The sequence below is a fragment of a genome, unplaced genomic scaffold (genome assembly GCF_019419815.1).
Source record: "Pyrus x bretschneideri cultivar Hongxiangsu unplaced genomic scaffold, Pyrus_bretschneideri_v1 Contig18, whole genome shotgun sequence".
NCBI lineage: Eukaryota > Viridiplantae > Streptophyta > Magnoliopsida > Rosales > Rosaceae > Pyrus > Pyrus x bretschneideri.
In genome coordinates, this window is record NW_025999479.1 from 1,307,875 (window position 1) to 1,379,963 (window position 72,089).

The 72,089-nt window shown below is 37.9% G+C and overlaps 4 protein-coding genes across 6 annotated transcripts in view; 2 read left to right on the forward strand and 2 right to left on the reverse strand.

Moving 5' to 3' along the window:
* Positions 1–23,496: 23,496 nt before the first annotated feature.
* Positions 23,497–24,955, forward strand: LOC103934791. Of its 2 annotated transcripts, none has more exons than XM_009344544.2 (5): positions 23,497–23,814; positions 23,990–24,040; positions 24,160–24,293; positions 24,399–24,490; positions 24,591–24,955. In XM_009344544.2, exons 1-5 carry the CDS (start codon positions 23,512–23,514, stop codon positions 24,764–24,766), a joined length of 756 nt encoding a protein of 251 aa, XP_009342819.1. In that variant the 5' UTR covers positions 23,497–23,511; the 3' UTR covers positions 24,767–24,955. The 2 variants fall into 2 exon arrangements, with proteins under 2 accessions (XP_009342819.1, XP_048437858.1); XM_048581901.1 differs by having other exon boundaries at positions 24,602–24,768.
* An 11,934-nt stretch (positions 24,956–36,889) lies between these two features.
* Positions 36,890–37,737, reverse strand: LOC125476249 (elicitor peptide 6-like). 2 transcript variants are annotated; one of them, XM_048582116.1, is made up of 2 exons: positions 37,293–37,737; positions 36,890–37,213 (listed from the first exon to the last, which is right to left on the reverse strand). In XM_048582116.1, exons 1-2 carry the CDS (start codon positions 37,563–37,565, stop codon positions 37,085–37,087), a joined length of 402 nt encoding a protein of 133 aa, XP_048438073.1. In that variant the 5' UTR covers positions 37,566–37,737; the 3' UTR covers positions 36,890–37,084. The 2 variants fall into 2 exon arrangements, with proteins under 2 accessions (XP_048438073.1, XP_048438074.1); XM_048582117.1 differs by having other exon boundaries at positions 37,302–37,735.
* Positions 37,738–51,498: 13,761 nt separating this feature from the next.
* Positions 51,499–52,936, forward strand: LOC125476201. Its single transcript, XM_048582036.1, has 2 exons — positions 51,499–52,044; positions 52,086–52,936. Exons 1-2 carry the CDS (start codon positions 51,499–51,501, stop codon positions 52,821–52,823), a joined length of 1,284 nt encoding a protein of 427 aa, XP_048437993.1. The 3' UTR covers positions 52,824–52,936.
* Positions 52,937–68,188: 15,252 nt separating this feature from the next.
* Positions 68,189–72,089, reverse strand: part of LOC125476215 — a 12,212-nt gene continuing 8,311 nt past the window's right edge. The window contains exon 2 of the mRNA XM_048582059.1: positions 68,189–68,753. Coding sequence (XP_048438016.1) covers positions 68,526–68,753 — 228 coding nt within the window. The 3' untranslated portion in view covers positions 68,189–68,525. The remainder of the gene's footprint in view (positions 68,754–72,089) is intronic.

Consider the following 72,089-nt stretch of genomic DNA (forward strand, 5'->3'; position numbering starts at 1 on the left):
TAAAAGAAATATCATATGATTACATGCTAATAATTTTAGCTAGCCCACCCAAGAAAAATTTTCTGGCTCTTCTATTGTGCGGCCAGCAAAACAGCGAGTATATTCTTTTCCTACTTATGTCTAACTTAATTGTAAATGTGTTAAATATCCATTGCGTTGTAACCTAGACTTGTTCTTTGTGGTGGGGTGGACTGCAGAGCTTTCTTACTAAAATTTGCCGACTACTTATCCATCGGCTTGGACATTGACGGCATCCATCCTCGGAACATAGGTTTTTTCATACTCAAGCTTGCCATCAAGTTCATTAGAGGTTGTGTGAAGGATTATGTGGACACCATTTATTTAAGTAATAACCAAACAATTGGGTTACCATTGAAATCGTAATTTTAGTACTTAGTATGTAATTGTAATTTTAGTACACTTTGCCATTGCATGGTTTCAGCATTCAGTAGGTAATCTTTATTTTATTACTTAGCTATTAAGGGCCTTGTGTTTGCATTGGTAGTACTTATTATGTTATTGTAATTTTAGTACACTTTGCCATTGCATGGTTTCAGTATTCAGTATGTAATCTTTATTTTATTACTTAGCAATTAAGGGCCTTGTGTTGGCATTAGTAGTTCTCAAGATTCATGATGCAGCAAGCTGTGTGCATGTCTTGGCCATGAAATGTCCACTAACAATTATTGTATTTTATGAAACAAAGCAACATTGGAAATGATATCGGAATTCCATTAAAGTATGTACATAACATTGAACTAATTAAACATTAATGTCCTTCTTATGACAAACCACATGCGGAATGTCAAAATATAACAAAATTTGAAGGGCCCACAAAAGAGTTCAAATTATCCCTAGCTAATGGCCCCAATGACAAGAGCCTTATAGTCAACGGTCACCCACTTCCCGTTGACATCCACTTTCATTGCATAGCGGTGAAATATCTCAAACCCTTTACTGAGTCCCAATCGAAAGCCTGTTTATATTGCTCTCCCAATGCGTCATTGTACACTTCGGATAACATGAACTTTTCAATCTATTTTGCCGATAAAATCTCCACAGGTTGACGAGCCCTTTTCATTTTCCGCTTCAAGGATGTGATGTTCTTCGCATGGTTTTCCTCATGCTTAGTAATCCTCCCTACAATTGTTTCAAGCTCATACGGCTCGAATGAACCTATGTCTTTGGTCCGGGGGAGGTGAGCAAGAGTGGGAATGAGAACAAGAAGATTTTCGAAGGAAGGTGGGAGGGGAGCAAGGGTAGGAACAGGAAAATGAAGGTTTCATTGCTTGACTGTGGTATGGATTTTTTTTGTTTGAGGGATTAGAAAATTGGGTGTATTGTGTTTTCTTTAATAGACACAAAATCAAAGGACAACAAAATTAAAAAATGGGGTATGTTTTGTAAGGTTCCCGAAATTCAAAATTGGCCCCTAAATTGTGGTGGTGGTTTGAATTTTCCACTAGTGAATAATTTGAAGATTTACTATTTGTAATTTTCATATGCACATGCCATGTACATGTTATGCACATCATGCACATGCTATGAACGTCATATGCACACTACATGCAAGTTTGGTAATGGACATATCATGCACGTTGTATGCACACATAGTGTTCACGTCGTATGCACATAGCATTCACATCACATGTTTTGCACATCATGCACATATTATGCATGTAGTATGTACATGGTATGCACACTGTATGCACATGATATTTACAAATTGTCCAGATATTCCTGAGTCTAATGGATTTTAAATTCGAGTAACTAAACTTTCATAATTTCTTATGTCCCTTTAAGGATAACTGAAAGCATGGTACACTAAATGGTGAAAATGAAAATTGGAAGTAATTAATCCCATGTCATTACAACGAGCTGGCAATTGATATTACACCAAAGTGAACAAAAGTATTATCTTGATGCAGTAATGTCCCAATTTACCAAGAAGGACAGTGGTGCAACAAGTTGAGAAGGTCGATTTAAGTTTCAACTTTGGAAGACTACACAAAAAGGGACCTATACAGTCTACAAAAAAAGATAGTGGAACCGTGCATTGTTAAAGCACAAAAATGTCCAACTTTTTCAGCTACAAAAATGGGTGGCGAATGCCACGCCGCCTACGAAAGAGGCTGCATTGTCAGCCACGTGGATATCAAGCCAATCCGTGTTGGCCTTAGTGCCATTGTGAAGATTGGAGAACACCCGGAACAACTCAATGCCTTCTTCATATGCCTTCTTCTTCTTCATATCCAACTCATCGGAGACCTTGAACCGCTTAATAATGTCCTTAAACAAATAGTGTTTCAATTTATGTTTCAGGAGTTTCATCTTGATGCAGTTCCTCCTAGCTTAGAGTTTATGGCTGTCCTCGATAGACTTTAACAGCTCAATTCTTGCCCGACTACCTTTTTTTCCTTTTCAATGTCTACAATCCTACTCTTGAAAAATGCGGCCTGTTCCCTAGCCATGCGGTTTCCCACATTGAAATTGAAGTTGCTAGTGACTTCGTTCTCGTGGTTGGATTCCTCGGTTGTGTCATATAATCAAACATTATTGCACTATTGCAGACGTGGAGGTTGGTCATGTGATGAAGTTTGCAATGTGTGTTAGTGTGTGTGCTTGTGTGGAGTGAGTAAAGTGAAATGTGGTGCTTTAATAAGTGAAGTAAGACATGATTGCCTATCAAAAAGGCAAAAAATTGTTATGGTTCCCTAGACAAAAGATGGATTCATGGTGCCAAAAAACAAACAAGTGGGATATTTTTCCCATTTTTTTTAAGGAAAAATGTGTGATAAAGAAATATGCCATGTTGGCTTTGGGATTCTCTTCAAGAATTTGCACCAAAAGGATGAGACTTAACCCATTATTTTAAGGTTTCTTTTATTGGAAAAGGCACCATCCTTATATTAGTGTAAATCCCAAGCTAAAAAATGGAAATTGGTTAGCAAATTTTGCCTTCCATTGTTTGTTTGTAAATGGATTGGTTGCCTTCATAACCTTATTGGTAAAACAAGGTAGATGAGTTGTAGATGTGTTGTACATGACCTTACGTTTATGTCTTGTCCTAACCAACTTGAGGTGTGTATTGCATGTAAATGTGTAAGATGTTATTTCTTCTCATGTCAACTCATAAATGTTTAATAATAATATATTACAAAAGTAAAGGGTTTTAATTAAGGTTTTATTTGGCCACTTAATTTGACCCAATGGGGTTTCACCCAGATCATGCTAGACTTGTATGAATATCCTTTTTTCACATAGACCTCATCATTAGGTGTGAGTTATAAACATGAAGACAATATCCTTCTTATAAGCACAACAAAATGCACGACTAAATACATGCACAATATATGCATACACAATGTACATGGAGCCGCTTCTACCATTTAAAAATAAATCACTTTAATCCAAAAATACCATGACATGCAGACTATATGCACATTATAGGCACACCCCATGCAAGGGGAGCTGTTTCTACCATTTCTAAAACAATAACTTTCATCCAACAATACCATGACATGAGAACAATCATGTGGTTTTGGGGGATATCAACAAGTTCCTAGCAAGTCTGCTCGTTATCACCAAGCTTCTGGCAACACTTGCATTTGCAATGGACTATATCTTATCCTTATGTGTTGGGCTGCACGTTTTGCATTCCATTGGAAAACGGGGAATACCAGGTATATGGAATTAGAATAGGCTGCCTCCCAAGCTCTACGAGTGTAGTGGGTTGATGCCAAGTCATAGAAGTTGGTGTTTGCAAATAAGCAAGGTGTAGTGGTGTATTTGTTAAGCAATTGTTCAAGATCAAATTTTCATAGTAAACATGAAACTCGGTGTCGGTTATTTTATGGACACGCATGGGCCTTGCATCCTTTACCCTTTTTCTTAATTTTTTTCTCAACAAGACAGGGGCACAACGTGGTAGTGGTCATACTCGCTATATCCTGTCTTTCACAAAACCATTTTTGCAACACTGCCTAATGAAACGATCAAGTATGGGTAGCCCTCTCACAAATTGGAACATTGCATTAATGCTCTCCGCAATGTTAGTGGTCATTATGTTGTACCTTTTCCCATTCATTCGAGCTAGGGAACAATTCTCCACACCTACATCATTTAGGTACTTTGTAGCCAAGTCTCTCACCTTGACAAAGTGTATGTTGAACTCAGCATGTGAATAAGATTTCGCCACCTTGTGGTAATGGAAGATAAAGTTGTCGTTCTTTCTTAGGCAAAACTTGGCCTTGATATTCCCTTTCAAGTGATACATGCATAAACCATGTTCAGCTTTTTTGAAAACCTTATTGACCACGTTTGCAATGCTTATGTTGCGGTATGAAATTATAACCAAATTCGGTACATCCCCAATGACTCCATGGAGTTTCTTGAAAAACCACTCCCAGCAATCACTATTCTTGGTGTCACCTATGCCGAAAGCCAAAAGTTATATGTTACGGTTGCAATCGAACACTATCGTGACTAAAAGGACACTTTTGTACTTTGATTTTAAGTAAGATGTATCAACGACAATAACTAGATGCATCCATGATAGGAAACCCCTGATTGACGCACCAATTATGAAGAAGAAGTATTGAAATCAGTTGTCTTTGTCTTTTAGAATGGCTGTCTTGCTGCTTGGATTTAGCCTCTCAAATTCAGTACAATATGTGAGAAGATTGGTATATGAGTCTGCGGGTGAACCGCATTCAGTGATGCCATCGATCTAGCCCGAGATGCTGTCCGATAGCTAATTGTGAACCTGATAGTGGTTTTAACATCTCGCATAACATCTTTGGAGTTGTATACAGTACTGGGATCATTGAATTTTCCCTCATCTTGTGACCAATAAGCTATTTGTTCACTTGTGGATGAGGTCCTTTAACAAAGCCAAATCACATCGATGGGAGACTTCTTTGACAATCCTAAACTCCCAACTACCTTTTCGGTATGCACAAATCTTCCTAGGACACCGAGCATCCTTACACTTGACAATGAGACGCCCCTTCGAAGATGCATCAACCATGTACTAAAAATTTTCTTGAATCACTTTCAATTGAAGCTTTTTGAGAGATCTTGCTTGTCGACAAAATGGTCACCTCTTTTAAAATACGGTTGCCAACTCGTGTTTCCCTCGACACCACAACTTTGCCTTTTTACCTAACCATGACAATTGTCGACAGATTCATTGGCGACTTCCGGAAACTGTACTTCTCTTGCGCTTCTGGTTTTCGACATGTACACCTCCATTTGGCTGTACTTCATTATTGTCAGCCATCGACATGACATGTTCAGTTATAACTTGATCACGACAGTTGAATCAAATCTGTTCGCCATCTTCAAAAGGCACCTCCATAGTACCCAAAACCTTTTCTTTGGCAGCTAAAGTACTTGTTACTTCAAACGCTGCATCAATGCATAGTGGGACCTTAATGGGAAGTGGGTTCATATTGTCCAGCTTCTCGAGCATCGATACATATATAGGTCTCGTAGCAATTACTACCAAACTATACTCCAAAAAATACCACATGTCATTATCATCCCCAATCAACATATGTTTGTTTGCATGCGACCCTATTAGAAGTGAGTAGACAAAAGTAACCATGTTAATACTACAACAAGCGAGTTCGAAACAATCTCCAAAAACTGCACGAATTTTATGGATTTAGACACAACAACTCCTTTTTCTTCACTGCCTACATACTCATTTTCCTTATCAAATGAACCCACCTCCCACTATGACAAATCATTACAGATACTTCCCCCATGCTTTGTTGCACAAACCTAAAATTACACATAACATAGGTGCATCAGAACTAGTAAGCATTCCCACTTGTCATATTAAGGTACAACCATTCACATCATGCACCCTATATGCATGTCATGCACATTGTATGCACATCATATCTCTGCAATTGAACACTTGAAATAGAAATTGGAACATGCCCAACATTCTAGCATGTAAAAAATAAAGTTTTTGCCACAACCATAAGCCTCAACATGAAATACAAACTCTTAATCTAACTTGTAAGTATTAATTCATCTTATAAACAACCCATACATTCCATAAATCATTGATATAGAAACTAGGAATTAAACACCCTATCTTACTACCTTCCAAAACCGAGCAGGTGACTAGGGTGCCAAAATGTGCCTACTAAACCTGAAGTCGTCGGAAAAGATGGAACTTTACTAGAAAAACGGACCATATGGTACAAAAGTCGTATCTTTGGAAGAATTTCTTGCGTTTGGCTGTGGAAGAATTGTGTCAACACACATAGAGGAGAGGGAAATATGGTGGGCAAAATGCAAACCTTGGAGCTATGTGTTATGGCCCTTGTCTTAAGCACCTTGCATTTATGTCTTATCATAATCTATTTAATGTGTGTATTGTATGTGGATTGTGTAAGATGTGATTTGTCTCGTCACCTTTATTGTCACATTAGGTTCCCTCCAAAGCCGAAAAACCATATACAAAGGGAGGGAAACCTGCAAAAGTCTCTCAATAATAATAATATATTACAAAGGTAATGGGTTTTAATTGAGGTTTTGTTTGGGTACTTAGTGATATGTAACCTTGTATATAAGCTAAAGGAGCTGAAGACTTTTTCTTCACACAATTTCGAAGCAACGTTCAAGTTGGGACAAAAAAGGAATGGTGGGGATTCGTACAACTTTTGTAGGTCACATACATCACATCCTCACCACATAAACACGCCAAGTCATACATGTCCAAGTTGAGACATGGAATTGAGGGTTTTAACACTGACTTGCATGAGTGGTACAACATGGATTTGCTAAATATTATATGATAACAATAGTATTGTGCAATGTATTTGCTAACTATTGTAAGATAATAAACATGAGGACTACGTATCCTTGTTATCTTCAACAATTACCATGTCCTAAACTACCTTAATGTGAAAAGTATCAAATATGTAAATACGCACTATATACATTGTATGTTCGATATGTAGATGACATAAACACTATATGCACACAATGCACATGACATGCACACGAGATGCACACAACATGCACACAACATGCACATAATATGCCTGAAACTGGAGATTGGCGAGGGAACTGCTTCTAGCATTTATAAGACACCATTTATGACATGCTATTAGTATAGTGGATACAATTATAACATAATCTACAACATTCACATATATCCAAAACATTGCAATTTGGACATACACAACTCACAATGTCAAATTCGTTAACCAAAATAATCATATCATATGTAACGATAGTAGTATGTACATTACCATTTACATAGTCAAATTCTATACATATAAACCAAAACATTGACATAAGGGTGTTGCAATGACCTTAATGTATCTGCCTCAAGCACATAATAGAAGAAGATGATGGATGGTTACATATCGACAAAACTGAACAAACAACAAAATCCACTTCCAAAACGAATTTCAAGCAATGATTGTATCAATGTTTCTAGAGTTCTTGCAAGATTTCATGAAGCAACAAACTTCCCTATCAATGATGCATGTGAGATCCCTGGATAGCAAAATACATGATTCATATATAAAAGTAAAACGATTCATATGTAAAATTAACACAATTCATATGTAACAATAAGACATTCATATGTAAAAATAACACCAATATCAATCTGTTCAAAGTAAACCACCACATATGGCCAACCGTATTCCTTACAAAGTATGAAAGGTTCACTTACATTTCTTATGACAAATCCTCTTCAGACAGAGCTTACTTTTTGTCAATCTCGTTACCTAGTACTAGCAGCGGAATACCATTTACCAAAGCCTTACTTAAGAAGTCATGAACTTCTCTTCTTGAGACTGGCAAGTTATCATAATCACCAGCATCCACAACATAACTGCAACATGAAAAAAGGGACAAATTTAACATAAGACAAAATTGCTTTCGAAAGATAAAACATCTTATGGAAGACTAACAATCATATCTCTGCATATGTAAACAAAAGACTAACAATTCTAGTGTCTCACCAGCAATAACTACATGTTTACTATGATATTTGGGAAACAAAAAATAAACATCCAAGTGATATGCCTACAAAATGTACAAGTAAAAGGAGACATACACAATAGAGAAAATTGCACGGCAATATCTTTCCCACATGATTCCAAACCTTGGTTCACCACCAAGATCCCACAACTTTATTGTGACATTCTCTTTTCTTACTTTCTTCATCCAACCCATAGACCAAAGAGATTGCCTTAAGCGAGATAATTGTGGCAGCTCAAATGATGAGTGTTGAAGATAAAAGATGACTATTTTAGATAAAAGATGGCATACCGTTGGGATCATGTCTTCATTATATCCACCAGTCTTAGAATAAGATTAAATAGTCAAACCGTTCCACCACTTTCATTTTATCCTATAAACCAATTTGTACTAAAACATGAAAACTGCAATCAAATATTCAAGAATACACAACAAGAATATAAATATTGTCAAATTTATCCAGAGAAATAAGACAAACAATAAGCATGTGTAAGAACCATTCCATCACAAACTAAAATTGTCATATATTCTCAAATAAAAATCAGTATACACACAAATTAATTGTAGTTGCAATTTATGTACGAAAAGTGAGAACCGTCAGCTCTATGGCAGTAGCATACAACTCAAGAGACAATCAATAAACATATGATGTGTCCAAACACATTAATATAATGAATGCTATGAAAAATTAGAGATGCAAAGTTTCATATATACAAGTAATCTTAGCAAATATGATGTTTATGTTTATACTAATCATAATCAACAGGGGCTCTAGTCATACACTAGAGATGCAAAGTTTCATATAAACAAGTAGTTTGAGCAAACATGATCTTTATGTTTACACTAATCAAGTTTCATTTATGCAAGTAATTTCAAAAGTTGTTCAATTTTGCTAACATCAAATAGAATTCAACTTTCGTTTTATATGCAAGGTTTCATATATGCAAGTAATATGAGCAAACATGATGTTTTTGTTTATACCAATCAAGTTTCATATATGCAATTAATTTAATGATTGCTATGAAACACTAGAGATGCAAAGTTTCATATATGCAAGTAATTTCGAAAGTTGTTCAATTTTTGCTAATGTAAAATAGAATTCAACTTTCAGTTTATATGCAAAGTTTCATATATGCAAGTAATCTGTGCAAACAAGGTGTTTAAATTTATACTAATCATAATCATCAGGCTCCAGTTAAATTTCCAACATTTTCTGTTTATTCCAAAAACCAATTTGTACTAAAACATGTTTAACATGAAAACTGCAATCAATTTGTGAAGATTACACAACGAGAATGTAAACATTACCAAATTTATCTAGAGAAATAAGACAAACAATAAGCATCTGTAAGAACTATTCCATCACAAATTGAAATTGTCACATGATATATTTTCTAATAGATTCTCAAATAAAAAATCAGTATGCACATAAATTAATCGTAGTTACAATTCATGTATGAAAAGTAAGGACTGTCAGTTCTTTGGCAGTAGCATACAATTCAAGAGACAATCAATTAACATATGCCTTATGCAAACACATTAATTTAATGAATGCTATAAAATACAAGAGATGCAAAGATTCATATATGCAAGTAATCTGAGTAAACGTAGTGTTTATGTTTATACCAAGCATAATCATTAGGGTCTTCAGTTGTACAGTAGAGATGCAAAGTTTTATATATGCCAGTACTCTAAGAAAATATGATGTTTATGTTTATACTAATCAAGTTTAATATATGAAAGTAACTTGGAAAGTTGTTCAATTTTGCTAATGTAAAATAGAATTCAACTTTCGTTTTATATGCCAAGTTTTATATATGCAAGTAATCTGAGCAAACATGATGTTTATGTTTATACTAATCAAAGTTTCATATATGCAATTAATTTAATGATTGCTATGAAACACTAGAGATGCAAAGTTCCATATATGCAACTAATTTGAAATATTGTTCAATTTTGCTAAAGTAAAATAGAATTCAACTTTCGTTTTATATGCAAAGTTTCATATATGCAAGTAATCTGAGCAAACATGATGTTTATGTTTATACTTGATGAGTCCAAATTATACTATATATTTTACCCTATTCTTAGTTATAGTTTGTTGGTTATTTTGGTAGAATTTTGATACTTTGTTATATATTTTCAATGTAAGACATTCGACTCCCTCTGGAGCAAAAAGTGATCAAACGGATGAATTTTAGAGTGATTCCAATTGGAAGATATTTGTAAGTCTTTCAAGATGATTGTATCAAATTTTTATATTTTCTACCAAGTCGTTTAACCATGGTGATGAAATAAAGGCCTAGAAGGCGCAGCTTTCCCGAATTGATGTTTATGGACATTTTGAGTATTTTAGAGGTCAATATGGCATATTTTGCGGAAGATTCCTACTGAAAATTTGTTAGGGATGTCTCAAGCTTTTAAAAGAGACCTAATTGAGACCAAATCGAAGTTGATGTGGTCAGTCAAATGTCTGATTTTCTAAGAAGTCCGAATTTCAGTTCAATACTAATCATAATCATTAGGCTCATATAGAGAATGTAAACATTGTCAAATTTATCTAGAGAAATAAGAAAAATAATAAGCATGCGTAATAAACCATTCCATCACAAACTAAAATTGCCACATGATATATTTTCTAACAGTTTCTCAAATAAAAATTAGTATACACTTAAATTAATCGTAGTTATGATTCATGTATAAAAAGTAAGAACAGTCAATTCCATGGCAGTAACATATAATTAAAGAGACAATCAATAAACATATTCCTTGTCCAAACACATTAATTTAATGAATGCTATGAAACACTAGAGATGCAAAGTTTCATATATGAATGTAATTTCAATTTTGTTAATGAAAAATAGAATTCAACTTTTGTTTTATATGCAAAGTTTCATATATGCAAGTAATCTGAGCAAACATGATGTTTATATTTATACTAATGAAGTTTCATATATGCAATTAATTTAATGATTGCTATGAAACACAAGAGATGCAAAGTTCGATATATGCAACTAATTTGGAACATTGTTTAATTTTGCTAATGTAAAATAGAATTCTACTTTCGTTTTTTTATATTCAAAGTTGCACATATGCAAGTAATTTGCGCAAACATGATGTTTATATTTATACTAATCATAATCATCAGGCTCCAGTCAAAAAGTTTGAATAGTCAAACCGTTCCACCACTTTTGTTTTATTTCATAAACCAATTTGTACTAAAACCATTGTTCTAAAAGTCCCCGCCTAGGTGATAGGCGGCTGGTCACCACCCCGATTAATGCCTAGGCGTTTGAAAATTAAGAAATGACACCTAGACCTGCTAAGATGCCCGCCTAGACCGCCTAGACCCGCCTAGGCACCTGCCTAGGTTGCAACTCACTTAGATAGAAAATAGATAACTTTCATTTGTATGTATTTTTTTCAATAAATTGTGAGTGACTTGTTGAATACTTAAATGAACACACATTATATGCTTGTTCTCCATATTTTCATTATGTTCCAATACTTTATAATATATATGTCATTCTATTATGTTCCACCTAGCCGCCTAGGCGCTAGGCCCCAGCCCACTGCTTGACTAGTGCATAGCTTCTTTTAGAACCTTGACTAAATCATTTTTAACATGAAAATTGCAATCAACTATTCAAGAATGCTATGAAACACTCAAGATGCAAAGTTTCATATATGCAAGTAATCTGAGGAAACATGATGTTAATGTTTGTACTATTCAAGTTTCATAGATGCAAGTAATTTGGAAAGTTGTTCAATTTTGCTAATGTAAAATAGAATCAACTTTCGTTTTATATGCAAAGTTTTATATATGCAGGTAATATGAGCAAACATGATGCTTATGTTTATACTAATCAAGTTTTATATATGCAATTAATTAAATGATTGCTATGAAACACTAGAGATGCAAAGTTTCATATATGCAACTAATTTGGAAAGTTGTTTAATTTTGCTAAAGTAAAATAAAATTCAACTTTCGTTTTATATGCAAAGTTTCGTGTATGCAAGTAATATGAGCAAACATGAGGCTCCAGTCATATGGTTTAAATAATCAAACCGTTCCACCACTTTTGGTTTATCCCATAAACCAATTTGTACCAAAAACATATTTAACATGAAAATTGCAATCAACTATTCAAGAATACACAATGAGAATGTAAACATTGTCAAATTTATCCATAGAAATAAGACAAACAATAAGCATGCGTAAGAAACCCATTCCGTCACAAACTAAAATTGCCACATAATATATTTTCTAACAGTTTCTCAAATAAAAAGCAATATACACATAAATTAATCATAGTTACAATTCATGTATAAAAAGTAAGGACCGTCAATACTATGGCAGTAGCATACGATTCAAGAGACAATCAATAAATATATTCCCTGTCCAAACACATTAATTTAATAAATGATATGAAACACTAGAGATGCAAAGTTTCATATATCCATGTAATTTGGAAAGTTGTTCAATTTTGTTAATGTAAAATAGAATTCAACTGCAACAATAATTATATCAAACCATTAAACTTGTCTTAAGATTGTTAGAAAATTAGGGTCTAATTTCTATATTAATCACATATAAAATTCATAAATTAACATGCAAGTAATATGCAATTTAAAGTATGCACATATCAACCAAATGTTAAATAAACAATGACATAATGGATTAGCGAAGCCTAAAAATCGGTCGAGGCAAATGTTAGAAATTATGTCCTTAAGATTAGTTTACACCCCACTATGGTGCTCATGGTTAATTAGAGTTTGTCTCCCAAGATACAGCGACCACGTCCTTGTAATAGTAGCACTCCAAATCACAAGGCTCCATTGAACTACGATTGTTTTGAAAACTCTCTCAAATGGATTCAACGAGACTCTAATGTTTGGTACACTATGTATGATTATGTAAACAATGAAAAGTTATTTAGTGGCTGTAAGGGGCTTCCCTATTTATAGAAGTTGAGATGCCTCTTTGGAAAGCATGTGACTATCTCAAGAAGAGTCAAAAGTTGCAACTCTTTATTTGCATTAGGATAGACACATCTTTCCACCAAAATACACCACTTCGAATTTCCATTCGCAAAATCATATTGATTTGGAGGCAGGAGGTGTGGGATTCATTGCATTGGCGAGTAACATTATTATACTGTTTTCCAATTGAAGTTGAAAGGTACAAGTCATGGAGAATGCTTGAAACTTTGAGTGCAAATTCGGCATTACCCTTTTTTATTGGAGATTTTAATGAAATCTTAAAAGCAGATGAGCACGAGGATGGTGACTTACAAAGTGAAAGGCAAATGGTAGGATGTCATAATGCAGTGTTATCATGCCAATTCCTCGATTTAGGTTACATTGGTAATAAATTTACATGAATTGGGTAGTGGCAATTCCTTGATCGGGATTTACCTACATAGGATTGGATTGATCTTTTTCCTACGTCCAAAGTTACACACTTAAAGCCTACATCCTTAGATCATTCTCCTTTACTCTTGGAATGGGTAGTGGCAAAAAAGATAGCCAGGAAGAAATTGTTTCACTATAAGGAAGGTTGACCAACAGTGGACAAATGCTCTGATGCCGTGTAGGGGCTTGGAATATGGAAATCAGTGGGCCGCCAAAGTGTCAAGTCATGAAAAAAAATCAAAGCGAAGATGATTCATGGCAGATCCAAAAAAATCAAATCAGGAGAGGCCTTTAAGCCATAGAAAGATTAGCCTTTTAAATATAATTAATGGAAGAAAATTAAAGGTTTTGTTTTTTGTATTGGTATGGAAAATTTTAATCAAACAAGAATGGTGGACCTTTAAATTTTGTATGAAAAACCTAGTATTGAAATGAATATATCATAAAAACAAAACTTGTTTACAAGGTTTGATAAAAAAAAAATTAACACATTAGAGTCATACAAAAATTTAAAATCATGACTTAAAATTAGATTTTACCCTTGACTGTATAGGCCTTTTTTTATTATTTTATTTTTTTATATCTGACTAGCCAGAAAAGAGGGTATGGTTTTTATATGTTAAAAAAAAAGGGTTTAGTTTAATATATATGGTAAAAAAAATAAGGCAAATTATAAGAACTTTTTTTTCCTTTCAGTTTAAAAAAATCTAAAAAAATGCTAGAATGCTAGGAAGTTCGAACGCAGGCCATTTGGAGTTGCAAAATCCTAGTAGCCAATGAGCCACATGCTCATTTTTGTAAAATCTTGCAGAGAGTACGTACATAAGCTGAATTTTCAGGGTAGAGCGGGGCTATCACTGGCCTCTATGTGGCTTCGCCACCAGATTCAATTATTACAATGGGTGAAGCAATCAACTAGAACTTTGCCAAAGGAAAATTAAGGCCAGGGAGGACAAATTAAATACTTTGTTCGGACAACCATTGCTTAGAGACAAGAACTTTCTTTGCAGCTACATTCTACGCTTGCCCAGGAGGAGGCATTCTGGAGACAAAGGTCAAGAGAAAATTGGTTACGCTTGGAGGACCAAAACACAAAATACTTCCATCAAAAGGCGAATAAATGGCAAAGGAAAAATTGTTTGTATGGTTTGTTTGATGAGAATGGGGATTGGTATGACAATAAATCAGGTATGGAAAATGTTATTGTTGATTATTTTACAAAGCTTTTTTATTTGGTAGATGTGATTGAAATGACGGAAATATTGGAGACTATTTACCTTGGAGTCACGACTACCATGAATGAAGAGCTTCTTGCTCTGTTTACTAACGAAGAAGTTAAGCGAGTGTTGTTCTAAATGCATTTAACTAAGGACTCAGCCCTGATGGGATGTCACTAGGTTTTTATCAAAAGTAGTGGGAGATTGTGGATCTTGATGTGTGTAATGGTGTGAGGTTAGTTTTATCATGGGGACTTTGCTTTGGAAAATTAATTTTACTCATGTAACTGATCCCGAAGACAAAAGAGCCAACTTAAATGACCCAACTCAGGCTAATCAGTTTGTGCAATGTAATTTATAAAATTTACTCCAAGGTTCTTACAAATACGCTTAAGGTGGTGTTACCGAAGATAATTTCACAAAACCAAAGTGCCTTTGTTTCTGGAAGATTGATTTTAGATAATTGTATGGTTGCTTCAGAAATCGTACATTATATGCATAAGAAGAATAGTGGCTGGGACAAGGTTATGGCCCTGAAGCTTGATATTAGTAAAGCTTACGATCACATTAAATGAGGATTTTTGGAGCAAATCATGAGGAAAATGAGCTTGACGGAGGCGTGGATTCGATTAATAATGGAATGTGTATTGACGGTTACTTATTCCTTTAAGCTTAACGGCGAGCTGGTGGAGTATGTTCAACCTAAAAGAGGTATACAACCATTGGGATCCTCTTTCCCATTTCTTATTTGTTCTTTGTGTATAAGGGCTCTCATCTTTGTTTAACGCTTTGGAATGCAAAGGAAAGATAAAAGGGGTATTGGTTTGCAAGGAAGCTCTGAGCGTTTATCTTATTTTGTTTGCTGATGATAGTTTTATTTTTGCTACAAGTTCATTAAACGAATGTATGCAGATTAAATTATTGCTTAAAAAGTATAAGGAGGCTTCACGGAAAGCGATGAATTTCGCAGAGAGTTGTGTGGCGTTTAGTGAGAATCTAAACGTGCATGACAAACAGCTTCTGGCCGGTTGTCTTAGGATGGCAAGGGTGGACTATCATGATCGGTACTTGGGGGCTTCCAGTGTATGTAGGGAAAGCTAAGAAGGAAACCTTCTCGTATTTAAAGGATTGGCTTTGGAAAAAGTTTAATGGATGGAAAGGTTATCTTCTTAGTAGTGCAGGAAAAGAAATTTTGATTAAAATCGTGGCTCAAGCCATTCCTATATACACTATGCAAACTTTTTTGTTACCTAAGACTCTTTGTGATGAGTTAAATCAGTTGGTAGCGCAATATTAGTGTGGAAGGAATAATGGGAAGTGAAAGATCATTGGGTGAATTGGCGTCAGTTATGTAAACCAGAGGGTGTATGGGGCTTAGGTTTTAAAGACTTGTATACATTTAATTTGTCATTGGGGGCCAAGTAAGGGTGGAGGTTGCTGCAATCATTAGACTTTATGTTGGCTCCTATTAAGCCGAATGCATCATATTATTGGAGGAGTGTTGCCGAATCACCTCAGATTATTACGAAGGGTGGTCGGTTGTAAGTGGGTGATGGGTCCACGATCAAATTTGGGGAGATAGTTGAAGAACACATAATGGAATACTGGTGATTAATTGAACTTCCTATTCATTAAAAATTTCCCGAATAATCTTCACGTTCCACTGCCCTCCTCATTGTCGGATCAAATTATTCATTGTGTCATAAACATGGAGCATGCCTTGCATGATTGCCCAAAGGCTACTTCAATTTGGTTCGCAAGTCTGCTCGGTTTAAGGGTGTTTGGAGATTGTAGTAAAGGATGGTGGGGTTGGTCATTTAGTTTAGCAAAACTTCTTTCTAGAGATAGTGTCGACCTAACACTTGGGTTGGTGTGGAGCATATGGAAGGAGAGAAATGAATTCTTTTGGAATGGTATCTCTAAAGCTCCAATGGATATTCAATGCAGTTTGGTTGCTTGGTTGAAGGAATACAAGAAGTGGCATGAGCGTAGCTTATCACCACGAGCTGTGGTGCAACCATAGTCGAAGCCGAAGTGAGGATGCCTTAAATGCAATTTTGATGGGACTTAGGAGGAGCGTGGAAGTGTAAGGGGTTTGGGTGTTATTGTAAGGGATAACTAGGTGTGGGAAGACTATAAATAAATTTGAAAGGACATGTGTACCTTTTATGCTGAAGCTTGAATCTCAACACATTCCTACAAACACGGACAACTGCTTTGACCGTCCGTGCACGTCTAAAACCTCGTAGGTCATCGAGTTGCCCCTTGATTTTTTCCTCCCAAGACCTAGAGTCGAAAGTGATAGCTTTAAAGACCTAACTAGAGTATTTGAACTGTGGAAAAGCTTGTGTTTCTTATTCTTTCTCTCTTCCCTAAAGCCTCCTTATATAGTGGTTGGGAAGAGTGTACAAAGACTGAAAAACCCATGAAAATCCCAATATTCTAATATGAATATCTCTTGATCCTATAAGATAAATCCTACATCTCCCACTCACCCACATAGGGTATGGCATAGTCTCAATCAACACACTTAGTTCACATCCATTCTAATCTATCTCTTCATATAGGAAATGGGACTCGCAACCTCGCGAGAAAGAACGTACATAACTAGGAGCACTGCCATTAAGCTATCACTAAACTAACAATAGTGCATCACTTGGAAGTTTATCGCTTTATGCCCTAGACTGTTCGTCACACACCAGACTTGACATTCTTTATCCCTTGTTAAAAACAATGTCATGTCTCACAAGTATCATGTATCCATGTCTTATTTTTGATAACAAATATCAAAAGACGTTGCGCATTTAATGAATCACATGGCATGGTGTTTTCTTCGAACTGTCTTCTTTATGCTCTCATGTTAGTCTAATTTGATTTAATTGCTTGCCTAGTCGCCTCTTGGGACAGTAGCTAACTTGACCATCTTAGATAAATGCGCTAAAGTATCGATCATTAAACCTCATCTTTCTAACATAGACTTTAGTTCAAAGGGCATAAGGGTGGAATCATATAGATTCCTTGTGGTTCACACAGTGATTAAAACAGGGATCAATTCATCATTCCCACTATTAGTCGGTTATAGCACATACAATATGATTTGTATGCTATGGTGTATCCTTATTTCAATGAGTGTGTCACATGTCCATTGGACATACACCATACAAATCTTAGTTTAGTCACTACACAAGCACCTAACATGAGTCTTCTAGCCTCGTTACCTTCTCAGCGCCCACCTACATACTTATATCTGACTTTACAAGCTTCAACATGAAACAAATCTCATGTTCGACTTCTGTTAAGTCTTATCTTGGACATTTCTAAGGCGACATTGACCTTGTGCATATTGGTACGTTCATCATACACGTGTCTGGTCCTGCAGCCCAACGTGTTGAGGACACAAATGTCTCACCCTACTCGCTATCTCAACACCAGTGCGAATCATTCGTGTGAAAAATGGATTCTAGCTTGGCAACACTCGTAAAGATGTGTAAACAATCATTTCAAAAATAAATAAATATGAAATGAAAAACTTCAATGCCTTTTTATTCAATAACAATGTCAAATACAAAGAAAAACACATCAAACCCTACATAAACCTATATTCTTTACATGAGTCAGAAACGAGTTTCCAATTATGAGTTTAGTCATGGGATTAGTGAGCATATTGCTGGTCGAGATATGTTTCAACACTACTTCACCCTTGGTAACCTTGTTCCTAAAGAAATAATATCGTGTATCTATGTGCTTAGATTTGCCATAATACTTGGGATCTTTAGTCTATGCTAAGGCCAAAGTATTATCACAGTAGACAAGTACAACTTCTTGAGCGTAAGCCGTAACTCCCATTTGTCATAAAAACCTCCTAAGCCAAACATCTTCTTGAACAGCTGATCCAAGGGCAACATATTCTGACTCCATTGTAGATAGAGCAATACAAGTTTGCTTCTTGCTACACCAAGAAACAATTCCACCTTTAAGGACAAAAGCATAACCTAAGGTGGACTTACGTTCATCTCTATCGCTTGCCAGTCTGCATCACTATATCCTCTCAACTTTAGATCCCTCCTTGGTAACATAGAGCTAAATCTTTTGTTCCTTGCAGGTATCTCATAATCCTTTTGACAGCTTGCCAATGAGCTTGTCCAGGATTACTTTGATTGGGGCTTACCAAGTCCACGACCTAGCAAATGTCCGGATGCGTACAAAGCATCGCGTACATCAGACTTCCTACTACAGAGGCATATGGGTCGTTTTCCATTTGTTCTTTCTTTTTCTTAGTCTTTGGACATTGTTCTAAGGACAATATCGCGTTTCTTTCCATATGAGTGTCTATAGGTTTGGAATTCTCCATCTTAAATCGTTGAAGAACCTTTTTAATGTAAGTTTCTTGAGACAAACTTAGAAGTTTCCTTGAGTGTTCTCTTGTGATCATAACTCCAAGCACATAATGTGCTTGACCTATATCTGTCATCTCAAAATGGGATGACAACCACGCTTTCGTGGTTTCTATGGAGGTTTTGTCATTTCCCTCTATTAGGATGTCGTCAACATACAGAGAAAGTATGAGAATACTTTTCCTATATTTCTTAAGATACACACAGTGGTCTTCCTCAATCATCTCAAAACCAAATGAAGTGATTGAATTATGGAATCTAATGTTCAACTGTCTAAACGCTTGCTTGAGGCCATATATGGAACGTTTTAGGCAACAAACTTTGCGCTCTTGTCCCTTGGCCTCGAAGCCTAAAGGTTGATCCATGTATATCTCATCGTCTAGTTCTTTATTGAGAAATGCTGTCTTAACATCCATTTGGTAAAGTTCCAAATCTAGTTGAGCAACAATAGCTAAAATGAGGCGAATAGAGGCAAACCTCAACACACAGGAGAACGTCTCTTCACACCTAATTGCTGAGTGTATCCTTTCGCCATAAGGTGTACCTTATATTTGTCAATTGAACCATCCGCCTTACGTTTGATTTTTAAAACCCACTTGTTTCCAATGGTTTTACGCCCAAGCAGAAGGTCAACTAACTCCCAAACAGTATTTTTGTCCATGGAGCTCATCTCTTCCTCCATTGCAGTTATCCACTTTTCTTTGGCCGTTGAAGACAACACTTCTTTGTAAGAAGAAGGTTCGTCATCCTTTAAAGGTATGCAAATGTAGGCCTCCTCATCAACCTCAAAATGACGTTTGAGAATGTGGCCTCTCTTGCTTCTTCGAACTGTGTGACCTTGAATTTCAAAAGGTACACTTCCATCATTGGGCGTATTCTCTTAAGTGTTTATGGATACATTACTTCTACTGGGTTGTGTACTCCCACTCAGATTAAGTCATTTTACATCATATTCAGCAACCATCAGATTGGAAATTAATTCCCCTCATTCGCTTGAAGATGTTACGAGTTCTTCATCTTTCTCCAACTCATGGAGATCAAGGTTTTTGACAGTATCGTCAAGTTTTGGGAAGTCATTCTCTATAAATTCCACATCATGTGAATCAATCTCGGTTCTCTCTTCATCTGGATGTTCACCATACATCACATAACCTTTCGAGTTTTCACAATATCTTATAAAGATATGTTTATTTACTCTAGGACCCAACTTTCCAAACTTATGTGATTGATTATGAACAAATCAAGCACAACCCCAAGGATGCAAATTACCCAGATTGGGTTTTACATCATTCAAAAGTTCGTATGGGGTTAAGGGAACCGTCTTTGAAGACAGATGATGAAGTATATAATGCATCACCCCAAAAAGATATGAGGAGATTTACCTGCACCATCATAGATTTGACCATGGCTAATAAAGTTCTGTTTCTCCTTCAGCAACACCATTTTGTTGTGGCGTGTAAGGAACAAAAAGTTGTTCGTGTATCCCCTTACTTTCACAAAAAACCTTGAATTGGTCAGACAATTACTCGTGTCTACGATTAGTGCAAAGAGCTTTTACAGTCTTCCCTTTTTGATTCTCAACCTTAGCTACGAAGCATTTGAAACACTAAGGCTTCATAGCGATGATCGATCAAGTACACATAACCATATCGCATGCGAAGAGTTTTTCATGCTATTACGAAACTAGGGTTTCAATTATCTCTCTAACCACTCGATTTTTCTTTGCCAAATTTTAAACATGGTCTCATATGAATGTAAAGAACATAACCCAAGCATTCAAACCCAGAAAAAAAAAATAAGTATGGCAAAAACGAAAATTTTAAAGACAAGCATTCATGGCATATTCATATATATATATATATATATATATATATATATATATATATATATCTCATACTTTCAAGGTTTTCATACATGCCATACACACACACACACACACACACACACACATGGCATATATATCTCATGCTTTCATGCGAGAAGTGTGTGAGTGGCTCTGATACCACTGTTGGAAGACTATAAATAAATTCGAAAGGACATGTGTACCTTTTTATGCGGAAGCTTGAATCTCAACATGCTCTACAAACATGAACAATTACTTTGACCTTTCATGCACGTCTACAACCTTGCAGGTCATTGGGTTGGCTATGGTATATCGAGTTTCCCCTTGGTTTTCGCCTCCCAAGAACTAGAGCCGAAAGTGATAGCTTTGAAGACTAACTAGAATATTTGAACTGTGGAAAAGCTTGTGTTTCTTATTCTTTCTCTCTTCCCCAAAGCCTCCTTATATAGTGGTTGGGAAGAGTGTACAAAGACTGAAAAACCCATGAAAATCCCAGGTATACTCTAATATAAATATCTGTTGATTTTTATCTAATTATCACATAGATAATTAGGAGGTTAATATCCTTATTTGGGTGGAATATCCTTTGATATTTATTTATCCCATAAGATAAATCCTACACTAGGGAACCTTTATAGCAGCTATGGTAGCAAGGAATGAGGGGATTTCTTCTCCCCTGCACGTGGTGCTGCAGGTCAACAAAATGGTGTATAAAGGTGATGCATAGATGGTCACCACCAGTGGTGAAGCCACGTGAAGGCGAGGAGTGCAGTCTTCCTCCCCTTGTTGAAAAAATACTGAAGCGCTGGTGCAGCCCCTTCCTTCGCTTGAAAATTAGACTAGTTTTGCTGCTGCTACTCTCCGGTTCTGGTTCTGCTGCTGCACCTCTCGCCGAAAAAGAAGCCCATGAATGAGTAGTCGCCCTTTTGGTCGGTCGGAAAGCAAACGCCCCTGGTTGCTCTGCTGCTGTGCAGCCTCCGCTGCGTGCATTGCCTTCTGAAAACCCCAGGTATTATCAGCGAATATAAAAGATTCGATCGAAATATCGGCCTTTCCGATGCGAGCTAGAGCCGCAACTGTTGCAAAAGCGGCAGTTCAAATGAGTCGCGAGGAAGAAGAAGGTGGCTTCCTATTTAACTTGAACTCATAGTTTTGATTTGTTGTGGCTACCAATGGAACTATAGTTGGAAGCCACTTTTGATTTTTTTCTTCATTTTTAATTTTTGTCAATATTATCAAAAGATTTCAGAGTATTATTTTTTATTAAGTAATCTATGGTTCGAGTCTTATAAAAATTAGAAAGTATCACACATATGTTAGAAATGTATAATCTATTCTAGTAATACCTTTCATCTCATACTATCATATTCATTAAAATAGTAAAGCGAAATTTCTAATATTCTTGTATTTTATATGTTAAATAATAAACAGGAGAAAATAAATTTGAATCTCTAATACAAGTATAGTCCTTTCAAGGTGTAAGACACTTGCTTATATGGTATATAATGAATTTACTTAAATTCAATTAAACCTCCGTCTAGGCACTATGCTCCAATTCGCTTTCCGATTAGCGTTTAACGTTTGTTAGAACCTTGATTATTAACTACATTAATATTATCTACTATCTACAATGATTTGGTCGTCTACATTTTTCTATTTTAAATTCTGCCCCTCCCCTTGATTATTCCTAGCTTCGCCACCAGTCACTGCTGCCTTACATGTGGGGATTGGAAGTGATACATCGACTTTGGGGCATGTGGTGAATGACGCCCATTCTTTTCTTAGGTCTTTCCCACATGTTTTGATTAATTTCACATGACGTGAAGCTAATAGAGTAGAAGACAGGTTAGCACGAGTGGGCTTGTCTATCGAACAACAAATGGTGTGGTTTGAAGATCCCTCGAATGTAATTGTTGATCTTTTAATCAAGGATAGTATAGTTATGTAAACATAAGTGCGGAACTGCTCTTTTTTTCTTTGACTGGGTTGACATCTCTGACAAGGTTTTTATCGAGGCCCTGTTAGTTGCACTCTATCCTCTACGTTTATATGTATTCGAATTCCTTATCAATGAATATCGTACTTTTTCCTAAAAAAAAAAAAAAAGAGGATAGTGCTATTCACACATTATTTTTTACTTCTCACACACCTTTGTTATTTTTGCCTATTGATCTTCTTCAATTTATTTGAACAGACAACAGAAAATTGAGAAGAGTGTGTGAGAAGTAAAACTAGGTATGTGGATGGTAAGTCGCCCTTTAGCACATTGGTGGAAAAGAGTTGAGTCTTTACATGACGGCATGAGTTTGAACCCTGTCAGTGGATAATCTAACATTTAATCCAACATTTTACCTTTGACCGAAGTCGACGGTGACTGAGTTCGGCAAGAATGCCGATCTGGACCGAAGAATCGGTTCGTTAAGGCCCAAAGTCAATCCAAAAATTGCATACAAACAGACAGCCCAAGAGGAAACTCTCATTGACGAAATGACAAAAAGCCCCTTCTTCGTAACCAGAAATTACATACAAACAAGCTTTTGCGTTGCTGAGGGAAGCCTGTTGTGCCGGTGGAGATTTCGAGGGCCGAGTCACCGAGGGGAGAGCGAGAGAGCGAGAGGCAACAGCAATGTTGGTGGGTGTGAAATTACAGTTGGCGTGGAACCCTAGGATTAACCAGAACGCCAACCACAGCTTTGCGGTCAACATAAACCCTCGCCGCCTGCCCCACCATCTCAGGCTACCGCCTCGACGGCTCAGCTCAGTGTCCGTCCAGTCGCAGTATGTTAAAGAAGCATCTGGGCGGCCAGTTTCATCTCTTTACACTGAAACTGTCGGATCTCCATCACTTTCTCAGACTTCACTTCTTCAGCCCCCTCAGTGGAACCTCACCCACCGCCACCTCGTCGTCCTCAATGTCGTTGCTTGCGCGGTAACTCTCTCTCTAAGTTAATATATTTATGCTTTAGGAAGCGTAATTCCGCTTCGAATTCAGGTTAATCTGCATACGCCAAACCTAAATTTCTCTGTAATGATTTGTTCTTGAATTTGCAGTAATTGATGGGTTTTCTTATTGAATCACATTTGAATTTTTGGGTTTTTAATAGGTAGCAGTTTCGGCGACATGTCTCTTCTTCTCTGCAATCCCCACCCTCCTGGTTCGTAATCTTTGAATACTCGATGGTTTTAATTAGTACTAGCAAATTGGAAAATTGGGTATGTTTTGTTGTGCGATCGTTGTTAGTAAAGTGATTTTGCAATGTGGTTGTTTCTGAAGGCTTTCAAAAGGGCAGCTCAATCACTTGAAAAGCTGATGGATGTTATGAGGGAAGAGCTTCCCGACACGATGGCTGCTGTTCGCTTATCCGGGATGGAGATTAGTGACCTCACTATGGAGCTCAGTGATATTGGGTTGGCATTGCTATTCCAAAGCTCTTATGTCGTTGTCGTATGATGAAGTCTACTTGTGGATTATAACATTCTCTGCTGACTCATTCGGTTTTGTTTGTGGTGCAGCCATGAAATTACACAAGGCGTTAGAAGTTCCACTCGTGCTGTTCGTGTGGCGGAGGAGAGGTTGCGCGGCTTGACAAACATGGCTTCATCAGGTTTCCATGTTTTCTATAGTGTTATTTTGTTGTTGTTTAACCGTGAGTTTTCAATTGGGTGTTGGAGCAATGAATGTAAAATTCATCTTTACTTGCTTAGCACCGGTGCAGGTAGTAAGTCAGAAAACTGAGGTGCCAGGGCCCGTTTTAGCTAAAACTGCAAGAGGCATACGGGAGGGGATTGTGAAGGGTCGTGCACTATGGCAAATGTTTTTCACTCTCACCCGGTTTTCTAGGTTGGCACTTAACTTTTTTACAAATCGAACTAAGCAGTAGGGTAGAACACAACACATGAAACAGGTTCATGGTGAGCAGCAGCAAGAAACATCAAATTTTTTAGGATGTACATATCTTTTCATATTTTCAATTTTCAGTTTGATAATTTAAGTTATTTTTTAAGACTTGTGAGAATTTTGTGTGTCAGAGTGTTGCTTCAAGTGAAACGTCCTTTGACTTGCTTCTTCCTTTCTGCTGTTTCTTCTAGTATCTTGTAGATTCGTATGAGAACACCTTCGGAATGCTTTCTACTTGCTAAATAACATCTCCTCCTTGTTATAAATCCCCCCCCCCACCCCCCACAAAAAAAAAAAAAAAACTTTACATCTTTGATTAAAGTTGTTGAATTCAAATGTGCAATATTATAATCTGTTTTTATTTTGTTATTAAAGTTGTTGAATTCAAATGTGCAATGTTATAATCTGTTTTTATTTTGTGCTCTGATTGCTGATTAATTTTGGGCATTAGGCAGTTGTGGCTTGATGCAAAACCCTCTATCACAATATATGGCCTTAGTCTGAATATAGAATTGTGCCTGAATCAATTAGCTGTAAATTCTAAACTGTGCAATGTTATGATCTCATTTTTTAAGAATGCACTACAAAATTAGATAGGGGGACTTGAAAATAACTGGACGCAATACATTGGAGTGAACTTTAAAACGAAACCTAAAGGTGTGATTTTGGAAGGCCCGTTGTGCTTGAGTAGTTCATTTGTAATAATTGAGGTTAAAGGTCTTAGCACTTTGAAAGTCCGTGGGGTTAAGGGTCGGTACTGTAGGCATGCTCTTATGAAGTGTTTTGGATGTCCAGGGCTCGAACTAAAACTAGATTGAAAATATAGTTGAATAAATGTCTATAAACAAATTTAGTGAGGTTGCTAGATTTGACATATGAAATGGTACCAACTTACTAAAGAGAATGAATGATCTAGGAATCATAAGACCTGAACCAAAATGTATGATGCGGTTATGTGAATACTCTAGTGCCTGGCTTGGCATTTAACTTATAAGGGAGAGAGGGTTGATACTTGGTGGTGGGTTGCCATATGAGTGACATTTTATGTAGTGGCAGTGACAAAAAAATTATGGTGCTTTGGAGTGAAATTAAATCTTGATTTTTGTGTACCAAAGATCCGACAATTAAAAAACTGGAGTATTTAATATGGATAATGCTAAAGGATCAAATTTTTAAATTAAATTTGCAAATCAAATGATGCGTCACCAATAGGAAATAAGTACGTTAATCCACACTTAAGTAATATCCAATCATTAAGATCCACATCATTTGTTTTACAAAATTTTGTTTAAAATTTGGTCTTCCTAGCATTACCTATTGAATATTATAGAGAGCCATGGAAAATCTTGTATAAGGGATTAAATTTTGGGAAATTGACATAAATAGGCCAATTTTCTTAATCTTAAGACTAAATTAGGACAAATCGGCCATGCACACTCCATGCACACTATGCACATAACAAAATAACAAAAATACCTACATATAAATTGTAAAAACTCACAACTTATTGTGTCATTTTTTTGATTTGGGGGTTGGGGATGTTGAGAGAGAGAGCTGTGAGCTGTGGGCTTTTGGGTTGAGCTTAGATGTGTGAGCTTTGATTTTGAAGAGAGGGAAGTTGAGAGTGACGTGAGAAGAGTGAGCTGGATTTTGGGTTGAGCTCATAGCTCTAATTTCGAACATAGGGATGTCGAGAGAGAGGTGAGAAGAGTAAGGTCGGGGTTTTCGGTGTTTGGGTTTTAGCATAGATCTGTGAGCCATGTGTTCTATTCTTCCATCCTTAAAGATAAGACGTTTACCATATTTTCTCTATGGTTGGAAAGTTCCATTTTTCCGGCGACTGAAGCTTCGGCAGGTATAGTAAGGTACGATATTTAGTTCCAAGTTTCTATATCAATGATTTTGGAATAAATGGGTTATTTGTAAGATGAATTAATACTTAAAAGTTAAATTAGGGTTTGTGTTTCATGTTGGGCCTATGAGTTTTGGAAAAAACTTTACTTTTTGACGTGCTAGAATATTGGTATGTTTCAATTTCTGTTTCAAGCCTATATATCAATGTAACCTTATATATGTGACCGTTGTGGATTATGTTTTAATTGTATCTACTATACCAATGACTTGTCATATAGTGCTTATAAATGCAAAAAGCATCTCGTTGCCCGATCTTTAGTTTTTGCATAGCATGTGCATATAATGTACATATCCTGTGCATGTCGTTTACTTATGGTGTATATACTGCCTATTTACATATTTGATATTGTTCGCATTAAGGTAGTTTAGGACATGATAGGCGCTGAAGATACAAGGATACATAGTCCTAATGTTTATTATCATATAATAGTTAACAAACACATTACACAACTGCATTACATTGCTTAACATCTAAGCCTCCAAATCTATTCTACCATAGCTATTAAGCATAACCCTCACTGAACGATCATCGATACCAAATTTTATTAAACGATTAGACCTTCTTCACTGTCAAATAATCCCATTGTGGTTGATGCAGTTCCTTTCCCTTCGCTATCTGACGAAAATCCTCAAACCCTTTGTTGCGTTCCTCCTCCATTTCGGTCTCTCTCCTGAGATCATTTATATGACTCAATATGGCCGCGACGCTTCTACGACAATTCAGTTTAGGAATAGGATCCTTTCTCCAGACATGTTAGCCTTTGTTTTCTGCTTGCTTGCACGGTAGAGCGTTTTGTTAGCTTTACCAATAAGGTCCACATGTTTTTTTTTTGCCTTCATTAGCTTGTGGTTCAAATACTCGTCCACGTCCATTTGATAATCGAGTCTCCCACGGACCTGATCTATATTTTTTAGCGGCGTTTTCGAGTTGACAAAGCTAAACGATGACATAGGATTTGCCTTGGGTGATCTCGGAAGTGGAGGAGGTTCCATGTTGTACCACTCGTGGAACTCGGCTTTAAGACCCTCAATTTTATGTCTAAAGTTGGACATGTTGGTGTTGTGAATTGTTTTGGCTATTTGAGAAATGGAATGGCTTTTTTGCTATGGGGTTAATGGTTATGGCATATATAAGTGTGAGAAGCCTATTTATACAAGTGTAGCATTGATGTGGATGAAAACCTGTTGGGTAAAAAATGGATTGTGTTGAAGGTGTTTGTGTGGTGAGGATTTGATGAATCTAACCTACAAAAGTTGTAGGAATCCCCAACACTCCTTTTTTGTCCATGCTACTTCATTTCCAACATATAGGTTAGTGTGTTGTCAAATCTCACACCCCCTACTTCATTTTCAACATATAGCTTATTAACTTCTGGTACTTCATTTCCAACATAGAATATAGGTTAGAGAAATTGATCAGTGGCGGAGCCACATGGATGCCAAGGTTGGTCTAGACCTATCCTAGAATTTTTGTACTACATATCAATTGTGTGCAAGTTTAAACAATATTCAGCATCAGGTTAGTTGATGAGTATAGTTTGATAGTTTCAACAAGACATGAGTTTGAAACTTGATGGTTTTTGCATCTTTTTTTTTGTTTTTTTTCTAAACCTAGCCTTATGTTTTACCATATAAAATTCCATTACTTTTTGGTTCTATACAATTTAGAGGAAGATCTAATTACGTTAAAATAAAATGTCATAGTAATATAGTTTGAGTCATGACCTTATTTTTATTCGAATTTAATGCGGTAATTTTTTTTTTATTAAAACTTGTAAACAAGTTTTGTTCTTATGATATAATCAACTCAATACTAGTTTTTCATATATATTTTAAAACTCCATCTCTCATGTTTGATTAAAATTTACCATGCTAATGCGTCTTAGAAATCCCATAAATAGCTCCCTGGCCAAGGAGTTTTTTACATACCATGTGCATATAGTGTGTACATATCATGTATTTGTACATGGGTTTGTATATATAACTAACAATTGGCCATTATTCTAGAATTAGTGACCTTATAATTCATGTATTTGTGTTGGAATATAATTATGATAACATGATTTTCAAAATATATGTAATCATGTGTGAAAGTACACCATAACATTGGCGCACTAATATACATATGATTGTAGTGAAATAGATTAATTAATTAATAAAGAAATAATATAACTGTTTAATTAATTAATTAATTAATTCTAAAGGATATGACTGTTGGATATAACTGAACTATTGTATTCAACGAGAAAAGTTGTAACTAAACAGTTGTATTCAAAAGGTATTTCATCTTTATATATTCACCAAATCCCTTTCTTATTAGAACCATTCGATTCCAACGTATAATTGTTCTCACTCTCTGTCACATCTCTTCCCCTTTTTGTCTAAGATATAAACCATCTATTTAAGTTGTCTTCTTAAGGGTTTGTGTTTTATTCAAAACCACAAGTTCAAAAAGATGAAGAAAGCCAGAACCACCTCTTCACCCATACAATCTCTTCCGGATGAATTTCTTGTCCAAAAATTGACGAAGGTTGCTTCCTGATCTTTTAAGGACCTGTTTTCATCAAAGATGGTGTGTAAGAAGTTCAATCAAATCGACAAAGGCGATCGCCATTCGAGCACATCAACATTAGGGAATTTGAAGGCTTCAACTGCTTAGTTCATAGAGCAATAATGAAGATGTCTCCAAGTTCTTGAAACGTTGCACAAACTACAACAATTCAGATGCCTTGTACATGTTAGGGATGACATACTTCTTCCAAGATAATAAGGAAGAAGCCGGAATTGAGGCCCTGAAGATGGCAATCTCAAAGGGTCATGAAGTAGAAACGTACGTCTACTATGGTTCTAAAAAACGCTAGGCGCTAGTCAGACGACTGACTGGAGCTTAGCGTCTAGGCGGTTAGGCGGATGCCTAGGCAGACTAGACGGATTTAGTAAATTTAACATAAATATATAACTAAATATTGAGATATGTTATTTTTTAAAAAGAATAATATATATGTATATGTAATTTTGTAACATAAGATTTTTAGTATATAATATGGTTTGGTGTTCAAAAAAATAATACAACATTAAAAATAAAAAATAAAAAGAAAGAAAAAAAACCCACGAGCCCTCCACCTCTCCCACATCACTCCAATGGTAAAAGATTCACTCTACCTCTCTCACATTACCCAAGGTCTCAATTCCATGTCAAAGATTTAATGGTGCCAAAAATATTAAAAAAATCAATTATAATATTTAATGATGGGATTGGATCTGATAAGGTTACTGGTAGGCAATGGCAGTAAATATAGAAAAGTGGTCCACATTACAACACCTTTTTACACTTTGGAAAACAGAAAGCCCTTTATTTTGGGGGTTTTTTTTTTTTTTTAATTCCGTTTCCTCTTCCTCCTCTCTCACATATTCTCTCCTATTTGGTTATTTTTTCTGTTTCGTCTTCCTCCTCTTTCCTCTGTAAATTTCGTTCTTCTTCGAGTTTGGCTTCGCGAGAGCTTGAATTGCAGATGCAAGTCTGCTTAAACTAGATATCATGATTTAGAGCAATGCAGAAGACGATGACAAGAACTGTGTATAAAGCCGAAGAAGAGAGTTTGAAACGAAAGTTGCAGAACCAGCGGAGGAGGAAAACGAGATTCAATCCGCCTAGACATGCCGCCTAGCACTGCTTAGAGCGCCTAGACCGCCTAGGGAGTGCCTAGATGGCCGCCTAGCTCCCTCTCGATTTCTGTAACCGATTTGCCCTAAATCACATCGGGCCTCCACTGCTCAGCGCCTAGGCATCACGAGCGTTTTTTAGAACACTGACGTCGACACTATCATCTTGGTATGCTATAGGAGGATTCGAAGCATGAAGGCCTCAAGCTTCTGTATTCTCTCAACCGTCACAAATCAGGATGGTTGAGCGTAATGGAATGCAGAGAGATGGTTCAACGGTGTTTGTTGGGTCTTTGTGTGGATAGGGAAGTAGTAGCTGAAATTCTAAAATTTTACAATGATAATGCTGCCATGAAAGCATGCAGCAACTGTGGAAGTCTACAGGGTTCTTTCACAGTCCGATCGCATTAAGATTTCTTTGACCCTGAAAAGTTTAGTAATTGTAACTCTTGCAAATGGCATCAGAAAATAAATATATTTTGTGCTATAAATTATGTGGTACAGATACGTAAACTAAATTTTTTTATTTTCGTTTAATTTTCTTGTAACAGTAGCATTTAAATTCCAATACAACCTTTTATTTTTCTCATGTACTTCTTCCTAATTATATGACCTTTCTTTTTTTCATTTTTGTTAAAAGAAAAACCATCAAGGGCCCTAAGAAAATAGTCATAATTGCAAAAAACTATAAATTTATTGTAGTAATGGACATCACCCAAGGTGTCATCATTACCATTATTAAAAGCTTATATATACCTTGTTTTATCGCAAAACCCTATATCTACTTTGTTTTATCACTAAGTTTTATGAAATCATTTTGGCGGCAAGTGTTTAAGAGATTCCCTAGGCTTACAATACATAGTCCCACTCCTCTCCTTTTTACTCCTCACTCATGCATTAGTTCACCTGTTAAAACCACACATTTGACAGTACTCACTCCACAGATGCACAATCAAACACCGATTGTATGCTTTCAATTATTGTTAAAATAACATAACAAAATATCAAAACTTTATTACTCCAATTTAAAAGCCCTGTATTAAGATAATTAATTAAAAATTTATGGAGAAATTGTACATATCATGTGCATGATGCACATGATGTGCATATAATGTGCATCGGTTGGATTGTCAGATTTTGAAAAACATAACATACCAAATTACTAAAGAGAATGAATAATCTGGGAATCATAAGACATGAACCATTTGACCAAGAAACAATAAAGACATGAACCAAAATGTACGTTGCGGTTATGTGAATACGCTAGTGCCTTGCTTGCATTCAACTTATAAGGGAGAAAGAATGTTGATACTTGGTGGTGGGCTGTCACAAGAGTTAGATTTTATGTAGTAGCAGTAGCGACAAAAACAACAAAACCTTATCTTACTAAGTATGGTCGGCTATATGAATCTTAGAACGCCACTGCGTTCTGTTTTGTACCATGTCTTCCGTTTGTTCTAAGTAGTACAAGTTTTTTCTTAGAGTCTCTTTCCAAGTCTTCATCTACTCTTTTGGCCCTGAGTGTCTGTCTCCTAATCACATTTTCTAACCATAGCGTTTGTGGGTCTTTGTTTGACATGTTCAAACAACCTTAACCAATTTTCTCTCATCTTATCTTCAATTTCGGCTACTAATTTACTTCGGTGTTCTTAATCTTGTCATTTCTCTTGTGCCCACATCCAACAAAGCATTCTCATATTTGCTACACTTATTTTGTGTTAAGTTGATGCTTCACGCGCAACATTTCGTGCCATATAAACATTGCTGGCCTTATTATCGTCCAATAAAATTTTATCTTGAGCTTTAGTTGCATACGATAATCGTACAACACACCTGGTGCACTCTCCACTTCATCCATCCAACTTGTATTCTATGATTGAGGTATCTCCATCCAATTCATCGTTCCATTGCAAGATAGATCCAAGATAGTGAAAGCATTCACTCTTTGGTACTTGTTGATCTACAATCCACACATCTAACTCATTTGAACCTCTGTTCCCAGTGAACTTGCACTCCATATACTCTGTCCTTGACCTACTTAGGCGAAGATCTTTAAATTCCAACACTTCCCGCCAAAGGTTAAGCTTTGCAATTACTCCCTCAGATTTTATGTTGTAGCAATGACAAAAAATTTATGATACTTCAAATTACCTTTAAATCTTAATTTTTGTGTACCAAAGATTTAAAAAGCCGGGGTATTTAATATTATGGAGAGCTATGAAAAATCCCTTAGGAGGGATTAAATTTACATAAGGAGATCCTCTTCGGATCTCTTCCACCAAATCCACCAAGTCCGGGGATCCGAACCATTGAAATTTGATCAAATGGCTAAAATTATTATAACTTTTAAAGTGGGCCCCTGTTTGTAGCTGTTGGATCAAATTTCAATGGTCCGGATCCTTGGACTTAGTGGATTTGGTAGAAGAGATCCGAAGAGGATCTCTTTCCTAAATTTACAACGCCAACACATCACATCACTGATAATATCATTGTTCATTCGGAGAATCGCGAATTTATTATAATATTATCTTAAAAGAGAAACAGGGAAGAAGAAAGTTGAAAAAAGCTCCCTCACTTGATTTTTCAGTGTAACCGGTACACAGGGTAATACACCACTTGTCACTATACAAATGGTGGGATATGTGTGCTAAAAAATTTATAACTTAAAAAATAAAATTTTCCACAACTTCTATTAAAACACGTGGTATACCACTTGTATATCCGTCGTAATTAAAAATTTCTCTACCCTCACCCCTCACCGGTTTGATGCCAAGTGTGACAATGCAAACTTTAATAAGGCTGTGAAAAACCACACCCTTTCAATAGGATGCTGTCTACTCAGAAAGAACTTGTTTTGTAACCTTTATCTCTGTTTCGTGCCGCCGACTACACGCAAGGAGGTACACAATGCAGGATATCAAAGAATATCTTGGTTAATGTGGAGGTTGCACTGTACTAGATGATATGCAGACAACAAGTAATGGCACTCTCCTGGACGTACGTCAATGAGGGATTTTTTGGTTCAAGAAATAAGGTGATATCGTTCACTGCAGACGTTCGTGATTTGGATATTGGGAAAGAAAGTGTAACTTGAGATTCGATTCCATTCGATTCTGATTCTGGCTAGCAAACTTTTCAAGAGAGCAAGACAAAACTCATCAAAGGCACCGACAGCCCATATTATCCACTCAACAGTTGCTGGTTTCCATGACCATAACCCTGTTTTTGCTCTTGGAATGCTCATTTTTTTAATTTACTTTTGATTTCCTCATGGCAGCCCACGTCAATACCACGATCCGAACTGCCAATTCTTCAAGTCCACTTCATAGATCATTTTTGTAACGTGTATATGTATGTATATACGAGTATCTTCTTAGACCATCTCCAACGGTCGGGCTAAAAGCCAAATATTTTAGCCCGGAAAATTTAGCTTTTAGCTCAGAAACAACTTTTCTACTCCAACCGTTTTGGTCTAAAATTTTAGCCCGGGATTATTAAAGAATGAACTTAGGCTATTTTTTTTCTTAAATTAAATTTTTAAAAAAAAATAAATATGTAGATTGTCGTAAATTAATTTTATAAACATTTGAATCTAAAAAAATTTAAATTCTGATAAATATTGAAAAATCATTAAATTTTACATCAAAGTGGAGAATAATAAGACATAAATTATTGGATAATTAATAAGACATAAATTATTGGATAATTAATAAGACATAAATTATAATTCACAAACCACAATTAATAAACTTAATTAATAAAGCACATAATTAATAAACTTAATTAATAAAGCACATAATTCATACACTACATAAACTTAACAATCATATCCACCATCTTCACTTGGTGATGGACTTCGTTGAAATGTTGGGATATAGGGTTCAAAAGATTCATCATCTTGAAATATACTCCTTGAGGCAGACTTTCGCATAATTTCCTTTTGCTTACCACGTAAGAACTTCTTCCTCTCTGGAGTGTATTTGCTGAGGTCCTTCATCATGAATTCAATTTCAAACCTATTTTCCTCCCTATCCGAGATTTCCTTCATTTGCAAACGCATTCGGGCCGCTTCTTCTTGGCGAGCGCTATGAGTTTCGTTCAATTTTGCCATTCCGGTATCAAAGTGTCCACTCATCAGATCTTGGGAGTTCCCTTTTCTCTTTGATTCCTTTTGCTTATCTCTTCCTGGGGGCCTTGCAAAAGAAGGAGATGAGGTCATTTCATCGACACCTTCATCAACACCTTCATCTCCGGCATTTGTCTGTGCAGCTTCACGTTGAAATAATCTTCCCCATTGTTGGTCTGCATCGGTTCCCCACCTCGGACAATCCTTGAGGATGTTCCAAGCATGTTGCAACTTAAAAACTTGATTTTTTGGTGTTACTCTTGTCTTGTAAATTTCCATTGTTTTGTCACCCTATGCAAAAAATACATAAAAATAATTAGTTGCAACATAATATTATGTACATGACAAATAAAATATCAAGAACAAAACTCACAATTTCTATGGCGCTCCTCCCACTAGCCATGCCAACCACGGCTCTCTCCAAGCTTCCCTTCCATAAAGTGCATGCTTTGTTGATAGTCTTCCACCGATCATAAACACCACCACCATCCCGCCTGCTACCATTGCAGTTTTCTTGAAACTTTGCAATGATTTTATCCCACAAAACCTTCTTATTTTGATTAGTGCCAACTGCACCATCTTCGCTAACAGAAACCCATGCCAAGCATAGAGCAACATCTTCCTCACAAGTCCAATTACGACCTCTAATATGCTCTCTTGCCATGTTGAACAATTTGGAAATGGAAAGAAATGGTAGAAAGATAAATTGGAAGAATTGTAAGAGAAATTTGAGTTTTGTGTGGATGTTTGAACAAATACATAGGTATTTATAGAGTTTTTGAGTGAATTTTGAGTTAAATAGTTTTTTTTAATTATTTTAACCGTTAGATTTAAATTTGGGCCGTTAGATCTTTTTTTTTACCGTTAGATTTGATTATATTTGATCTCAGCCGTTGGATTCAATGTATTTTAAAATAACATATTTTAAAAAATCAAATTTGAATCTGGACCGTTGGATCAACCAACGGTCCTTGAAACACAACCGTTGGATTGCAAAAATAGCCGTTGGAGTTCATCTGGGTGGCCGACAACCCGCTGACAGCGGGGCCCACCCTGTCGGACACGGAGTGCAAGTGCTCCGCGTGGGGCGCGTTTGCGAGTGAGCGGGCCGAGACTGGCCTTTGGGCCAGCGAGTCCAGTCGCGCGGGGGGGGGGGGGTGGAATCTAGGGGGTATTTGGCCCAACTTTAACATTTGGCATTTAGCCCTAATATTTTAGCATGGGTTGGAGATGGTTTGGGGGGAAAATTTGGGGGAAATTTGGCATTTAACCCATTGTTGGAGATGGTCTTAAGGGGATCACTTCACTATTCTTGGTGTGGGAAAACTAGCGTCCTCGTATTGAGTGTTTTGTGACCACTTGTTGATCATATGGCACTCCTATGCAATGTTAAAAATAAAAATTGTCAATAATTCTTAAGAAACTTTTCACCACTCCGCATAGTAATACTTGTCAATAATTCTACATATATGCAATGTTACGTTATTTAAAATAAAATAAAAATTTTCTCTAAAGTTGTATGGGCCAATGATTTATTTATCATAGATGCCATTTATTTGAGTCTCTAGGTGTAATAACTCATCAACATGGTGTTTAGTGAACACATAAACACCTTCTTGTTGAAGCCAACGTGTTTCTAGCTTCTCAAACATGTTTACACCTTCTTAGCATGAAACTTTTGCATTAAAGAGAGAACTATATACATAGATGCACCAACTATTCGAGACTAGGTGCATCTTTTCTTCCGTTTACATTTTAGAATTGACATACTCCACCTGAGCATTTTTATATCTACACAATTCCATTAAGAATAACCGAGTCAAAAAATTATCCTTTATAAGTAAACCTCTATTAAGTAATAACTTTCATATAGTTACATTCAGTATATATTATGTTCCATAATAGGGATCCCTTTTCCTATCACCAAAGGGATCACACTGTCGGAGGACCTCATTCAAAAATCATCTTTTACAAATTACAAGCATGGTTTTTTTTAGACAATTTGAATCGTTGTAATTCAATGCAGACTCGGAACAAGGTATTCCTTTCAATTATTCATCAAGAAAACCTTATAAATCTTCTCTTAATTATCAAATACAACAAAAATTTTCTTACTGTAACCTGAACACGAGTAGTACACTACGTGTTTTTATAGAAGTTGTGGGAAATTTTATTTTTTAAGTTATTAACTTTTTAACCCACATCCCAGTATTTGTATAATGACACGTGATGTACCACCCCATGTACCACCCGTATACCGGTCACATTGAAAAAATCTCTCCAAATACAACTTATATAAATCTCCAGTTTTGCTATTTTCTGCTCTCTTCTTGATTTTTTGGATGATATTCCAAGAGAACTTCGATCGACAATATTAACAGATCCAGGCCTTGATCATGATGATGAGTTGCAGCAGATATATTTGATTGGAAAGAGATGTTGATTAATTAAAGTTATACAAACGCGCGCAGAGAAATCAAAGAAGAAGAAGAAAGCAAGAAAGAAGCAGCAGCTAGTCCATGCATGCATATGTTATAATAATATTAAGGTGGACAAGACAACTATCTACGAATTAAGTAGATCGTGAAAAAATAACAGTTAATTAATCTGACCACCTTTACCGGAGCTTAAAGGTGGTTTATTATGATTCTTCGGCCGTGCTCTTGCTATGCTTGTTGGTACTCTTGTTGCTGACCTTGCAGCAGCCATCACTATAACCGCCTCTTCCTGCATTAAATTAATTTAATTAACTACAATAATAATAAAATAGTAATAAGAAGATTTGGGGAGGGAGAGAGAGAGAGACAGTGTGTACAGTGAATTTCATTTCTCTTTCGGTGTGTGGATCCCGGTGAGGGTGAGGATGAGGGTGAGGGTGGTGGTGGTGGTTTTGATCATCAGTGACAGCGGATCCGCCGGAGTGGTAGTCATGATGATCGTCATGCAGTCCTAGGCACTTGAGGAAAGCCTTGATGGCGTGCTCAAACAGAGAGCAGGGGCTGTAGTAAAAACGGTGTCGTGCTTGTTCTCCTTGACGCTCCTCCTCCTCCTCCTCCTCCTCCTCAGCTTGCGAGCTCATTTCCGTGTTATGATCAGTTGCTTATGTTTCCTTCCTTCCTCCTCCCCCTCCTCTTCTTAGTCGTCTTCTTCTTTTGGCTTTTGATCGGTGCAGTTATTTGAGCTGACGCCTTGGGTTTCCGAGATGCAGATCGCAAGAGACACCTGCCACTTTGTGTTTTAATGCTAACATTGACAGTCTTTTAACTTGTATATATCCGTTGGAGAGGTTGTCTTCCTTTCAATTGGGCGATTTTGGACTTTTTATTTTTTTAATTTATTATTGTTGAGCAAAAATCGTACATAATATGTAAACAAATAATTCAATCGACACTATTTCACCCTCGTTCATTTTTTCGAAGAGGGTTTTATTAATTTGAGTTCGACCCATTCTAAACTATGCGTCTATTTATTACAATTATTCGTTAAAAAGGAAAAACCCTTTGATTCCAGTATGAATAATTCGTAACTTGGAGATTTGGGTGTTTATTTGATTTTGCGACTACACCGAGGTCGAGCCCTAGATTGCCTACGTATCCTCGTTGAGGGATCAAGACACTCGTAGTTCCTTATGTATTTGTTGGGGTTTGATGTCTTGTGCAATTTCAACTCATGTAGGCAAGGAGCATTTGATGCCTTGTGCAGTTTAGGCTCTTGTAAGCAAGGACTTTGAGTCACTTGGAGCTTTTGATGCCTTGTGTAGTTTTAGCTTGTGAGGGCGAGGACTTTGAGCCATTGGAGCTGGACGCCATCTTCGTGCCATTTGAGACTTAATTTGGCTTCACGCCATTTGAGATTTTCTGTCGGCTTCATGCCATTTGAGATTTGATACGGCTTCATGGCATTTGAGATTTTCCTTCGGCTTCGTGCTATTTGAATTTGGAGCGACTTTGTGTTGTCCAGCCCTATTTTTATTCACGAAGTCCAAAAAAGTATAAAGTTCACGTGAATAAAGAATTGTTGTTTTACTTCATTCTCACATGGAGCAACATCCCCTATAAAATTAGGAACTTTGTTGCGTGAGCAATAGCCATTAATTGGAAATCTAGGAACTGTGCTTTGCATACTTCTCTTTTACTCTTTGTAGAATTTGTAATTACTTGGTCAAAGTAGGCAGGAAAAAAGGTAGGCCCATCTTTCCTTCTGAGTGAGTTTCCCAATTAATTTGGGAAGTTTGACAACAAGCTTTTTCCTTTTCTGTGGACTTGGGATAGCTTGAACTCTTTCAGGTCCAAATAGGACTTCATGTGCCGAAAAGAAGACCATATTCACAATTTTTCATTACTTTCGATGTGATAAAAGCCTTTTTTGTAGTTTTAACGGGAATTTGACCCATTGATTTAATGTGGAGTGAGTTTCGCCAAGTGTTAAACGTGGTGTGATTTCTCCGTTTTGAGATGGCAAGTTCATCGAGCTTTGTACTTTGAGATTGCTTATGTCCATGGTATTTGAAGTGATTTACATCCTCCACGAATTCGATATCGGCATCGTCCTCACACATGATGTGCCTCCATGTTTACTTGCACCATCTCCTGTCAACGGTGCCCATGCTTATAAGGTCCACGTCAGTTGCATTCCACGTTTTAGAGGAGCTTTTATTTTCCTCCCTTGATGCAGCCTTCGGCGTATTTGAAACTCCACAAGTTTGACTTATGAATCAGATTTGATTTGGATTTGTAGACTTGTATTCAGACTTGGCAAAATAAGATGCCAATTGGATTTATTTTTGCTGACTCTAGGTAGTTGATTATGCTTTTTTTTTGTTTACCCCTTTTGTCTGCAACACAACATCAAACAAGAGAAATAAATAATTTAACAGAACTTGTTTCATACCTGGTGATGAATGTTCTTCTTTGGATCTTGACTCGAAAGCACGAACAGTTGAACTCCTTGTTCTCTTTTCTGTAGAGTATCTCTTCCTTTTTTTGTGTCTACTTCTTACTGCAGCTGATGCCTATTTATAGACATCCTAGGAGGGCTCTATAGTTTTTACATGGGGGAGATGGAGGCCATGTCTTCCACCACTTTCTCTTAACCACTCTCACCAACTGTCCATTTTTCCACGTTCTTTTGTTGCAGAAAAAAGGGCAGCCCCTGTTTTGCATGTTAATTCCCCCTTTCGTAGGAAGAAATACATATTTTCTCTCTTTTTATTTACTTATTTATTTATTTATGAATGTTGATTTGTATGTAAAGCCCGTCTTTACCTTATGGGCCAGATTATTTTTTTTTTGTTTTGTCTTATAGCTTGATCCAATTTGTTTGAACTTTATTTTTTTATATATTATATTTGTTTTGTTGTTCAACAATTATTATCAAGTATTATAATAATTTAGAAGATGAGGAATTTCAAGCTTAGGACGAATAAGTAGAAATTCAACACTATATATATTAGAATATTGGACCACGTTCAATTTTTTAACTCTTTTGATATATATATGAACAAACGATATTCTCTACACTAAAGGAAGGGGTGCGCTTAGCCTCACAATGGACTAGCAATATTACGGTTCAAATCCCCCTTCGGTGAGATTCGAACCTAAAACATCTTATTTACAAGTGAAAAGGAATATTATTAAACTGTAATACTAAGTTGCGACTCTTTTGATATGTTATGTATGTCTCCGATTCTTCTTCTTTTTGAAGGAATGTTAATTAGCTACTTTCTCTTTCTCCCTTCGTCATTTATTATCCCACAATGTGATCTCATAATCATGATTGCCTATTTTAATAAATCCTCTCTACAAAAAGGTCAGTTAGTTTTTTTTTTTTTTTTTTTTGTGATAAAAGAAAGATTATTGAAAAAATTAAAAGAAAGATTATTAGAATAGGTAAGAGAGGGGTGTGTATGGAAAGAGTGTTTGAGGTGAATAGAATGTAAAGAATTGAAACAAAATAAGGTAAGAGAGAATGGAAGGGTGAAAAGGATGTGAGAAATGGTGTAGAAATGCCTTGGGTTTAGGAAAAAAATTAATTAATTAATTTTAAATTCGGTCTTAAAAAAAAATCTAACTTAGCATAATTGAACGGGCTGGCTGATTAGCCATATGGCTAGATTTTGGCCTAGTGTTCCCAAGGTTTTTTGGCCCAAACCTCAACCGGAGATGGGCTTTGTGTCTAAAAGGGCTATCCCTTGGCTTATGGCCCTATAGCCGGCCTGGTTGGAGATGGCCTTAGCCAGCCTACCAACTCGTTTGAGGGGGCCATTATGTTAACATCCAACGGCTAATCTCATCTACCTATTTGTTTTTTGTTTTTTGTTTTTTTAGGAAGAAATTTAATTTTAAAAAAAATTCTTTTCTTATAAATACCTAAACCATTTCTACACTATTTATCACATCCTTTTCACAATTCCATATAGACTTGGCAATTTCTTACACGACCCGTTCACACGATAAGTAAACGACATGAAAATAATGGGTTTCAGTTCAACATGATAACTAATTGGGTTAACGGGTCCTTAATATGTTTACACGAGGGTGACAAGCTAGTAACCCACTTTAACATTTTAAGAAAAAAGTTATATTGATGATTTTAATTTTTTAAACTCCTAAAACAACTTATATAAGTATATATTGTATATTAAATATGTATTATTATATTATTATTATTCTATATAATTGTAAAAAAAATTAAGTTTTATTTGTTTATTTATTTTATAGTATACTATAGGCAAAGAGTGAGATTAAAAAATTATAAAGCACATTAAAAACAAAAATATCAAGTAATTTTGAAATACCAAACCCATTAAAAAATTATAATAATTAATTTATAAGTGCGAAGCAAACGCTTATGATCAAATTTTCTACACTTTGAGGATGGCTACATCGTGGTTTGAATTTTAAAACCATACAAACCCTCATGAATTGACACACCATGACCGGAGACGAGGCATGCCGACTGACACCCGAAGGTGACGTAGCCAAAAGGAAAGTGATGTATAAAATACCGTTAAATTTAAACCAAAGCTAGAATTTATTTAAACTAATAAAGAGAATGCACAATAGTGGGAAGAACATATAATACATAAGTAGTCAAAGCATGGATGACAATACGAAGACATAAGTAGAGCAGTCGAAGCTAGTTAAGATATTTATTACACAAAAAGAAATAAATTCCTACATTTACTTAGGATAATGTCAGAATTGCCAAAGATCCCCTCGTACACCACAGAGGATTCAACTAACTAAGTCATGCAAGGGCGAAAAACAAAAAGTGTGAGTGGGCAAAAACAATGGTTTATATGTACACACAAACACACACACACACACAAACAAATGCCCACTCACTGATACGTAGTCATATTGTAGCCTCTTAGCCTTGCTTGACCTCATACTTCCTCAGGATAATTCTCTTCTATTTGTGAAATAACTATAGTAATTAATTAATTAAAACATAAACGAAAAAGGTTAGAAAAATCCCCTATAATTTGCTCAAATGGAGGGTTTAAATATACGAAAACATTCTACGCAACGTCACAAACTGATACGTGTTAACCACGTACCGCCACAAAGCAGCATGCGCCCTTGCATGCCTCCACGCGCCACCAGCTTGCGGCCACACGCAAGTCACTCGTCTTCACGTACTAGTAGGTCGCTAGGGAATATTCCATTAGAATTGACGAAATATTCCGTTAAGTCTAACAGCGTTACCTTAACGGCGTCAGTTACGGTGTGAGAATATTATGTCAACTTTAATGGAATATTGTCCTTCTTCCTCAGTTCTCTGGTTGCCGTCGCCACCGCCTGGTTCGCCGGAACCTGGAAAAGTTGGTCGGATTTTTGTAAAAACTTTAAAACTTCATAACTTTCTCATTTCTCAATCATTTTCGACGTACTTTATATGGATATGAAGCTTGGGAAGAAAAGAACAAGTTTGTACATTTTGAAAGTCCAAAAAGTGGACGATTGAAAATGGCTCGAAAGTCTAGGCCCTAATTACAATGTCCCAAAACCTTGTGTCTACGAGTTGGCTTGACTTTAAACTTAGGCTAGGGACCTCGGGAAGTTGTGTAGTTACTTCTAAACCTTCCAAAACCTTGGAACTCGAATGGAAAGTCATTGGAGAACTATGCTTCGAGTTAGAGTTCCAAGTTGAGAACTCAAAACTCGTTCATTTTCTAATCGGCTCATACGGATGGACTCGTGGGGATGAATGGAATACAATGGTGGTGGTTTAAAGTCTGATCTATGATATTTGATGATGATCTTTGTTGTTGCAGACAAAAGAGAGGTACGGTGAAAGAGAGAAGAAAAAGAAGAAGAAGAAGAAGAGAGATGGAGAGTTTCTGATTGGACAAGAGAGAGTATCTGATTGGTGAGAGAAATAAGGAAGAAAATTAATTGGTTGGTTAGATAAAGTCACCAATAAGGACCGGTTTTTAAAGTAGGAAGGGTTCAAATTTTGTACAATTCCAAGTACAAAAATATTGAATTCACCCTATCTAAAATAGTGTTGACCAACACTAAATAATTTGCACACACATGTACAATTTTACCTTTTGTTAACGTACTTTAACTAAGCGTAACTTTTTTGTTACAAATTCGATTTAGGTCTAGCTAGTGCTCATGTGTTCGTAATAACGAGTACTATTTAACTATGATAATACGAAAAAATAAATTAAATACCAAATGACAACGTCCACATCATATTTCACTTTGCCAAAAAGGGCGTAATCGCCATTTTACATACTCAGGAAGGAAATTATATGGAAAATTAGGAATGAGTCATCATAACCTACCTTCCTTAAGAAAATTTTGTCCCCAAAATTTCAACATTGCTGAAAAGTATAGTTAAAGAACAAACATGGATAAAGATCTCGCATACGCTCCCCCGTCTCCCACGTAGCTTCCTCAACTGAGTGGTTTCTCCATAAGACTTTCACCAATTGAACGGTTTTGTTTCTTTGAACTTTTTCTTTCCAATCAAGAATCATCACTGGAACCTCATCATAAGTCAATTTTGGGTTAATCTCTAACGGCTGAGGATGAATCACATGTGACTGATTAGAGACGTATCTCTGTAGCATGACACATGGAACACATTGTGCATTCTTGATAAACTCGGTAGGTAAACCAACTTGCTCTATAATCTTATATGGCCCGATATAACGATGACTTAGCTTTCCTTTCTTCCAGAAACATACAACACATTTCCATGGTGACAGCTTGAAGAATACCCAATTTCCAACCGCATACACCCTATTTGTCGAATGTATGTCTGCTATACTGTTTTGTTGATCATGTGCTACCTTCAGGTTGTCCTTTATCACTTAAATATTCTGTGTCGTCTAATCTACAAATTTAAGACCCACCAAAACTCTTTCGCCGACCTTGGACCAAAACAACGGTGTATGACAAGGTTTCCCATATAGCGCCTCGAATGGTGACATACCAATGCTGGAGTGAAAGCTATTGTTATAGGCGAATTCTATCAAATGTAAGCATTTGTGCCATTCATCTCCAAACTAAAGGCTTGAAGATCTCAACATGTCTTCTAGTGTTTGAATAGTTTTTTCGAATTGTCCATCGGTCTGAGGATGGTAGGTGATGCTGTAGAGTAATTTCAAACCTAAAGCTTCTTGAAAAGCCACCCAAAATTTTGAAGTAAATCTGGGGTCCCGATAAAAAATAATACTAATTGGAACACCATGATATTTGACAATTTCAGCAATGAAAAGTTCGGCCAACCGACTTAACGAGTAATTTTCACGAACAAGTAGGAAATGCGTTGACTTGGTAAGTCGATCTACAATCAACCAAATACCATCATAGCCATTACGCATGCGAGGCAGCTTGTATACGAAATCCATAGTGATATCCTCCCATTTCAACTGAGGTATAAGAAGTGGATATACCAATCCAAATTGTTTCTTTCTTTTTTGCTTTAACCTGCTAATAGACCAGACAACGACTCACGCACTCAACAATTTCTCTGTTCATTCCTGGCCAATTGTAGAAAGGTCGGATATTATGATACATTTTAGTACTCCCAGGATGCATCATATAAGCTAAGATATGTGCCTCATCGAGAATTTCTTTCTTTAGTTCTTCCACGTTCGGTACATATATTTGATCGCCTTGCATAAGCATACCATCAGGTCTTCAAATTCTGAGATCTCCCCTATTGTCGTCCAACACTGCTTGCTTTAACTCTTAGGATTTTAAGTCATTCATCTAAGCCTCGAGAACATGATCCAATAAAATTGGTCTAACTTGAAAGTTGGCTAATAGGGCTCCCTGGTGATCCACTCCTAAGGCAATTCTAGTAGATCTTAGGTCAGTCAGAAAAGGAACACGACATTGCACAAAGAGCATTGAGTCAACTGTGAGATTTCTTGTTGAGAGCATTTGCTACACTTTTCGCATGACCTAGGTGATGTTCAATAGTGTAGTCATAGTTGCTGATCAATTTCATCCATTTACGCTACCGAAGATTAAGTTCTTTCTGAGTAAAGATATACTTGAGTGAAGATTCGACACATTTCCCCACAGAGATAGTGTCACCAAATTTTTAGAGCAAAAACAATAGCTGCCAATTCAAGATCATGAGTAGGGTAGTTCATTTCATGGGGTTTTAATTGTTGTGAAGTATACGTGATCACCCTTCCATGTTGCATCAACACACAACCCAAACCATTTAAAGATGTGTCACTATAGATCTCGAAATTCCCACTGTCATCGGGAAGTGCCAAAATGGGTGCATGAGTGAGATAACACTTCAACTGTCGAAAACTCCATTCACAATCATCATTCCATTCGAATTTAACTTATTTCCTAGTCAACCTTGTTAGAGGCAGTGCTATGGCTGAGAAATCTTTCACAAAGCATCGATAATAGCGGGCAAGACCAAGAAAACTCCATACTTTAGTGACAGTCAGAGGTTGCTCCTAATTTTCCACTGATGCTACTTTCTGGGAATCCATGAGAATACTCTGAGCTGATATGTTGTGTCCTAAGAAAGACACCTGATCCAACCAGAATTGGAATTTACTGAATTTAGCATATAGTTGATTCTCCTTTAGCTTCTTTAAAACTAAATGTAAATGTCTAGCATGGTCACCCTCGCTCTTGGAATACACAAGAATGTCATCAATGAAGACAATTACGAACCTATAAAGATACGAACGAAATACCCAATTCATCAGGTGCATAAAAGCTGATGGAGCATTTGTTAACTTGAGTGGCATCACAAGAAACTCATAATGACCATATCGAGTTCAAAATGCTGTTTTCAGAACATCATCACTTCTAATTTTTAACTAATAATAATCGGACCTCAGATCAATTTTCGAGAAAATGCAAGCACCACAGAGTTGATAAAAAAGATCCTTGATACGAGGTAACGGATAACGATATTTAATCGTCACTCGATTCAACTGTCTGTAATAGATACATAGCCTCAACGTTCCATTTTTCTTCCTCACAAACAAGACTAGAGCTTCCCAAAGGGAAATGCTAGGCTGCATAAACCCCTTATCAACAAGTTTTTACAATTGGGTTTTTAATTCTCTCAACTCTGCAGGAGCTATACAATAAGATGCTAGAGACATAGGGTCAGTACTTGGAAGTAGGTCGATGGTGAACTCCATTTCACGATCCGGTGGTAAGCTAGGTAAATCATTAGGAAAAACATCAGGAAAAGGTTTGACTACTCATGCATCTTCAACTCGAGCAGGAATATCTTCAGTCATCACTAGGTGAGCAAAGTAGCCTTGATAACCCTTTCTCAACATTCTATTCGCCTTCATGGCAGAGATTCCTCTGTGTTTCAGACCACTACGTTTGCCGACAGAAGTTACAATAGGCATGCCTGGTCGATGGAAAGTAATAATTTTCTGGCAATAATTTAACATGGCATGATTGCAATCTAACCAATCCATGCCCAAGATAACATCTAAGTCAACGATGTCCAAGGGAATGAGATTAGCTAGCATTACTACATTCTCAATAAGAACGGGACATCCTCGATACTCCCAACTAACATAACAAATTTCACCTCTAGGCATCGATAACTCCAAATCTTAATCGAGTAAAGTGGAGTGAGGTTGAGTCTTTTGAGCAAGCATTTGGGAAATAACCGAGTGAGTAGCACCAGAGTCAATTAAAATTCGAGCAAAGTGGCCTAGAACATTCAATGTACCTATGATTAAGTCAGGATTAATCTGAGCATCCTGTACGGTGATGTTGTTGACGCGACCTTGCACTTGTTGTTTACCTTCACGACCTTAGTTTGCTTGATTCTAATTGCCACATCTTTGATGACCTCAACCCTGGTTTGTTTGGTTTGTCTGTTTGCCTGAACCGTCATTGCTAGAAGCTACATCAAGACTCTGATACTATCTTTTAGTATACCATTGTGCTCTGCCACCCGATATGGTGTATAACCTCCCTAGTACTGCTGATAGCCGCTGTAGACATCAAAATTTCGGTGAAATGAATGTTGACCAATAATTAAAATTTCAACGTTCACGTGTCACATAAATTTTACATGTAGCGTGTGATTCAACGAAAAATCGAAATAAATTGGAAAAGTCATCAAATATGACACGTGTCAATACCTGGCAGAAATGATTTATTTCATCTGATTATTTAAATCCAAAAATCAAGTTTTGGAATTCTATAAATAGGAGGCCAAGGCATTCATTTTGGGGGGAAGAAGGAAGAAAGAAGGAGGAAGGAAGGAAGAAAGGAAGGGAAATTGATATCACACCAAAACCTTCAAGCTTCGGAACTCTAAAGCTCTCAAGCAAATCCCGAAGGATCAAGAAAGCACTCTTCGTTCTTCGTCAAATCAACCTTCAAGATCAAGCCCCAACGGCCCTTGAAGAACTTCCACCAACTCAAGATCAAGCCCCGACGGCCCTTGAGGAAAGTGTTCATCGTTCATCATCCATCATCCATCAACCTTCAAGATCAAGCCCCAACGGCCCTTGAAGAACTTCCACCAACTCAAGATCAAGCCCCGACGGCCCTTGAGGAAAGTGTTCATCATCCATCATCCATCAACCTTCAAGATCAAGCCCCAACGGCCCTTGAAGAACTTCCACCAACTCAAGATCAAGCCCCGACGGCCCTTGAAGAAAGTGTTCATCGTTCATCATCCGTTCATCCTAAGATCAAGCCCCAACGGCCCTTTGGATCAACAACCTCAACAAATCCACACATCCAATTGTTCTTCAAGATTAAGCCTAAAAGCCCTTGAAGATCCGCTCATCCATCAACCTTCAAGATCAAGCCTCAACGGCCCTTGAAGAACTCCCACTAACTCAAGATCAAGCCCCGACGGCCCCTTGAAGAAAGTGTTCATCATTCATCATCCGTTCATCCTGAGATCAAGCCCCAACGGCCCTTTGGATCAACAACCTCAACAAACTCATACACCCATTCTTCAAGATCAAGCCCAACGCCCCTTGAAGATCCATTCATCAACTGTGCATCCTTAGATCAAGCCCCGACGGCCCTTTGGATCAACAACTCATCCACAAACCCACATCCTACGAAGATAGAATCAGAGGATCAAATTACAAAGAGATTGTAACCCCAAAATCATTAATACAAAATATATATTTTGTACACGTATTCTTGTCTCTTGTGTTTCAGGAATTTCTCGTGTTTACAAATTTGGCACGCCCGGTGGGATTATCTCTACCTCTCATCTCTATCCTCAAATCATCAAAAAACGCAAATGGCATCAAGAAAGGATCAAGCTGTTCCTGCAATCAAAGCAAAGAACAAGAACATCATCGCCGCAAGTGGTGATATTTCGGGCATCATAACCCGAAGTAAGGCAAGAGATCTTTTTGTCGCGGCTTCCGCCCCTGCATTAACTCTGTCAAAGGAACAAGAGCACCTGAGATACGAGCCTGTGATCACCCTAGCCTCGCTAAGGGCATCAAAAGGGGAGAGCCCGAGGAAATACTCAGAGTCCCTACTCTCCGACGCTGATTCGAGCGGCAGTACAACCATGCAAGTCATGACCACGGGAGCAACTTCAATCGAGGAGCAGCTAGCTCAGATGAATGAAGCAATCGCAAAGCTCACACGAACTGTGGAAGAGAAGGACTTGCAGATTGCCGCACTTGTCAACCAACTAGATGCGCTGCCCGACGTGAAAGTCGACCCAATTGTTGGCCTATTAAAGAAAGAAGGCGACGAAGAAGAGGAGCCACCAGCGGAGAAAGTCGAAGAGAAGCCACCAGCGGAGAAAGTCGAAGAGAAGCCGAAGCTAGACCAGGCAACGACATCCATGGGATCTCTCTCTATCCAGCAGCTACAGGAGATGATCGCAAGCACTATCAAGACACAGTACGAAGGAAGCTCGCATGACTCCGTACTGTACTCAAAGCCTTACTCCAAGAAGATTGATGCTTTGAAGATGCCAAGGGGTTATCAGCCCCCAAAATTCATGCAGTTCGATGGAAAAGGCAACCCGAAGCAACATGTCGCCCATTTCATTGAAACTTGCAACAATGCTGGGACAGAGGGAGACTACCTCGTCAAACAGTTCGTGTGTTCGCTGAAAAGTAACGCTTTTGATTGGTACACTGACCTCGAACCTGAGTCTATCAACAGTTGGGACCAGCTAGAAAGGGAATTCCTCAACCGTTTCTACAGCACTCGTCGTACTGTAAGCATGCTAGAGCTGACCAGCACGAAACAGTGGAAAGATGAACCTGTCGTCGACTACATAAATAGATGGCGTTCTTTAAGTCTGGATTGCAAAGATCGGCTTTCTGAAACCTCTGCCATTGAGATGTGCGTTCAAGGCATGCAGTGGGGACTACACTACATCCTTCAAGGCATCAAACCACGAACATTTGAGGAGTTAGCCACCCGCGCCCATGATATGGAGTTAAGCATCACCCGTCATGGGAAGAAAGAACAGATCGCCGACTACAAGAATGACAAAGTTTTGGGGCCAAAGGTGGATAAAGCTACGTGGAAACCCACCAAGGAAGCAATGGCGGTCAACACAACTCCAGTCAAAATCCCTACACGAAGCAAGGCGATTCAAACCGAAGCTTTTCCTGATCAAGAGATACGTAGACGCACTTTGAAGGAGCTTGAGGAGAAGACTTATCCATTCCCCGACTCTGACGTGGTTGCCATGTTGAAAGACTTGCTGGACAAAAAGGTGATCGACCTACCTGAGTGCAAACGGCCAGAAGATATGAACCGTACTGACAGTCCAAGGTACTGTAAATTCCACCGCTTCATTAGTCATCCGACGGAAAAGTGCTTTGTGCTAAAAGATCTCATCATGAAGTTGGCTCAGAAAGGGATCATCGAGCTAGATCTTAATGATGTAGTAAAGTCAAACTATACAACCGTCACTTCTGGCTCTTTGAACTCAAAATCTTCACCTCAACCGCTGGGGGCATGCTCCAAAACCATGTCAGTCAAGTCAAGTGAAGTTGAAGGATGGACTTATGTCACTCCAAAGAAAATGCACAAGAAACATGGGTCTCCTCCACAAGTTCACCAATCGGAAAGGGGGCAAAGCAACTATCGTCAACCTTCAAAGCTACATGAAAGTGTTGAGGATGATGAAGTTATGACACAAAGATCGTCCGTTGCCATCACAATGCGCGATTTCTTCCCCAAAGACTTCTTCAATCACTCAGTCAAGACTCCTTGCTATAAAGATTGCAAGGAATGCTTCGCTAAGATCGTTTGACAAATTCAAAAAGCTCCTCGTTCGCACGAGCCTAAAAGGCGACAACCAAAGCTCCTCGTTCGCACGAGCCTAAAGGGCGACAACCAAAGCTCCTTGCCCGCACGAGCATAAAAGGCGACAACAAACGCTCCTTGCCTGCACGAGCTGAAACTGTAAACGGCATCAAATGCTCCTGGCCCGCAAGAGCATAAACTGTGTACGGCAAAATCATCATCAAAATCATCACTCATTTGAACTACGTTATGACTTGATCTCTTCTTTGGAAGAGTACGTAGGCAACTTGAAACTTCAAAACTTCAAGTACAGTCACATCAAAATAAATAAATAAATGTTTCATTAAAGAAAGTCAATTTTAGTACAAAAGAAAAGAAAAAAAAATACATATGTTACTATGTACTAAAAAATATATATATATTCTCTACTCAAAAAAAAAAAAAAAAAAAAAAAAAATACATGTTAAAGTGGGTTTGCCTACATTTAAAACCCATGCCAACTCAAAGAAATAGAAATTGAAGTCCACAAAAAGGAGCAACCCAAATCTCTCATGATGGGCTGGATTGTCGAGCAGGAAGCCCAAAGTGAGCACACAACTCCAGCCCCATCTCCTTCATTTCTCTTTCTCTCTCCCGCATCCACCACCCTCCTTTCTCTCTCTAAAAAACCCTCTCTCAAGAACTCTGGGTTTGTACCTTCAGAGATGGTGGTTCAAGACGATTGGACGAGGGCGGCGATGACCGATGACGTGCTCGTGGTCGAGCTACTGCTGCGGATCAAGCAGGTGCAGGCGGCAGGGCCGTCGTCTTCGCTGCGGTCTTCGTCTCCGATGTCGCAGTCTCTTTTGACGCTCAGGTGGAGTGTAAGGAGGCCACGCTCCAAAGCGGCGTCGTCCGGTTCCAGATTCGACGACGGCGTCTCACACCAGAGGAACAGCGGCAAGAAAGGCAGCCTCATCGCCACCACCGCTACCAGAAGCTGTTAAATCAGATATTGAATAGCAACCGTTGATCAGGAGGCGATTGATCATCGTGAGCCATGGAGGTCCGACCCAATCAGACGACCGACAACTCATCGGCCACGCACCAGCAGCGTCAGCGCCATACAGCAGCAACTGGTCAGAAAATGCCCCCTGCTTCTTCCATCCCCGTCGACACCACCTCATCACCCGCCGAATTCGATCTCTCTCCGTCTTCTCCCTCTGCATCTCCGGCACAAGCCCTCTCAAATCCATCACCGACCTCGAGTGGTGGTTCCATGGTCCGCCGACCCACCAGTTCTTGATGCGCCTCCTCACCGGCTCCCAAAACGAATCGTTTCAGTTCGTCCCTGAGTCCATCGCCTCCTTCGGACCCCAATTCGTCGGGAACGGCGCTAGCGAGATGAGATTGGTAGGCGCCCTCCTGGAGGTGCTCGCCGGCGGCCACCTAGGATTCGAAGAAGTCCAAGGCATGCTGCGAGACATTCTTCCGTTGAAATCAATGGATGATGCGACGTCGTCCGATAGTGCGAGTGAAGCGTTGCTGATTGGTCAGCGGATGAACAGAGAAACGGACCGTGTGCTGAAAGCTTACTGCCTTGCATTTGATGATGAACTCGGTGATACTCCAATTGCTGATGTTAAATCACTTACTCACTATGGTGAACCTTACGATGGTAACACGCGTTTCTTTAGAAGTACATTGTTCGTTGCTGTGGTTCGATCTTGTTATTCCGAATCTTGCTTGCTTCACGGCTTGGATTGGATGCCGCCTAAGGGAGGAGTTACTGAAGAACAGATGCTTAAGTTTATGGGGGCAAATACGAGCTTAACCCCGTTGCAAGCAAAAGTACTTCTTGAGGATGAAGACATTGGTTTTGCCTATATAAGTCGTGTGTGAAAGCCAAAACAGTGAAGCACGTTGTTTTGACATCATCAGCTGCTACAGTTTCGATCAATACACTTGACGGAACAGGTTTGGTTGTGAATGAAAAGGATTGGAGTGATTTGGAGTTCTTGACTACTGTCAAGCCACCCACTTGGGGGTACCCTGCCTCCAAGACACTAGCTGAGAAGACAGCTTGGAAATTGGCCGAAGAAAACAACATTGATCTAATCACTGTGATCCCTTCTCTTATGGCCGGTCCTTCTCTCACTCCAGACGTTCCTAGCAGTATCGGCCTTGCCATGGCTTTAATCACAGAAGATGATTTCCTCATAAATATGGCCCTGAAAGGTATGCAAATGCTATCAGGTTCAATATCCATTACACATGTGAAGGATGTCTGCCGGGCTCATATATTTTTGGCTGAGAAAGAATCTGCATCTGGTCGGTACATTTGCTGTGCTGCCAACACTGGCGATCCCGGAGCTGAAGCTGCCAAGCCTGCCATAGGAGGAGATATAAACATCAATGACCACCACAAAAAGAGAAAGCAAATTATACAAACCCAGCAAACCAAAAGCACAAAATCAGAGAAGAAAAAAAAAAAGAGTATCAGAAATGGACTCCGTAAAGTCCTTCAAGGGCTACGGCAAAGTCGACGAGCTCTCTCTGCAGGTCGCCATTCACGCCGCCGCGAAGCTTCCCGGGCTGCCTGCGAAAATCGGCCGGAACATCGCCAATAACACCCACCTGGAGAAAGTTCTAGACGTTTGCGAGGGCCTGTTTGAAGACGTGGTTGACAGGCTCAACGACAAGCCGACCTCCATGGATGTGAATCAGGGCGACAAGCTTCTCTCCGCCGCCAAAATCAACGACATCAAGACGTGGTTGAGCACCACGTTTAGGCATGCTGAGCAGCAAATCCACGCAACCTGCCCACTCTTCTTTTGCTTCGACGCTACCCGCTGCAAGTCCAACACCACCACCAGCACAGCGGCAACAGTTGCATGGAAGTCCACAATCATCATCAAATGCAAGTTGAAGTTGACTTCGAGAGTTTTGGCTGGCTCTTTGAGCCGATGCTGTTTTCGAACAACTTCACAGGCGGCCTCTTCACTTCTCTGTCAAAATCTTCATCTCTGACCAACAAGACAGCAACTTGCTTCGGATTATGTACGCCATGGAAGCTGCACAGGTACAAGCTCCAGCGCACTCCCTCCGCAGCGAGCGGTGTCCCTTGTAGCAAACAGCAACAGCAGCAACCTCAGCAGCAGCTCCAGCTCGCCCAAAGCCTTCGTGCTCTCCGTCCAAACTTCACGGCCGTGCCCTCCATTGCTGAAGCTCCCCTACTTTCGAACCTGCTCATCGCCCCAGCGTCGCACCTCAAGCTGCCGTGCCACTTCTGCACCTCTGCCATGGCTGCTGCCTTTGAATGAGATTGACAAAAACAAAGTTTGTCAACACACACCCAAAGATCTCATCCGTCTGCTTGCCTCTGCTGCTGCCTTTGAATGTGATTGACAAAATCAAAGTTTGTCAACTCACACCCAAAGATCTCCTCCGTCTTCTCTCGGACTCAGCCTGGGTTTTCACCCACGAACTCAGCCTTGCAGATGGCCATATAAAGAAAAAAAAAGAAAAAAAAAAAAAAAAAAAAAAAAAAAAAAAAGAAAGTAGCAATGATGATGCCGGGAAGCATCTTTCAAAAGAATAATAAAAAAATTAGCAATGATGATGCTTCTTGAATCATGTGAAAAAAAAAAAGAAAAAAATATATATATAATAAAAAGAAAGAAAAAAACGATGGTGGTGCTTCTGGCACCATCTGAAATATATATATATATAAATGAATGGTGGATCAGCGCCACCGAAAGCAAAGAAAAGAATAAAAAAAATGGTGATGGAAGGTGATGTATATGTTTTATCTGTATTTAGCATAATACACTAAATAAAACGAAGCATGTTCATTGATTTTCGAGAAATTACAAGTGCGAAAAAAAAAAAAAAATGTATCTAACAAAGAAAGAGAAAGATGGAGCTTTCACAAAGGTTGTTCACGTGAAGCCCCACTACTTGGCCAAACTCCAGGAGCGGGAAGCAACGAAGATAGATCATTCGAGGCCCCAATACTTGGTGGAACGCTTGATGACGCCGGAAAAATGTGCCTCTGGAAGAAAGACGCAAGCCTTTGACGGTCACTTTGAATGCGACCTTGAGATTCTTGCATCTCATCAAGCTTCCTCTTCATGCCCGACGAATAGTTATTTGCAAGCACATGCAAACTTCTATTCTCGTACTTAAGCTGTTTAATCTCCTGCTTAAGATCTTCCACCTCTGCCATCAATGATTCCACCTGACGGGACCGAGCAAGCAGGCGTTGGCCCATGTTGGACACAGAGCCCGCACACTGAACACTAAGAGCGAGGGACTCTTGAACGGCCAACTCATCGGACCGTCCTGACAGCAGCCTACTATCTTTTGGAGTGAAGAGGTTCCTAGCTACTATTGTAGCTGTTGTGGCGTCCTGCATCACGGAGTCTTCACCTGTAAGAGGACCGTTAGAAGATAAGAAAGAAGGGCACCATACATTACCTTGAAGCGGCGCAGCCGGATCACTGCTGAGACTCAATTCTAAGCTAAGGTTCGATGGGTTAGCCATTTTTCAAAGGTGTTAAAAGAGATGGGTGGATGGAGTTAAAACTCAAAAGGCCGGAGATGATTTTCAGGAATGAGCAACCTTCAAAGTATGCATGTTACAGGTGATCAATACCTCTATAAAAAGGAAGAGGCGCTTGCTCAGAAATCAAAGAGGCGTTGGTTCAGAAATCGAAGGGCCGCTTATTCAAAAGTGAAGAGACATCGCTCTGCAAATCTCAAAAGCTGGATTTTCCGGCGTAAGTTAGGCGACGCTTTCTCGGCTTTCCAGAAAACGCGTTCAACTTTGTCAAAAGATCTCCGACAAAGTTGAAAACACGTGGAGGCTGGCGACGCTTTCGCGGCTTTTCAGAGCACGGGTGCCACTTTGTCAAAAGATCACGTGGAGGTCATCATCGCAGCTACACATCTTTAGCTGACAAGCGCAAAGTTCGGCGACGCTTTCTCTGCTTTTCAGAAAACGCGTGCCACTTTGTCAAAAGAGACGCTCGTTCAGAAATCGAAGAGGCGTCGTTCAGAAATCAATGAGGCGTATTCAAAGATCGAAGAGTCGTCACTATTTCAAAAAGCCGAATTTGCGGGATCAAAACGTTTGTCGACAAGGGTAAAAGAACAGTACCACCACTTGCTATTGGGAAATCCCTATATATGTCGACCTTCATCTTTTATGGCAAGGCAAACCTGCAAACAAAAAAAAAAAAAAAATGCCCAACTCTTCCTCACCTCCGAGAGTACACTCCCAGCAAAGCATTTCAAAATGCTCAGTTTTCTTCCTCTCCGGGAATACCCTTGCAAACAAATGACACCAAGGCAAAAGTATCTCATATCATCAAGGGCGAAAGCAAAGGTATCTCATATCATGCTTTTCCCCTATCTTTTCCTTTGCCCTTGTTCTCACCTGCCAGGACAAGGACAGAGAAAGCAATATGTCGGAACCTCCACTCAAACTTGCGCTGCCACCAAGAAGTGATGGTCCATTCAAATGCAAGGTTTGCATTCAACTCCTGCATCAGGAACAAATAGTACAAGAGAAGATGCTAAACATGCATAAGGAAATACCACTTCTGCAAAGGGGAGCAAGTAAGGCAAGTGAAAATGATGCATTGAAGCATGTGGAGACAAGCTACGACTGCATATGCTGAGCTATCCTCTAACCCTCTTCAATACGAATTGGAGAGATTGAACAAAGATACAGAAAAAAAAGGAGTAAGCTCAGACCTTCGGGGAAGACCAAAAGAATCCTGCTGCCCAGTTCAAGAGTAGCACAAAGGAAAATCAACGAGTGGAGGAGACCAAAAGAACCCTGCACCCAGTTCAAGAGTAGCACAAAGGAAAATCAACGATAGGGGGAGACCAAAAGAATCCTCCAGCCCAGTTCAAGATCAAGCCCCGACGGCCCTTGAAGAAATCACAAGTCCGATTCAAAATCAAGTGTTCACCACCCTTGAATCAAATTCAACTCCAGATCAAAGGAGTAAGTTCAGACCTTCGGAGGAGACCAAAAGAATCCTCCAGCTCAGTTCAAGAGTAAGCCTGTGGAAAATCAACGATTGGAGGAAACCAGAAAATCTTCCAGTCGAACTCAAGATCAAGCCTCGATGGCCCTTGAAGAAATTTCTAGCCCAATTCAAGATCAAGCCTCGACGGCCCTTGGGTTGACATCTACATTAAGGGACTTCAAAACGCATCTTCTACACGTGACAAGCACATGTCTACGACGCGCCTTGAAGTGGGGGCATTTGTAGACATCAAAATTTCGGTGAAATGAATGTTGACCAATAATTAAAATTTCAACGTTCACGTGTCACATAAATTTTACATGTAGCGTGTGATTCAACGAAAAATCGAAATAAATTGGAAAAGTCATCAAATATGACACGTGTCAATACCTGGCAGAAATGATTTATTTCATCTGATTATTTAAATCCAAAAATCAAGTTTTGGAATTCTATAAATAGGAGGCCAAGGCATTCATTTTAGGGGGAAGAAGGAAGAAAGAAGGAGGAAGGAAGGAAGAAAGGAAGGGAAATTGATATCACACCAAAACCTTCAAGCTTCGGAACTCTAAAGCTCTCAAGCAAATCCCGAAGGATCAAGAAAGCACTCTTCGTTCTTCGTCAAATCAACCTTCAAGATCAAGCCCCAACGGCCCTTGAAGAACTTCCACCAACTCAAGATCAAGCCTCGACGGCCCTTGAGGAAAGTGTTCATCGTTCATCATCCATCATCCATCAACCTTCAAGATCAAGCCCCAACGGCCCTTGAAGAACTTCCACCAACTCAAGATCAAGCCCCGACGGCCCTTGAGGAAAGTGTTCATCATCCATCATCCATCAACCTTCAAGATCAAGCCCCAACGGCCCTTGAAGAACTTCCACCAACTCAAGATCAAGCCCCGACGGCCCTTGAAGAAAGTGTTCATCGTTCATCATCCGTTCATCCTAAGATCAAGCCCCAACGGCCCTTTGGATCAACAACCTCAACAAATCCACACATCCAATTGTTCTTCAAGATTAAGCCTAAAAGCCCTTGAAGATCCGCTCATCCATCAACCTTCAAGATTAAGCCTCAACGGCCCTTGAAGAACTCCCACTAACTCAAGATCAAGCCCCGACGGCCCCTTGAAGAAAGTGTTCATCATTCATCATCCGTTCATCCTGAGATCAAGCCCCAACGGCCCTTTGGATCAACAACCTCAACAAACTCATACACCCATTCTTCAAGATCAAGCCCAACGCCCCTTGAAGATCCATTCATCAACTGTGCATCCTTAGATCAAGCCCCGACGGCCCTTTGGATCAACAACTCATCCACAAACCCACATCCTACGAAGATAGAATCAGAGGATCAAATTACAAAGAGATTGTAACCCCAAAATCATTAATACAAAATATATATTTTGTACACGTATTCTTGTCTCTTGTGTTTCAGGAATTTCTCGTGTTTACAGCCGCCTTGGTAATATGGAACGTCAGGGGAGTACTCGTACGCTCATCCCGGATACTAGGATATGTCACCCTGGTAGTGGAAAGCACCACCATAACTTGTCTGCTGGTAGGCACTAGGTCCCATAAGGAATTTCTGCTATGAAGGGATTGTAGTCGGTAATGTAGGAAACTGATTTTTTCTGATTCTAAGGACATTGATTAGACATGTGCCCCTCCTGGCCACATGTGTAACATCCTTTATTTCCCTTTTTACATTCACCATAGTGACGATTATTGCACTTGCGACAGATCTGAGCACGGGATTGTTGGAGTTTCTTTGATTCTGAAAACATGAATTACTAGTGGATTTGCCGCCCCTTCGAAGTGTTTCAGAATTTGAACCCCCGCTAGATGATCCGGAACTATTACCGTTTTTCTTGAAATATTGAGTCTTTCAGGGACCAAATGATGACTGCCCTTTGTTGTTATTCTTCTGAATGTTACTATTTTCCTCTCCATCATCATCGTCATTAGGGCCATTTTTGAAATCCTCAACTCAAAGTAAAATCTCAAAGAATTCTTGATAAGTGGAGCATGGAGTAAACACCGCCAAAGAACGAAGTCCCTTTCTTAAACTAACGAAGCATTTCTCTAGGATTTTCAGCAATAGCAGGACAATAATGAGATAAATAAGTGAACTTCTGATGATACTTTGTTGCTGACATTTTACCTTGTTTCAACCCTGTAAACTCGTCTATTTTTCGATCCTTGTGTTCAGGAGGTGTGTATCTGACATCAAATAGGCGCTGGAAAACATCCTAACTCCTGGAGTCCTGTGCAGACATTGACCTTATTTGAAGATTAGATGTGGTCTCCAAGGTAGTCATTCGGGGAGGATGAATTGTTGTTTGAATGGCGGTGGTGATAGCCTCACCGAGTTGCCCAAAATCAGGAAAGTTTGTCTTAGGTGGAACAAGTGGCCCTCTATGAGGTGGCATGATTCTGACATAAGAGATACAAAATTATTAGGACTTATAACATATATGAAGATTGCAGGACTGGAAACCTATGCTCTAATACCGTACTGACACACCCCTACTGGAGTAGAGGCATGCTGGTCGACAGTTGAAGGTGATGTAGCCAAAAGGAAAGTGATGTATAAAATGTGGATAAATTTAAACCAAAAATAGAATTTATTTAAGCTAATAAAGAGAGTGTGCAGAAGTGGGAAGAACCCATAATACATAAGTAGTCAGAGCATAGATGATAGTACAACATAAGTAGAGCAGTTGAAGCTAGTTAATATACTTATTACACAACTGGAAATAAACTCCTACATTTACTCGGGAAAATGTCAGAATTGCCAAAGATCCCTCGTACACCACAGAGGATTCAGCTAACTAAGTTTTGGAGAGGCGAAAAACAGAAAGTGTGAGTGGACAAAAATAAAGGCTTATGAAACACATTTTTTCTGAACATACTAATCCCCCGCTATAAAACATATATAGTTTCCAGAAAATCATTCTACATATAATTATGAAACCAAATGTAATCCATCAATAATTCCAAAAACACTACAAATCATAATATCTCTATTGTGGCATAAGAAAATCAAGTGCTCATCAATCTATGCTAACACACGAGTTCATGCAGAGAAATTCTGACATGAACATGACTGGATGTAATCATAATATACGCTACAGTACTGGAATCACGTGAAGACTGGCGCTAGGCGTATCATATATGAGTCCTAGTTGCCTATTGCAACCTAGGACATGACTGGCACCTACAATGGATCCAAAGTGAGCGTGTGGTGCAATGTGAACACACACGTGAAGCCTGGCCTTGGCCCGAGGCGAGTACTACACCGGTGACAATTTATAAATGTACATGAACATACATATGAAGCATGCATGATGAGCAAATAAAATGTATATGAACATGCCATGACAATTTATAAATCTCAACAATATAATAGCACTTTTAAAATGAAATAAAACATGGCATGATAGGCATAATATTAAATCCATAAGCATTTTTAGAAACCATAAAACTTTATATATATATATACACACACACACACACACAAATGCCCACTCGCTGATACGTAGTCGAATCGTAGACTCCTAGCCTTGCTTGACCTCGGACCTCCTTGGGACTCCTATAGGTGAAACAACTATAGCAATTAATTAATTAATTAAAACATACACAAAAAGGCTACGAAAATCCCCCATAGTTTGCTCAAATTGAGGGTTTAAATATACGTAACCATTCTATGCGTTGTCACTGAACCGTACAAGTCGACCACGCGCCACCACGAAGCGGCACGCGCCCTCACATGCCTCCATGGATGGCTAGCTTATGGCCACACGTGCAGCCACTCGTAGGTCATGCGCCTGCAAGCGTTGGTAGGTCCTAGGGAATATTCTATTGGAATTGACGGAATATTCCGTTAAGTCTAATGATGTTACTGTAACAACGTCAGTTATGGCATGAGAATATTTCGTCAACTTTAATGGAATATTCTCCTTCTTCCTCAGTTCTCCGATTGCTGTCGCCGCCACTTAGTTTGCTGGAATCTAGGAAAGTTGGTCGGATTTTCGTAAAAACTTTAAAACTTCATAACTTTCTCATTTCTCAACCATTTTCGATGTACTTTATATGGATATGAAGCTTGGGAAGAGAGGGATAAGTTTGAACCTTTTGAAAGTTCAAAAAGTGAATGAAAATGGACTGAAAATGGCTCAAAAGTCTCATCCCTAATTCTAATGTCCCAAAACCACGTGTCTACTCGTTGGTTTGACTTCAAACGTAGGCTAGGGACCTCGGGGAGTTATGTAGTTACTTCTAAACCTTCCAAAACCTTGTAACTCGAAAGGAAAGTTGCAGGAGAACCAAGATCCAAGTCGGAGCTCCAAGTTTGGAACTCAAAACTTGTTTGTTTTCGAATCAGCTCATACGGATGGACTTGTAGGGATGAAAGGAATACGATGGTAATGGTTTAAAGTCTGATCTATGATGTTTGATGATGATCTTTGTTGTTGCAGACAGAAGAGAGGTACGATGAGAGAGAGATGAAGAAGAAGAGAGGGAGAGTTTCTGATTGGACAAGAGAGATAATATCTGATTGGTGAGAGAAATAAGAAAGCAAATTGATTGGTTGGAGCGATAAGGTCACCAATAAGGGACCGGTTTTTAAAGTGGGAAGGGTTCAAATTCTATACAATTCTAAGTACAAAAATATCTAATTCATCCTATCTAAAACAATGTTCACTAGCACTAAATAATGCGCACACACGTGTACAATTTTACCTGTTGTTAAAGTAATTTAACTAAGTGTAACTTCTTCATTATAAATCTGATTCAGCTATAGCTCGCGCTCACACGCTCGTAATAGTGAGTACTATTTAATTACGATAATACGAAAAATAAATTAAATGTCGAACAACAACATCCACGTCGAATTCCACTTTTCCAAAAAGGGTCGTTATTTTACATACTCGGGAAGGAAATTACATTAAAAATTAGGAACGGGTCGTTACATGAATAGTATTTTAAGGGAGTTCAAAATAAATAAAATCCATATTGTTAATGTACAAGTTTGAAAAATATGAAAGGCAAATGTTTTTATTTTTTATGTTTTAAAGTAATATTTATGTGACAACGTCGTATGCATATACTAATTTAGTACTATGTTTTCCATTTTTTTGGGGTCAAATTATGTTTTTCATTTTCATTATTTATTGATATAAAATATATTTTCTTTAACGGGTAACTAGTCGGATCATATTACTTGATAATATTAATAAGTCGATTTCGGGTTGGGTCATATTACCCGTTTAGTTGAACTGGTGTTACACAACACGACCTATTAAGATATTAGGTATGTCACGAAAACAACACGATCACGGAAAACACGACACGAATGTCAGTTCTAATTCCATACTACCTTACCTTATTTTATTTCAATTCTCACATTCTATTCACCCCAAAACACCCTTTTCATACACACCCCTCTCTTACCTCTTCCAATAATCTAAGTTAACATGGTAAAATTAAAATATTTAATAACATGAAACTTAAACAACATGAAATCCTATCTGAAAAATTATTGAGATTATAAAAAGGAAATCCGGAAGGTTATTCATTTAGTGACAAGTGGCACTCAAAATATGTATGAATAACTTTATTTTAATATGGTAATTTAATTCAATTAACCAATAAGTTAAAGAACAAACTTAAAATTAATAAATTATTGAGGGACTAAAACATAACCACTTTCGGTTGGAGATGGTATATAAATATAACATGTCACTGTTTATTAAAATATATTTTTTTTTGCAGGGCTATTAATAGAGATTTTACCACACATGCAACCGGGTTAAAAACTCCTATATTACTTGCAAGAATGACAAGGTTGTTGTAGTATAAACGGTTCTCGCAAGGTCGTTCTCCACAGGGATTATTAAATAATTCAAAACAAACCTAATTCCAATTAATTATTGTAAAGCAGAAAGTTGAGATGATTGGTTTTATAACCTACTTAAATTAAAACAAATTTAATTAATAAAAATAAACTAATTTGCAATATTAATGATGAAGGGAAAAGAAAACTGTTTTGGATAAATCAAATTAAGAAAACACTAGGGTTCCACCATCACCTAGCAATCCTATGTATTTTTACCAATTAATTATGATCTATACATGCCACTTTGAAGGTTAGGTTTTCCTAATTTATATTCTATTTGGAACCTCCAACATAGAACGTATATCTAACATGCAACCCGTCCGGACGATCGGATCAAATCTGAACATGAGAGACTCATTATGCTTTATGAAAACCCTTTGAAAAACCATGCAACCCTTAAGATGTGGTGTTCATCTTAAGTGAAATTACAATTATTAATCACAAGAAGCCAGCATCAATTTCAGGGAACCTTCCGACCAAAATTGCATCAAATTACTTTTCTAAAGATCCTAATGGTGATCAGGCATTAAGACAATTAGATAGTTTTAATCACGGTGATCAATAATTCAAAGTATGCATTCAATCAATCATAAGCAATTAAATAAAAATCACATATTCATGCTAAGGCTTACGGCTTCACCCTAGCAAACAGAATTAGTTACGCATATTCATAATTAAAATCATAGAAAATATTATTAAGAATAAACGGAATGAAAACACCTTAAAGTAGAAAATCTCCAAGAACCCTAGCCAAATTCTCTGTCTCCCAAGGTAGCATAAAAGAAAAGCCTCCCCCCTTCGGAACGGCCAAGCCCTTTTTTATTTTAATATCTCCCTTCCCCCTAGCGCACAAACCCTAACTAGTATTTTATTCCCCCAAAGAAACTAAATAATAATAAAATAAAATAGAAAATAAAGTCCTAATTAAACTAGGAAAAACTGCACAGAAACTGTTCAGCCACGTTTTAGCCTCAAATCTTCTTCAAATCCGGCCCAAGATAGCTTGTTTTAAAGATAAGAACGTTCTGAACACATCTCCAGAAGGCCACGAACCCATCCGAGGTCATCTTGGGCTCCAAATACGCAAGTTAAGCCCAAAACATCACTGTTCCAGCACTGCGCATGGTTCCTTTATTTTATTGCCAGAAAATCATCGCTTGGTAGAAAAAAACTGATATTTTGACACGATCAAGCTAAGTGACTCACGAACGTCCTCTAATTGGAATTACTCCAAAATTCGTCCATTTGACCACGTTTTGCTCCAGAGGAAGTCGAAAATCCTATATTGGAAATATAATTCAAAGTATCAAAATTCTTCCAAATTATTAACCAAAATATACTAAGAATAGGGTTAAATATATAATATAAAATATACTCATCAGCTATAATTCTGGATAAAACTATGTTTAACCATTTCGGTTGGAAATGACCTTAGCACAGAGGGCTATTTGTAGCCGGCACTGCTTGCTATCTAAGATGTAATTGTTGACTAGGAAATGGCCCCTGTTGGCAATATATTTTGCCCAAATTTGTGATTTTAGCCCATAAGGACTGAATATGGCCTAAATGAACCAACAAAAAAAATGCCGTACTACCCTTTGATGAACTTTGCCAGGATATTTTCTTTGTTTTCTTTCGGCTAGACAGAACTTGCCATTTGTTATATTTTATTTTGGTTTCGTGTTGTACAACTGGTTAGATTGGCATTTTCTTTTGTCCCCATAAAAGGTTAGTTAGCTAATCTTCTTATTGTTTAGGGCTTTTCGTATGTAAGCCTTAATATTATTATTACACTTAAAAAAACAAAAAAAAAAAATACTTCGATAATATTGTTTGTTAAAAAAAAAAAAAAAAAAACTTTGAATCGTATATTATAGGAGAAAAGTTTTTAAAGTTTTCAGTATTTAAAACAGGTACTACATGTGTCATACTACAAATGGAAGGACATGGAAAAATATATCATTCTCCACTTGTATTGTGACATGTAGAGTAACACTTAGTTGGAATAGAAAAAACTTAAAGTGACTTGGTAATGAAGGAAGAGCACCATAACTAAGAATTGATTAAAGCATGATAACTGGATAGATAAGGGGGTTTTCCTCCTCCAGTTGAGCTATTGAAGGATTTTTGTATAAAACTTATGGTCAGTTTATGGACATAGTGTTTCGTTTAAACAATAAAAACATGTTTTCTTGCAAGGAATGTGTATCATTCTTATTCATGTTTACAAAGAGGAATGTAATTGCAAGGAATAATTATCATTCCCTTCCATGCGTTTACTAAGATCTAAAGAATGATATATTCAAAAAGGAAAATGCTTGTGATACAATCTTTTTTAGACCACATTTACAAACCATCTTATGTGGCATATTAATATGGCATGCCAAGTCAATAAGTGCAATGAAGTGGATTCTAATGTTTTTAATCTCCTAATTTAAAACAGTTAATTACCCAAAAAAAATTAACAATTAGTTGAACTAAAGGCGAATTTGAACCACATTACGATCAAGTGGTATTCATCTTCACTTGTAAGTGAAAGGTCTTAGGTATGATTCTCGCCAAATACGAATTTAAACCACATTATTGCTAACCCATTGTGAAGCTAAGCTCACTCCTCCCACCTTTTCGGGCTGGATTTCTGGATATGTTCCCTTGCACAGCCTCCCCGGAGAAATGGATCTTTCTTGCATGTCGGGCAAGATCTTGTTGCCTGGGGTGCTGCAAGACGAGTTTATGGTTAGTTTGAAAGGTGCCTTTGTGGAGCCTTCAGTGTAGGCCTTGAGGCTCACAATCAAAACTAACAAAGATCTGATCTGAGTGTGCCACTGTTATCTTTGTATAACAGATTGTTGAATAGGTGTGAATCAGGTCGATTACTTGTGCCTCAAGTTATTTAGACTTCTTGTTTATCAAAGGATTGTCACAGATGAGTTAAATCTACATTAAGTTCTTTTTCTTGCCTTGTAAACAAGGACTTTTAATTCATAACATTGTATGTCCAAAGTGACGAGGGTTCAAGGCCCTTCCAACCATTTCCTTGATCAAGGTTTGCTTTAGGTTCTTTAACTTACCCAGATCCGATTGCAAATGAAACTTTTAATTATGAAACTGTTGAAAATGACTTAAATACATGAAGGAAAATGCATTAAACGACAAATCTACTATATGTAAGTACAAACAAAAGAGATTCGGGCAAGATTTAACCTTGTCGGGCAAGGTTGAAAGTCTTGCAACCACTTCTCTTTGTCTTTAAAGGGGTTTGTATACTGAGAGGGATGAAAAGTAAATATGTTTTATAGAGGGAATCGATACTACAACACTAAGGCAAGGTAGCAGAGCTTCTAAACTTGACAAAATATGGCTTTCTAAGGGGAAATACAACTAAAAAGGGCAGAATCTGGACAAAGTGAAGCTTTCTGGGGACAAACTTGTTTAAGAACAAAGTTTGTATGTCTTTTGATTGATCGGTTGAGTGTCCTTATCTCTGGTGTCCATCTATCCTTTTATAGACAATTTGGCCAGACTATCCCATCTTTAGCCTTTAGCTGATAACTTTTGGAAGGTAATGAATCATCACCTATTTACTCATCCATGCCCCTAAAAAGTGCTTTTTGGCTTGTGGTGAGGTGTTCTCTATCGCCCATCACTTCAAACATAAGCGTGTGGCCTATGCCTTTGCTGAAATAACTTCCAATTCCTTTCGGGCCTATCGACTTGCCCGAGCCCAATCTGTTATTTGCATCTTTGGGCCTCCATTATCTTAAAGCCCAAAATCAAATATAAGCCTAAACAATGCTCCCTTTAATCGTTGTCAAGTCTGTTAACCAAGACATTGATAATGAATAAAATTAACTGCATGCTTTAACTCGGGACTTGTGCCATTTACTCAGCCTTTTTCTAATAAACCTTTGCACTAACCCATGATCTCCAACGTTAACTAACTATCCGTTAAATAACCTCCATTTAAATTTCCTCGGCCATCACTTCCCACAAACTCATCTTCTTGAATTTTCAAAATCCTTGAATCCCTTGCTTTCGCAGCTATTTCTTGCCTTAGTTTCAATCACTTCTCACTTCACTTTCTGGAAATCAACCATGGCCCCCAAACTACGCCCTGCATACTAATCTAGAGAGGGGATCGTCAATTTGCGTCGCCGGCTCAAAGACCTTCATCGCCATCGGACTGGCCTGAACCTGTCCATCTTATTCAAAGAGGAAGGGGTACATTCTCTTGGGCCTACTTGGACTGCCCGAGTCCCAGTTGCAGTGGAGAACAACATGCCCGCTACCAATTGGTTTACCTCCAACCTCTACTCCACCTAGGCTGGGATTTCTGCCTCTAAGTGGTCAAATTTTAGGAGGGGTTTCCCTTTTATGAAGGACGAAGCTTGGTCTCAGTGGGTGGGTGGACGAGCTAAAACCCATTTGGAAGCAAAAATGGATGGTGAATGGCATCTACGAGCTCATCATGATGTCGAAGATCACTGTCCCAGTCAAGCATGAGCTTCTGTCAACTGCCTTGCTCTTTTAGAAAAAATGGGACTAACTCCGGCAGATTTGGAGTGGGGTGCCTCTATGCTCAGGAGGTACCCTTGGTTCTCGGACCAATTCTTCCAATATTCCTTTGGGGAGAATGTCAACAGCTCATGCAATGAGAATTTTGTCAGCTGTATCCAACAAAGAGACCTGGTCTAGGGGGTTACAAGTGATAGAGTGGGGGTACAAGTGTGGGCTAGAGGTCTACTACCCAAACTTTTGTGGTAGACAACTTGGATTCAGGTAAGCAATTCAAGTGCCATTCTTTGACTCCTTTCACTATGGGACCTCTTATCATAAAAAATTGTTGAATAGGTGTGAATCAGGTCAACTACTTGCGCCTTAAGTTATTTAGACTTCTTGTTTATCAAAGAATTGTCACAAATGGGTTAAACTTGCATTTTCTTTTTCTTGCCTTGTAAACAAGGACTTTTAATTCATAACATTGTATGTCCAAAATGAAGAGGGTTCAGGGCCCTTCCAACCATTTCCTTGATCAAAGTTTTCTTTAGGTTCATTAATTTACCCATATTTGATTGCAAATGAAACTTTTAAGTGTAAAATAGTTAAATGACTTAAATACATGAAGGAAAATGCATTAAACGACAGATCTACTATATGTAAGTACAAACAAAAGACATTTGGGGAAGATTTAACCTTGTCGGGTAAGGTTGAACTTCTTGCAACCATTTCTTTTTGTGTTTACAAGGGTTTGTATACTGAGAAGGATGAAAAGTAAATAGGTTTTACTAGAGGGAATCGATACTACAACACTAGGGAAGGTAGCAGAGCTTCTAAACTCGACAAAAGATGGCTTTCTAAGGGGAAATACAGCTAAAAATGGCAGAATCTAGACAAAGTGCAGCTTTCTGGGTACGAACTTGTTTGAGAACAGAGCTTGTATGTCTTTTGATTGATTGGTTGAGTGTCCTTGTCTCTGGTGTTCCACTATCATTTTATAGACAATTTGGCTCGACTGTCCCACCTTTAGCCTTTAGCTGATAACTTTCGGAGGGCAATGAGTCATCACTTATTTACTCATCCATGCCCTTGAAAAGTGCTTTTTGGCTAATGGTGAGGTGTTCTATGTCACCCATCACTTCAAACATAGGCATGTGGCCTATGCCTGTGCTGAAATAGCTTCCAATTCCTCTAGGGCCTATCGACTTGCCCAGCAATAGCTTACAATTCCTCTAGGGCATATCGACTTGCCCGAACCCAATCTTCTATTTGCTTTTGCATCTTTGGGCCTCCATTATCACAAAGCCCAGAATCAAATATAAGCCCAAACACCACCCACTCTAACCTACTCCATCAACCCCACTCTATCGCGGCAACTGCCTCTCCTATAGCTGTCGACCATTCTCTCTCTCATTCTCGCTCTTCCAAATGCTCATATTCCATCTCAGGAAACATGAAGTCCCATTAAGAATACGGGAATGCAAATTTGTCATACAGTAAAGGAATGCACGATCTCATATAGTTATGGAACATCATGTTAGTGGAAGTTCCAAGGTAACTCTAACACAACTTTTCCCATCATTTAAATCCTTTTAGTTACACATGTATCCATCAAAAACAAACTTAATCCAATTTCCAGACTATGTCTAAACGTCATTTCCTGTGTGGAAAAGTGGTCCTGCTACAATTTAGTGAACAAATTGGTGTCATCAAACAATACTAACCTTTGATCTCGGTGAGCTCCTATACGCTCGGATATGCATCTCGGAGTTTCCCAACACCATAACACAACTCCATAGTTGAATTTTGTTTGTCGCTTGTCGGTAAAGTTTTCTTCAAGTTGAGCAGCCAAGATGAAGATACATGAGTGGGAGAGGAGGAGAAATTCCAAATTCATGTCAACTTTCTTTTCTGTTTCCTCCTCTTGGGGTTGAAGAATACTCAGAAGTAGAATCAAAGCCTAGGCACTTGAGAAATGCAAGTCTTGCCATCCTGAAATAGTAGCAAGGGTGGAAATATATGTGGGTTGCTGCTGCTGCTGCAGATGCCTCCATTTCTCTTATCTCCTCTCTTCTATTTATTCTACTTGTGCTTGTTACTATCTCCCCTTTTATACTTTCTCCTACCTGCCAAAACCTTACAAACTCAGTTTATTTGTACATATATTACCTAATTTCTAATCCCAGCAGAAGATAAATAAACATGCTTTACTATAACTAGTCAGCAAAAAGATTCATGAACAAAACATTGTGAAATGAAATCTTATTCTAGCCTCATTATTTAAAGCTTGTTTTATTAATCATTTTTTTTTGTTTTTTTGTTTTTAGGACACGTTTAATAACCATTTAGTTGTTAGATTTTAATTTTTTTGAAAATTGAAAATTGAAAACGACCAAATTTGAAAACTGAAAGCCAAATTTTGATAACTAAAAAAATTAGCTTTATGTTTTTGGTTTTTAGGTTTCTTTTCTTCTTCTTCTTTTTTTTTTTTTTTTTTTTTTTTGAAGTTGAAAACTAATAGTAACTACCACACATGTTTTTAGTGTTCATTATTTTTTAAAACTTGTCTAGTAAGTAGTTTAATTCTTCCAAACAAATGAAAACTGAAAACCAGAACCTAAAAATTCAAATTCAAATTTTGAAAACTCAAAAAAATAGCACTTGGTTGTTGCTTTGAAAGTTACCAAACAAATTTTTATTTTAAATAAAAAAAGTGAACAAAAACTGAAAATTAAAAACGAATTTGATTATCAAACAAATCTTAATTTTGTCAATTTTATTCACACTTGTATGTACAAACATAAACGACAAGAAATTTTCTAATAACATTTCAAACTAAAAAAAATACATAATGAAAAAGTTATCTGTGATCGAGGCAATGTAGGAGCAGGAACATGAGCAATGTATCATACCGTTTATTTTCTTTACTGATGTATGTCTAGTGAAATGGACATAGAAGATGAAATGTGAAGGAAAGCTCTATTTTTACTCTCTGCTTTTCCTCCTTTTATGTATACTGAACAATGATACAAATACACCTATGTTGTAAAAGTTGTGGGGTGAATGCCCACATACTTTTAGCAAAAGGTGAGAACACTTTAGAATAGTGATCATGTTGTTGTTGTATGAAGTTTGTCAAAGAACACTCATTTCACCTTTGTAAGTTTTCACGGGAATGGCTCTATTTAAAGAGCACTCCGTGTGTAATCACTACACACTAAAAAAGGAAAAGAACTGAAAGCAATAATATTAGTATCCCTCACTTTCTCTTTTTACCTGCAATCCTTTAGTGTTATAGCTACGAAACTAAATAGTGTGATATTTTGCTCCCGCTTTGCTCTTGTCCCTAGCAAAAGGTATCTATCTAACTTTTGCCTATTTAAAACACATTATCAACACGACTCTCTAACATTATCAACACGACTCTAGCACCATGCTTGCTTCTAGTTCTCAATATAACAATTACTTATATCTTTGATTTCTTGTTTGGTGTAGCTCCCGATTACTAACCCAGTGTTTATTTATGTTCATTTTACTGCAATTTTAGGTGGTGCGGTATAATCACCCACCATGCTCTGCATATTTAAATTTTTCTGCTGCATGAGTGGTACAGTATAATCGCTCATCCTATGCTATATTTTTTCAATGAGAGTGGTGCGATACAATCGCCCTCTTCATTAATCATGTAAATCTTAAGCTTGAAATTTCGAGTGCTTATCATTTTGGCCTGAAGATCAAAATGAAAAATTTGTAAGAACCAGAAGTTCTAACACTACATTCCTCCAGAATACATATTATTGCAAGTTCTTACACATCTCAATTTTCTTTCAGAAAAGAAAATGGTGAACTTGGCAAAGCCTAATTTTGTTGCCCTAGATATTACTAGGAATAACTATCTTACCTGGATAATGGATGCCAAGATCGATCTGGAGGCAGGGAATCTTAGAGAAACCATCAAGGAGGAAAACAGTGCATCCTCTCAAGATCGAGCGAATGCTATGATCTTTATCTGTCGCCACCTTGATGAAGGACTGAAGAGCGAGTACCTAACAGTTGAAGATCCATTAGCCATCTAGAAAGCATTGAGAAATAGATACAATCCACCAGAAAACAGGATTATTCCAAGGGCTCATTATGAGTGAACACACCTAAGGATCCAGGATTTCAAGTCAGTGGCTGAGTACAATTCTGCAATGTTCAGAATTAGCTCTCAAATGAAACTTTGTGGGGAGACCATCACTGAGGAAGATATGTTGGAAAAGACTTTCATCACCTTTCATGCTTCCAACGTGCTCATACAACTGCAATATAAAAAACAAGGCTTTACTGAGTACAACGAGTTGATATTAGTGCTCCTTGTGGCTAAACAAAACAATGAGCTTCTGATGAAAAATCATCAGTTTCGACTTACTGGAATGGCACCATTCCCAGAAGCGAATGTTGTTTCCCTCGAAGTGAATACCACATCCTCTCGTGGCAATAATTACAAACTAGGGCGTTGCCACAAGCGAGGCCGATGGAATAAAAAATGCAAGAATCATGGTGTCCAGTTTTATAACTAAGGTCCAAGGCATAATTCAGACCCGAGCTTCAAGAAAGTAAATCTCCATAAAGGTAAAGCTCATATGAATAACACTCTTAGAAATCCTGAAGGAGTTTTCCATAGGTGTGGTGGCAATGGACACTGGCCGCGTATTTGTCGTACCCTAAAACATCTGGTGGACCTGTATCAAGGCTCCCTCAAGGAGAAGGGTGTCGAAACCAATCTCCTCGACCAGGCTAAACTAATGAATACACATCATCCAGTGTTTAATTTATCAAGACAATTGAACACAACCCATCTAGATGTCTCAAGCTTCATTATCGAAAGAGAATGAAATGTATCGGTCCGATTGAATGATTTCTGTTTGATATGCTTTTATTATTTGAACTTCTAGTTTAAAGCTCGCATTTCAATTCAATAAAAGTGGCATTTCAATTTCCTTTTATTATAAATAAACCGTTTTTAACTGTGATTCCTTTACTTAGAGAGCATGGTTGAAAACTATGGTTATTCTCAAAACAAGAGCAATGGCGGAGATATTTATCTTGCAGACAGCGCAACCACACATACAATACTTCGAGATCGAAAATCTTTCTCAAGCTTAATGCATACAAAAGTAAAGGTAACAACAATATCAGGCCAATCAGATGTAATTGAAGGCTTAGGAAAAGCTCAGATCATGTTACCAAATGGAACAACATTGTCCATACAAAATGCGTTATACATTACTCGATCTACTTGAAATTTGTTGAGTTTTAAAGACATACATTTAAATGGATACCACATTGAAACCAAAAGTGCAAAAAATGTGAAATATTTATGCATTACCTCCAATGATACCATAAGCGTACACTGGAGAAGTTGTGTGGCTTATCGAGTGGATTGAATTATACATACATATCTAATGCATAGATATTCC

Bases quoted from the DNA above. Each gene is read 5' to 3' on its own strand.
- LOC103934791 (XM_009344544.2), top strand. From the start codon at position 23,512: ATGTTGGTGGGTGTGAAATTACAGTTGGCGTGGAACCCTAGGATTAAC. The intron at 23,815-23,989 runs GTAACTCTCTCT...GGTTTTTAATAG, and splicing joins TCAATGTCGTTGCTTGCGCG to GTAGCAGTTTCGGCGACATG. The intron at 24,041-24,159 runs GTTCGTAATCTT...TTGTTTCTGAAG, and splicing joins CTGCAATCCCCACCCTCCTG to GCTTTCAAAAGGGCAGCTCA.
- LOC125476249 (XM_048582116.1), bottom strand. From the start codon at position 37,565: ATGAGCTCGCAAGCTGAGGAGGAGGAGGAGGAGGAGGAGGAGCGTCAA. The intron at 37,214-37,292 runs GTCTCTCTCTCT...AATTTAATGCAG, and splicing joins TGAAATTCACTGTACACACT to GAAGAGGCGGTTATAGTGAT.
- LOC125476201 (XM_048582036.1), top strand. From the start codon at position 51,499: ATGCGCCTCCTCACCGGCTCCCAAAACGAATCGTTTCAGTTCGTCCCT. The intron at 52,045-52,085 runs GTACTTCTTGAG...TGCCTATATAAG, and splicing joins TAACCCCGTTGCAAGCAAAA to TCGTGTGTGAAAGCCAAAAC.